This window comes from Apteryx rowi, unplaced genomic scaffold (genome assembly GCF_003343035.1).
Source record: "Apteryx rowi isolate R43461 unplaced genomic scaffold, aptRow1 scaffold_454, whole genome shotgun sequence".
Classification (NCBI taxonomy): Eukaryota; Metazoa; Chordata; class Aves; order Apterygiformes; family Apterygidae; genus Apteryx; species Apteryx rowi.
The window spans coordinates 564,831-636,919 of NW_020450710.1; the positions used below are offsets into that span (position 1 = coordinate 564,831).

At 40.0% G+C, this 72,089-nt stretch overlaps 1 protein-coding gene across 1 annotated transcript; it reads left to right on the forward strand.

Moving 5' to 3' along the window:
- The first annotated feature begins 27,060 nt into the window (after window positions 1–27,060).
- INHBA (inhibin subunit beta A) lies at window positions 27,061–41,791 on the forward strand. Its single transcript, XM_026077487.1, has 3 exons — window positions 27,061–27,125; window positions 29,777–30,321; window positions 40,746–41,791. The coding sequence occupies exons 2-3, from the start codon at window positions 29,934–29,936 to the stop codon at window positions 41,630–41,632; spliced, it is 1,275 nt and encodes a 424-aa protein (XP_025933272.1). The 5' UTR covers window positions 27,061–27,125; window positions 29,777–29,933; the 3' UTR covers window positions 41,633–41,791.
- Window positions 41,792–72,089: the final 30,298 nt, after the last annotated feature.

The window sequence follows — 72,089 nt, forward strand, 5'->3', positions numbered from 1 at the left end:
GAGAAGCCAAGGCTTTAATTCTTCTATTCTTTTCTTTTTTCTTTTGATACACATTTTTAGCCATAGGCAAATTGGTTGCTAGCTGCACATGCCAGTCCCACAAGCGCTTGGGAAGCCTACTCAAAGGAAGCCTCTTCCTAGCCATTACCAAGTTTCTGCTTTCAGAGAGCTCGCTGAATAAAGGATACTACTCTCTAATGTATATTTTCCATCTTTCCTAGGAAGACACGTTACTCCTACCTTCTGTAAGTTTCTAGAGTATGTGGGTAGTAACCCACAGCATAGCAACACATGTTGCATAGCCTGGCTGTTAGGAGAGGAGGGCTTTTGAGTGACCCTCCTCTGTGTTATTAAATACAATGACCAAGGCTTAAATATTGTGCTGACAGGAACTTCATGAATACAAAGGAGAGACTCACAGGTTGGTAGACTCAGCAACAATCCCAAAGGGCGCATACCCACACCCTAGAATAGTATCCGTGCTCACAAGAAAATCTGTTTGCTTCTGTTCCTGCCCTGAGTGCACAGGGACGGAAACAAGACTAGCAGCTATGACCCGCAACTGAAATGCAGAAATGCTCTATGGGGCAAAGGAGTGATAGAATAAGAGCTACAATAGACAAGCAAGCTCAGTCAGCACATTGTTGCAGGCAGGATGACGTGCCAGAAGAAGAGAACAGCAATCCCAAGACAATTGTGGCTGGCCCACAACCTCAGTCTATGTCAACTCTGTGGCCTGTAAGCCAAAGGTTTACTTTTTTTCCCACTCCCTTGTATACCACATGGCATCTCCAGCCTTACACAACTACTGACTTCTCCCTGGATATTTGGGAGGGTAAAACAAAGTTGGGAACCAGACTGCAGATTCTAGCAGAAAGCACGTGAAACATTCAAACCGAGAGCTGAACGACAAGGGCAGAGGCTGCTCTGACACCAAGGAACTCTCCTGTCTCTTTGGACGCAGTTTCCTTCAACCTCCTTCACATATGACAGCAAGTTGTGTTCAAGAACAGAGTAATTCCCTTTTTCTGGCCATCCCGTACTCCTTTCATAGCTGTGCATAAGTCATTCCTCTTTTATGATGCTCTCATTCTTTGCTAGTTTCTGCAGCAAATAACTGTTTCTTCATGTATTTCCTATCTTGCTGGAATTCATCCATTATAAGAGGCTGAAGAACCCCTTGTGGAAAGGCTTTAAGAACAAAAAAAATAAAAATAAAAAGAATACCCACCAGATTGCAGCTCACTGAACCAAATAGAAAATATTTAAATGAATGAAAATTATATTTATCCCAAGACTGTTCTGCACGATCATTGCTCTGTCTACAAGATCATTACTCTAGCTACTATGTATTTATAAGGTATGCATCTTCTAATAATGGTCATGGTGTCAAAACAGTGAAATAGATAGATTATTTCCTCTCAGCAAAAAAATCAATTATAATGCTATTCCCGAAGAGTCTCCATATATGCCAAAATGTAACCCACGTTAAATTCCTCAAATTAACTGGTCTRAGGGCTTTTTGAAGCACTACAGACTGTTAGGATCAGGTACTTGAAAAAGATAAGGAATGACAGCTCAGAACAATACTTCCTTCACAGGGACAGAGATTTAGCAAGACTAAGAGGCAAACCCAGACTAACGCCTATCTCTGAGAACCATCAGAGAAGTCAGCAATGGAAAAGACGTGAGATAATTCAACCTTTCTCCTGGACACTAAACAACATAGCAAAAAAGAGCAAAGATTTTCAGCTGGTGGAGAGCAGGGAGGGAGAAAGGAGGGGGGAAGACGGGGAAACTTGACCAGGCCAAGTTTCCCGTGTTCAGTAATATTCTACATGCAATATGGGATTCTACCCAAATAAACCAAAGTTAAGAATAAACACAACCCTCTTTTCCAACGTCACAGTGACATTATCCCTTTTTCTCTACACTCCTTTTTTCTTATTAATGAAAGCTCTGGGCTCCAGCCTGGAACAAAGGCTGTGCCTGGTGCGAAAGCCCGTGCCTCAGGGCTCTGGCCAGGACTCCTCCTCTCTCGTGTGGGCTCTCGTGTGACCCTGCTCCAGGAGAGGGCGCTCAAACATTAAATAAATACACAGAATTATATTAATCAGCATTTCCAGTTAAATAAAGCTCTGATTAAAGGGTCTCACTTTATGGGGATTAGCTGTCTCTCTCTCTCTTGTTCACAGGCTCGTGCAGACAGAGAAGAGGTAGACAGGACACAGGTTTCAGAAATGTCGGACTGGAGAAACTACAGTTTATTAGCAGTAGCTTCTTTTTACTTTCCTTTTTTTTTTTCTCCACAGGCCAAATTTTTTGCCAAAGGGAAATGTCTGCCTTCCCCAAGGCAGGAATTTAAGAACATGACTCAGGCAGGGGAGCAATAAGGATATTTCACACTCTGTTTTATTCTTCCGGGCTGAGACTTTCTTCACTAAATCTATTTCTGCCTCCTTTCCCAGGGTGCAGTAGCTATCAGGACAGATGCCTCAGGAGACCAGAGCTGCTTCTGCTCCCACCCTGCTGCAACTTGGCCACATCCCTCCTCTCCCTGCAGCCTGGCACGTCTCCTGTGTGAAGGGAGAGCAGACAGAGAAGTGGCTCCCGGCACCCCATGTGCCTGAGCCCACATCCCACCTACTTGCAGCACAGAGACCTCTCCAGCTGCATCCCCCAAATGGGGCGGGGGGGGGGGGGTAGTATCGGGGCCTACCACACAGAAGATCCTGTCCCATGGGCTCTCGCTCTGTCCTGTAATCTGGTGCATGTGGTCTCACATACTGGGGAAGAAGAAATGCAAGAGGTCTCTTCTCTCCAGCTGAGTTAGAGATAGGCAGAAATGAGGACATCCTTGGGCCTTTTGGCACAACAGTGCTCAGGTGGCTGGTACCTCCTTGACTTTCAGAGGCCTCAGAGACCCCAAGTGACCTGATCTGAAGTTGAACCTAACTTCCAGGTTGGCCCTGCTCTGAGCAGGAGGTTGGGCCAGGTGGCCTCCAAAGGTCCCTCCCAAACTAAATCGTTCTATGATTCCTAGTGCTGTGTACATATGCATAAAACATCATTGTCCCCATTTCACACTTCAGAAACAAAAGGCACAGAGAGATAAGATGATTTGGGCTAGATCACATATGCAGGACGATGGAAGATTCAGGTGGAACCAACCATAACAGAACCTAAATCTCCTACTGTAAGCCAATAGCCCAAACAAATCACGGCCTTCCTCCCTAAACTATTTTGCAGGTCCTGCCCCTTCTTTCAAAAACTCTGTAAACAGGGGGAGGGTGGATTATGTTGGATCACATATGGGTTAAACTCCTGGATCCATTAAACACATGAACACCAACAACTTGATGATGTGTATCTATCTCATAGTAAAACATAGCGTTCACTCATGTGCCAACTACAAAAATGTCTCATTTGAAATGATCAAGAAGTTTCTCTCAATGCTAGCAGGCAAAAGATTGTAATTATTTTCCTTTTCAGCTGCTCACTGATGTGCCTCTGTTGGGTTAGTCGCTCCTTTAAGTTACACCACCAAAAATCCAGAATTATTTTACTGAAGGCCTTGAGGCTTATTCAGCCTACTGTTACAACCTGGTAGAGAACTGACCCTTAACTATTAAACTGATTTGATTGCATAGGTGCATTTTTCAAGAAGAACGTTCTCCATCCTTAAACTTCTTTTTTAAGCCACTGTCAGTGTTAAGAGGGGCCAAACTTAACTCAGAAGTGGATTAACATATGCTATACTAGTTCTGTTTTACTTTGTTCCTGCAGCTGCCCTGATTATATAGTGAGAGGAGGCAAGCTTGAAGGATAACCTACTGGACGATGCTGTGAACTTGCACTTTGGACTTCCTGGGAGACCTTGAACAGGCCACTCAGTCTGTGCTGCACTTCAGTCTCCCATCTGCAAAATGTAGCTAATACTTCCCTGCCTGGCAGTGGCAATGTGTGAATAAAGCTCTCTTAGGATTGCAAGATGCTCAAAGACTGCATCAGTGAAGGCCATATAGGTGCCAAGAACAGATATGTATCTACATATCCAGACAGCTACAGACTTATTGTGACTCAATCAAGTTTAAACATTTTAAGATAAAAGCTGCTATTTCAAGCTTCTTAAGCTCAAGGAAATCCATAATAAAAACAAACTATCAACACAGAAATAACTGGGATTATTCACACTCAAAAAAAGTGAGAGAAATCACTTGTCAAGGTCACTTTTGAGACCTCAGCAGTCTGAGGACAAAACCAAAGAATCCAATGTATTAAGTCCACATAGAGATAAAAAATATAAAATTAAAACTTCTTTCCCCATTACTTATTCAAATGAGGAAAAAACATCCAATATTTTATCTCCAGCTGAATACTCCTGCAGGCTGAAACACTGAAAACGAAAAGAAGATGGGTTTATACATAGCAGGTCAAATTTACCCACTCTAAAACACCTTGAGGAACATGTCTGAGGTATAGATTTGGCCCAGAATGTTCACTGTTCAGAGAAAATCCAATTACTGTTGGTAGCACCACAGCCCCTCATTTGCCATACATTGTAAGAGTGTCAGGAGACACCAGTCCCATGATTTACCCTCTCTTTCTCAACTCTGAAACATTGCCCTGATTTGTACCTGAAACTGATAAATTACGCGGTTGACTAGCTTTTAACACACTGGCTTGAGATTTTCCTTCTAAGTGCTGGCACACAGGAAATTCTGTTTTAAAATATACTGGAATATATACCAGAACCTTTCAATAAAAAAGAAATTGCGATCTGGCAAAAGTGCAAGATCTGTCCTATTGCCCTCTCGGCTCTCTAGTTTCACACTGTTAGATATGCAATTGCATGCACCAACACAAATAAGCCTCACTATTCACCCTTGGCCACACAAACACAGCAGAGATGGGCCTGAGCCACAGGATCCTGGTCTGAATCCAAAGTTCACCCCACCTCTCCCTAATTTTGGATTTAGAGCTTTGTTCAGTCCCAACTCTAATACAAAGAATCACAATTACAGAAACATGGTCACAGGAAACATACACATATTAACTTCCCTAAGTGAGAGCTTCCAAACATATATGGGCTTAATTGGATCCTTATCCCTGTAACTAATGACTCAAGGAGCATGAAACTCAGTGTTATGCACTATGTGGAAAATGAGCTCTTCAGTACTACCCTAGACTTGTTAGCTAGGATACATTTTGTGTGGGCCTGTCCAACATGGACAAACTGTACAAGCTGCACACGGACAATTGATTATTGCTGTAATTGCGCACGAGTTATTTGTTGCAAAGAAGGTCTGGGATCTTTCCTGTGGCGGATCTGATGTTCACCAACTTCTGCATTTCAGTGAGCCTTGTTGGTCTGGGGCTTCCCCCTGCCAGGTTGCTTCACTCCTCTGCCTCAGAGTGCATGTCATATGGTAAGTAAAGCATGTGGAAACATCAATGTGGAATATTTATGCAGCTGATAAAATGTCATATGTTTGTTTTGTAAGATATGGAGTGGTTCATGCTGCAAGCTATTAACAAAATATATAGCCACAGACAGACATATAGATATAGAATGCACATATGTACAGTTTGGGGAAACACTGACACTTTCCTATGTGTTGGGTAATACAATTTACATGTATTAATACTAGAGAAGAGGTAATACATTGTTCTTAGATGTTTGAAGGTTGAAAACATTTGGTGAGCTCTTGATTTGGTAGCCTAAGAAAAGCACTGCAATCCAAAGCAAAATTATAAAAATACAGGAGTGAGAACCTTCTAACCAAYCATGGCAAAATGATTTCTTTCTTTCTCATGCTGTTTCTTTTTAACCTTGCATTTCACTCTTCATTTCTGCATTTGATTTCAAACAAGATATTTTTCCTTCTTTCTTTCAAAGGAAATGGAGATCAAAGAGTATTGTTAATCCACAGAAGAGATGTTACAGAGATTGCCACTTACCCTTTGCTGCTGCTACCCTTCAACTCTAATAGAAATATCAGAACATAGAACTGGAAAGGACCATCTGGAACCATCTGTGAGCCATTCTTCACACCGTAGGCTACTATGAATTAGATGTTTAATCGCAAACAGTGCGTAGAACATCTACTCCACATGCCACGGATCATAAAACAGTTCCCATGTAACAAAATTAAGAAAAATGATGAATAATAAAGAGCATCCAGAACTGTAGTATGCCACAGAAATAACACAGCATCAAGCAGCATCAGCATCTAAGAACTGGAGAATATCATCATTTTAGGTTAAAATGATTTTAAGAAATAAACCATAAATTTTGCTATGGTGGAAGGCAAAACCAAAAAAACAGTCTCTGCTGGTCTGACCCAGAGGAATATTTCTTCCTTACCTCAAACCTTGCAATCCATTTAGCTTGGAGTGTGTGAACCAGATCCACCTCCCCTTCACTTACTTACAGGAGAGCATTACGTAATGGAAGCATGAGTTCTTGACCAAAATTCATCTCCTTCCTATTTTCCCCTATCAACAGTACAACACCCTAAGGTCGCTGAGCAACATGCTTTGAGATTCTAACGCAAAAGTACTGCTGAGTTAAGTGCACTTGGTTAGCTAACTGTTATAATGAATCATTATCTCCAACTGTAAAATGGAGATACCACTGTTAAACTATATCATGCAATGGATGAAGTTTACAGAATGCTTTGAAGCCACAACATAGAAGAATCATCTTTTATTATGAATAAATTTTGATAGATGCTCAGAGACAAGTGCTCTGTGCGCAAGCCACTGTCTATACTTTGGACAGACACTGCACAGCTCCTGTGCAGGTCCTTTGGAGATCTTGAAGTTTCACGAGAGTGGGCAAAATCTGGCTGCTTGATTTGGCCTCCAGATACCCAGAAATGTCAAGAGGGGAGCTCCTATTTTGTAATCACTAGCAGGTAATGAAAGAAGCATAAATTTAGTCAGCAGATAACTGAGGTAAGAAAGTAGGAAGAATACTTAAGATAGTCCATAGAAGAACAATATTATTTTATTTAGAACATGCACAATCAAAATGTGTGTAGACAACCTGAGTTTGGGGGAGCTGGATCTTTTAAGCTCAGAAATAGGCTCATTTTTACAGGAAGTATATCTTGATCCCCAGTGAAATGTTTGACAACTTAAGATTTTCTGAATACGATCTAAGAGAAAAAGACAACTTTTTTCAATTCCTCTTTGATTTTACAGTAGCAAATGCTATGTGGTTTCATCTTGCAATGCTTTATAGAAGGATATCTTTCAGTAGGCAGCAAATGCATGAAGGTCTACAGAATCAGATCCCAGAGACCATTTGACGTGCAGTGATCAACATTCACCCAGTGCAACAGCAGTGTCAATGGAGAAGGCGAAGGTAGGGTAAAAAAAAGCACCTCCCATTTAGCTAGGCCCAGCTTACATCCCTTTCTCACCAGCTGTACCTGACTTTCTCCTCAGAACCACTGTTTTTCAGGTGTGAAGCAGGTCTGGAAAAGCTAGAGAAATCCATGCAGGAGAAGTTCACTCCTGGCCAGCTCATACAATCCGAGTATGTGCTGCTGAGATTTAGGGGTGTCATTGCAGCGCACTGATTGCTGCTGCTGGCCTTGCATAGAAAACATAAGAAGCATTACAGGCTATGTTAAAGGTAAAGCTGAAAAAGAAATGGTGTAGAAAATGCTGCTGTTTTGTGAAGTGGGCTGAAAGAAGGCCTTTCTTCCTATCCGCGCCCAGAAGCTCTTCCTTACACAGTGTGACTACCTCATCTAAAAATGAAAAGTAATAACTAATGGACCCTTTTATAGGATGGCTTTAGGGTTTGGGGGGACTTTATCTTTTAGGTTTATGGCCAGACTGAATACCAGCAGTTTCAGTTTGCCATAATCACAAAATATAGCATAAAACAACTGTGCAGAAGTGAAAAAGAGGAGCCTACTGCCTTTTTTCTTTCTGCTGATTCTCATGGGCTGATCGAGAAAAATGCGGTCTGTGTAAATGGAAGGTATTCCATAAATACATTGAGTGGAGCTTACAGCGTCCCAAAGGAGCTATTCATCAACCCCAAAAGGAATATGCACTGGGAGGCCTTCACTGAATTAAAAACAACAAAAAAGGGCTATCCACTTATCTCATCATTTGGTTATCTCTGATTTCAAGGAGTGCATGGAGAATGTTAAGCACTCACTAGACTTTTAAAAAGAGCTCCTTAGCCCAATGTCTTTTTTTCCCCTGAGTACAGAAGAGATATCCAACAATTTCTGGATGCACTGTCTTGCATTAAAAGTACATTTTAATTACATTTACATTGCATGGGATTTAAATAATTTATTTTTACTGATTTAGAAAAAGCTATTAAAATCCAGACTGAGCAATTCAATACTCCATTGACAGATAGTTTTAAATACTATTGGCATGTACTAGTGTCCGTTCTGCTTGAGCTTCAACAGAATTTTTGTAATTAAATTTAAGATTATTTAGGGACCATAAAGTGGAAAAAAAAAAAAGTCAGGCAGGGTTCAATCTTACGAAAAACTAAATGTTTTAAACAAAACAGATTGAGTGTCCTCAATTTTATCTTAATCCAAATTGAAGCTGATGGTGCTCAGTATCCATCAGAAGTGCTCAGCACTTTGCAGGGTTAAATCCTCCAAGAACAAGGAAACAACATGCTCCTAATACTGACAAGCTTTTAGAAAACACTCTAATAATGACCTCAACTGTGACCTGAAGGGACTATTTCTCATGGGGCCAGAGATAATTCAGCCTCTATGTGAGCTCACACTGGAGACTTTTCTGAGCATAAATGGTCAACTGGTGCAAATTATGAGTTAGCAGTCTTAGGTTTCAAGATACAAATTACTGCCTGACAGGAAGCAAGAGCTATAAACTGATTTTATTTAGGAGTTGAACYGTAGTAAAAGACTGGTGCTATATCTGCTAAGCCACTGTTCTCAGGAGACTTTCAGCTTCCATTCTGAAGCTCTGGAAAAACTTTGTTACATTGCACAACATAATCAATTCAAAATCAATTAAGTGTGTTGACTACATACTTTATAAGAATTCCTGTAGTGTGTTGATCACCTGTTCTATGAAGCATGCAAAAAAAATGGACACATTTCAAATTTCACTTTGAGTTACATATAAGTTTTTTGCCTACAGTGCAAAAGGTGAAATGAAGCAGGCATATGTTAGAAATCCATATACTAAAATTAGGCATTAAGAACTCAGACTCATCCAAATTGTTAGGACAGGTTTGAAGCAAGTTGATCCTTCTGCAGTTACTCGCAAGTGAAACTGAGCATTACACATTTCATTGACTGTGCACAATTTTTTTTGCTCTAGTTGGGTACAATTAGCTCAGAAGTGAAGTGTGACAACTTCTAAACATCATACTTTTTCTATGCATAAGGGCCTTGGGAGTTGTACCAAACCAGGCAAAACTATGATGGAAAGTTAGATCGGTGAGATGTAATTACCAAGTTAGAACTGGTCTAAGAAGTGAGACTGAATGGGATCACCTTAATGGCCGCAACTGGCCAGAAATTTGGTCTTGCTTCTCTTCCAAAGACATTATCTCTATCTCAGTATGAATTCTTTTAGCACTTGGCGTACTGGTACATGCTCTCGAGAAAGAAAGAATGCAATATGGTGGATCAGTAGCACCTGTCCTTCATCAGCCTCCTCCATTCACACAGATAACTTTCATCTAGTGTTGACCCATCCACACCACTTTAATTAGATACACTACAGAATAGTGGGCCTGTCAGAAACCAGATAGCTACAATTCTTATACCTTAGTTTATACAATTAAATCCATCAGAATCAGAATGCTACAGTATATAATGAACTGGCATCTTGTCAGATGAAGGGGACAGCCAAGTAACAGAAGGTAGCAGCTTAATATGACACTGCATTATAATACATGTCTGGGCAATAAAGCTCAGGAGAAATTATTTGGATGAGAATTTTTTGATCATAAGCAAGGTTTTTCTTGAAAAGAAAAAGCTGATTTGTCTAAAACTTATTAGAAAAAGGCAGTTTGCTGAATTTCTTCACTGTGAATTAAAAACTGAAAAAGTACCTACAGTTTCTAACAATTCGGTTCTAGTAAAAGTCTCAGTCACTCTAAAATTGACAAATGGGGTTTCAAATGCTTTTCAAATAACATTTTTAAATAATAATATTATGAACATTAAAAAGGAACAAAAATGGTTGAAGTGGGCAGATAATGTCTCATTTGACATAAACTAAATATTTTATCCACTTTTTTTGAAATTTCCATTTTGATTTTTCATTTGTTGCAGCTTTAAAAATGTTAAAAAATCCTAACAGTTTTCATGCCATACCTTTTCCTGCCAGCCTTAAGGACTCCAATGGACACAAAACATACTTTTCTTTAAGATTGTGCTTGTATTCCCTAAAAGACAAAAAGACATCTGAAGAAGGGCTCCAGATCTAACTGGGAGGATAAGGATATCAAAAGAACACTAGGTTTACATAGAAACCTTTCTGTGGAAAGGAACTAAGTATGCATGAATAAGACTGCATTTTGGAGGTCAAAAAGTTGCCGAAAGTCATACTGAGTCACACAGACCTGGTGAATTTTGTGACTTTTCTTAAAGCAAACGGCAAAGGGTCCTTGTTGAATAGAAATAATAAAATAACAAGAATTAATGTTGTGCAGAAATGGTGAGACAGAAATCAAGATACGGTTCCAAAAATGATTTCTCTCTTTTTCCTCAATTTTCAGTAAAGTTGCGGATGTTGAGCCAAAAAGGAAAGGGTTATATAGTAAATGCAAAAGAGAATTTGGAAATGGAGTGAACACATCTGAAGTGAAAACAAAACTGAAAGAGCTAAGTATGCTCAAATCACAGGGTAACTGCCACCCCAAAATTCTAAAAAAATTGGCCTATTAAACAGTAAGCCTGGTAACAATCTGTTAGTAAATCTGTCAAACTGTGGGAGCACGGAATTGCTGGTAAATTTTGAATGTGGCAGCCAGAGTTAAGGGAGGGAAGTGTGATCCAGGCAACAAAAGTCATTTGACTGAGCTCAGCAGTACTTTGAATAAAGGATTAATCGAGGGCATGCAGCTAGTAGAAAACAGGTAAAAGGGGGGCAGGATTTTATCAGATGTACCTTGTGCCAGAGTAGCCACACACCTTTCTTTGATATTAAATACCGATTTTCTAGAAAAGTAAGATAGTTTGGATTCCAGTAAAACATTTGCTATGATGCTGCAAGGGAAATTACTAGCAACTTCCAGAGGAATTGTCCTATAAGGCTCAATGATATCCCAAAAAGTGGTACGGCAAACTTCTGACAGTCTCACATCTCCTCTGTGACGAGTAAAACTTCTCCCCAGTGATCCTCTCAGGAACGAAAGCTGGAGATTAAGATATTTTAATGAAAGACTTCAGGAACACCAGTAGAATCTGATGCAAACAGATGGAAATGGGACTTGTGAATAGTTAGGACTTACAAAGGACAATTAGAAAGGATCCTTTGAAAGGCAGCTACAAAAGCTAAAGATGATGTTTACAATTATATTTTTATAAATGGCAACCTGAGTTGTGATCAGAAGAGACTTCAGACCCTAGAGACAAAGAAGAAAAATCCAAGAACAAAGATGCCAGTCAGGAGTGATGACTAACTCAGCACATGTTACAAATGCAACCACATTTACAGAACTCTGTCCTGAAAGAGACGGGACTGAAACGGTCATCTTAGCAAGTAGAGGAGTCATCTACCCATTACAGAGCACCACATAGGCCACTTCTGACGGCATCAGGCACAGAAGTGGAAATAACGTGGTGCATGACCACAGCTGGTGGATCTCACAGAGCCATGATGACAGCCGTACTTAGCACCAGCACGTCTGGTACACTCCAGAAAGCAGTTCCTGAACCCCTTCTTGACTGATGCAAGGGATGGTGACTAGTGCCTAGTGTTTTCACTGGTCTGTATGCCTTCCTGCCTGAGGTTGCAGGAGTCATGACAGCCTGAAGGAGAATCACCCTCTGAGCTCTCTGAAGAAGCATGATGTTCCCACTGGACAATCTCTGCCTTGTAGCAGTTTCAAGAAGAAGCAGTAACCTATTTTCAAAGAAGGACCTCAGATGAAGACACACCACAGCGGCAACTCCCTCAAAAATGGTCTAAAATGAATGTCACAGACTGAAAATGAAAGAAGATCCAAAGCCTTTAATTCATTGCAACATGACAAAAAAACATTCAGCAAGTCACCACACAAATTAATGGCTATTGTAGTGGCTAGGTGGACCATAAGTTAAAAAAAGGAGTCTCAGTCACGTATGACTATGTAAGAGGACTAAATGAAATTAAGAAATCAACACTGAATCTCTTCTACTTGAATGCTACAATGCAATATTTCATTTCTTACTTTTTTATCCCATTATTGCAACCACTAAGAAGATGCAGAGTGCTGTTAAGGTACATTCACCAAGTCTGCCATTGCTCTTTGGTATGAGGGAATGAGATGGGACATCTAAGGTGCATACACAGCCCAAAGAAACTTATGCTTAATGGGCATGAATTGTCATGTCACCCTCAAACACATAGGACAATCCATGCAGATACACCCTCAAAAAATCCACCTCTTTTCTGTTACTTCCTAACTCATCAGCACTTGACTTAACAAAACCCTGATCACACTCATTTAATCACATGTGTAAATATGTGTGTGGATGTAACCATATGCAAACATACATAAATTTGCTGAATCAAACTGGCAAAAATAAAATTTCTCACAGCCAAGTATATAATATTGTCTGGTGGTGCCTTATATCCTGCAACACAATGCTAATACACATTCCGGTATATTATCATGTGAATGAATGCAAATAATAGAGTGGGTTCATACAGGGACAAGTTATCAAATCTAGGCACATTGAATTTTATGAATAAGCATGTTAAATAATTCCAGCAAAGTTCTAAGCCCAGCAATTAACTTCTGACTGCCTATATTCGCCCTGAGATTTGAAATGGATACAGAATTCTTTATTTCATAGGCTAGACCTTTTTTGGCTGTGAATTTAACGCTCACAAAAGGTGCCAGATTAATGACCTGGAGACCAAAATCCCCTTTATGCACAGAACAAAGTACCTTATGGGCAGTAGCAGTACAAGTTCCCTGCATTCTTCCAGTAACACACTCCATACCTGACATRGACAACTTCTTTTTAAAGGTTATAGGGTATCTGAAGACAGACTGGACTAGAAAACGGTATATATGACAACAAACACAATGTTAAATATGTATCAGACTCAGCCTTGAGGACTGTCATTTAAACATTATGGCAGCTTGTGGCTAACCTAAGCAGACTGTAAGATTAAGCATGATCAGCTGACACAAACTTAAGTGGTCCTTACCTGTACTAATGTTTATTCCTCTAAATCACCTTATTTTATAGGTGTTCTTTAGTGATATGCTTTTGTTCTTTTCCTAAAGCCCTGAGTAGCTATTAACAGCATAGATTCTGCTGAAATATTGACCAGCATGCTCTTTCCATGACTATAAATTAAACACCAAGGAATGAAATAACTGATAAGGGATGCTAAAAGTATGAATAAAACTCCATGATCAATAAGTGGTTAATTGCAAAAATAAATACTTCTTGTTCCACTGAGTATATAAATCAGGCAGAAAAGGAACATTAACAATACATCAGTTCAAATTCTATTCAGAATTTTCCTGTCAGCAATAATGAGAGAAAAAGGCAAATGTGTATGATAAATATTTCTGTTCTGTGTTTTTCTGTAGAAAAGAAAATTGGAGAACGCGCGTATGTTTTCTAATGGATTACTTTCTATTGCAGCAATAACTACAGAAGTTATTCCCCAGAATCTATTTGTGTTAACCATCTCCAGGTCTCATGCTTTTTCTCCAAGCACTTTGAAAGAGTTGTCTTCAGTGCTCTCTTATCCTGTGAGTGTTGATTTTTAATATTTGTAAAATAAAGGAAATTTTCAGATTATTAGAAAAAAAGACTTAGTTTCATTACAGACTGTTTCTTAAAGATTCTATTAATTCAAGCTTTTCCTCAGTTTAAAACAGGTATGTAGGATGAGAATTGTTGTTTTATGTTGGACACCTTGACATTGAACCAGGGCAAAATAACTGATTCTATATTCCTTCAGTAAAAAAACAGTAACATAATTAACGACAGTCCACAAGGTTTCATGGAATACCATCTAGTATTTGGAATGCAGAAGACATTTAAGAGGGTTTATACCTAACTAACAGTAGGTTCATAAACATAACTATTCATGAGGAATTGCTTAAAAAAACAAATTTTATTTCAGTTCCAGTGAATCTTCTAGTGTCTCAGTGTTATTTAGTATAGTGATCTGAATACACAACATGGAATAGAATATTAAATCATTACTGACAACAGCTGAAAGTAATGAAAGCTTGATGCAATGGTAATTAGTAACAACAACAACAGATCATTTATCCAGAGTGCTCATTTGAATGTGATCTATATACATGACCTGTCTTATGTGGCGATCCAGCTTGATAAGTGCTGCTCAAGTGCACAGTAGGTGTCTTAGTACAGTGGAGAGCAATGCTATTCACCTTGGAACAAAGAATATATGCCGTATTCATGGGATGCGGCATTTTACCCTGGGAGGGTGGGAACTAAGAGGTCATAGTACATAAGCCAAATGAGCAAAGCTTTTTGCTTGGTTTTGTAAAGGAGTAAGGAACTGGTGTTGCCTAAGTATATGACACTACACTTCAAAAAAAAAAAAAAAAGAGGTATTTAAGCAAGAGAACAAAATGAGAAAGGTTTCAGGAAAAATACAAGAATGACTGAACCTGAGAAGACTGTTCATCACTGATAAACTTAAGAAGCTCAAGCAATTAACCTTCCAAAGGAATATTAAGATTCCATTTTGATGACAGCTTCCAAATCCCCACATGAAGAGAAGGTATCAGATAGTAAAGGCATCTCTAACTAGCAGACAAAGGCATGACAAGATAGAATGGCTGGAAGGTGAAGTTAGCTAAATTTAAACAGGATCAAAGGTACACTTCACTACTAAAAATGGCGATTAATTTACCATTTCTTTTATCCAGATTCAACAAATTAGGTTCATGAGAATTTAGGAACTTGGTATGTTGTTGTACCTGGTCCTTGGGATCTTTGTTATGAAGAGTGGATATATTTGTAAAAGTTAGCGTCAGGTCACATTGCAGAGGTGAAAATGCAGGTATTAGTGAGTGAAATTCTACATCTTCTATCCTGTAGGAGGTGAGATTGGATCATATGGTGTTAAATCCATTCTTCTACAATTATATCAGATTGTGATGTTTTCTTGAGGAACTCCCCAGTCTACTTGGAATGGGACAGAGACCATCATAATTATATCACGTAAGCTCAAACACCACAAAGCTGAAGAGATGGAAATGACTGTTGACCATAGCCAGCATGGCTTAAGACTTACTCCAGTTCAGCTGAAATCAAAATAAGTTTTGCCATTGATTGTGATATAAATGAAATTAGATCTTTAGAGAGAAAGGTATCTATTTGWGACCAGTCCCTCCAACCACCTATTCTGTCCAAAGTGAAACATACCCATTCTTATATACAGACAATATGGAAATACTGAAAGCTACGGAAACATCTGTCCCAGATTTCCAAGTGTTCTGTAGAAATTCTCCTACCTCTATGTTTGATGTCTGCCTCGTCCTTCCCATTCATGCAGCCATGGCCACTTTTTCTCTCTTTTCTCTGACCCTTAACAGTTGTGGTTCTGGCTCAGGTATGTCTAACTCAAAGTCCTGCCTGTGTTTCCTTCCCCAGTGTGCATGAATTGCTTGCTCTATTGAAAAAACCCTCCCTCACTGTCTACCTTCTTCCCAGCTACCCTTCTCTTGAAGTAAGAAGGCATTCTTTGGCCTCAAAATCAGTGAAATGTGGAATCAAAAGCGAAGGGTAGACTCTGTTTCTTCCTTTGTCTTAGAAAATATGCATTAAGGTCAGCAAGACTGGAAAGGTACGGGCTTCTTAGAAAATCACTAATTAAAAATTCATCTAAAATGAACAATAAAAAAATTGTCCCTGAAATTTGGCACATTTGCTGTTTTATATAGCTAGACAGACAAACATTTTATGCTATCCAGAACAAAGACAGAGCAGAAAATACCTAGAGGAAAGCATCAATACTGAAAACACCTTCTGAGTATGACGATAACCCCTATCAGAAGCATTTTAATATATCATACTGTGGAACTTGATGTTTTCACTATAGAAAATATCACTAATGTTTTTCATGACAAGTGATGTCATCCAAGGAGGATCCCAAGGAAGGTCATAACTTCCAGTTAAAGATGTTCTCTTTCTTCTCGCTGAATAGATTACACCTTCAACAGGTGTTTGAAATAGGCAGAGGCTTGTAGCCTCATATAAGAGGGAAAAAGAGGGTGATTGGTCAGACATGGAAAGTGAGAGCTGGTAATTATTTTCATATGACACACGAGAGATGTTATAGTAAAGCTGACTAAAGCTGAGCATGAGTTAGCCAGTCCTCTTGAACAATGATGTCACCCAGGTTTTGCTTTCTCCAAAGTTATGATTAATAAAAGTGGAGGATTATTACGGTAACTTACTCTTAGTGGGCAACGAGTGACATCAACACCAGCTGAGCAAACTGACCAAACTTAGTTGTGTGTTGTTGAGTTTTTTCTTCAGTAATGACTAACAAGGGGCTAACAGCATCTCACAACACAAAAAGCCCTTGAAACTGGAATGAYGCTTCTGGTGGAACTTTTGAATAGGAGCCACCATTTTAATTCTTCTGCTCAATTTTACAGTTGAAAGATGTTTTGGTTGGCCTACAATGTGCTCTTGCCTTTCTCTATTCATGAAACACACACACTCAAAACAGGTCAAAAACTACCTCACTACCTTTGCAACATAAGGCTGTATGATCTCCACTTTCTGCCTCATCCGCTGACATTATAATAACTTTTTTCTTCATTGTTAATTCCAGACTGTCTTTGCAAGAGGAACTTATGCGTCTCTGGAGCATGGATTATAATAGCAACAATACTAAAAAGTTAGACATGGAATGTAGAATGCTGAGCCTCCAGTTAATCTCTGGAAGAATGCTGTGTTTAATTACATTTTCTTTTTCCAAACTGATAGAGACTTACAGAAATCCTGCCTGCTATTTAACCTTTGCAAATTTGCCCTCCCTAAAATTAGAGCTGGCCACCTGGAAATATTTACCAACTGAACTGAAATGCTCTTGTGAAAGCACTGCCAGTGTAAATTGAATTCTTACCCCTGTAGAGTAACAGCACTTGCATTGTGCAGCCCGCAATATATAACTATGAGGTGCCCTGAGAGAAGGTCAGATACTTTGGACTCTTTCTATCAGGTTAACTTTTTCACGTGAGGTGGACAGCATTTGCACTGATAATAAAAAGGGCATATGGCACTACTTCCAACCCCTCCTCTGTCCTGCAAGCACTGCTAAGAAAACATTTCCAAATGGACGCTACAGAGATTTGACATTACATTGCTAAAAAGTTATGTGAGCTGGTGCTATTCAGGAGATATCTTTTCTGAACAGGAATCAAACAAAAGATGGAGTGCACAAGCTAACCATTTACTTGTCCAAACACTAATAACATTATGCTTCTTATTTTCACAAAGGCACCTTGTGAGGGAAAGAAAAAGAATTTTCTGAGCTGAATCAGTGAATAAGGGTCCCGATGGTAATATCTAGATACTCAGCCAGAAGATGAGCTCAGGAGTATTACAGACACTGAAATGTTCAGTCACAGACCAGCTAACTATATCCTGAAGATTTTCTGTTGGAGGCTTTGTGCAGCTTGGAACAGTTTTACTGTTCATAAGCAGGCAGCAATGTATTCTCTCAAATAGTGACGAAAGGCTTGGGAACCACGAGAGGTTCCCATCTCCCTTCTCACACTGATTTCTTTGGTAGCCTCAGACAGCTGAATAAGCACTGTGTGCAAACTCTCACCTTGTGTCTTCCAGCTTGAACAAGAAAGACCCATACCTACTTCACAAGGATATAACGAAGATTAATCAGTTAATTTCTGAATAGTTTTTTACCTGTCAAGCACTGTCTAAGTACATCATGGTCATAACACATTTAAAAGATGAATTTGTATTCTGTGCAGTCCTTATTGTATTTTAGCCCATTCATGAATCTCAGAATATGTTTGTGAAGAGTATTTTTTTTTTCCTGGAAGGACCAGATTTTCAGCAGATGCCTAAAAATATCTCACAACATTTGTAACTCTAGTATAATGTATGTCCAAAAAAGTCTATATTTGTACATCTAAATAGCTCATTGTATGTGGAGATCAGGCAACAAAATACCAAACTCTCACTTAAGCAATTATTTCATTCCTAGAAGCTGCAGTGGCCAAAGTAAGCTACTGGGATAGCTTCATATAAAAGAATCACCTTCTAACTTTCTCCCTTCTTTCAGATCTAAATGTCATTCTGCAATACCAGCCTCACAGCCTGTTTCTATTTCCAGCCTGTGACATGCATCAGGATTCCCATAAACATTAGGACACCCAGCCATACCTGGATAATTCAGGACTGCTTTGCAGCTAGACAGCAGAGGCAGTCTTTCCCAGTGATTCAGCTTTGAGACTATGAGAAAGCAGTCTAACATATACAAAAGACATTTTCTTAACTTTTCATCTTAACCAGAGCTTGACGTACTGCTTCCGTATTGCTGTCTGAGGAAATGTTTCCAGTTGCCTGTGATGAAAGTTAACCAATAATCATTCTAATATTACTGAGCTCTGATAAAAATGTTTTTTATTGTAAAAACTCACCAAAATGACTGGCGTGCGGGTGAGGTGGCGGGGGGAAATGAGTTTTTGTACATGGCACTTTTTTTTCAGTTTTAGATCAGCCATTCAACCGCAACCAACCTGTGTCAGTTGTGACTAACTTGGTTATTCACAAGGCTAACCTTTGTCTGGGAAAGATTTCCTTTGCAACTGATGGCGAGAGATAGGCTTTTCCAAGGCGTGATTCAGGGCAGGAACAGTTAGGTCCTGCTCTGAATCACCTTCAGGAGGTTTCTCCCTCTCTCCACAGAGTGCCCATGGGCCCATGGGATGGGACCTTTGCCACCACAAAGGGACATGACAAACGGCCTGTGGGGCCCAGCCGGCAGCCCCCGTACCCCCAAACTCTTGCTCCAACAGTGGCAATGGCAGATGCTGTTTAGAGAGGGAATGTGAGCCTGCCCACTTTCCACAGGCCTTTCCCTTCAAACTCCCCAGCATCCGTAATTGCTATATTAAGGATGTTAAAGGATATGTCCCTGCCTATTCTCTCTGGTAGTTATTAATGGACCTTTTTGAGTCTGCTGATACTGTCTGCCTCCACAGCCCCCTGTGGCAACAAATCCCAGAAGTTTAGTCTCCATTGTGTAAACCCTGTATCTGTTTTAAATCTTTTCCTGCTAGTTTCAACGAGTTCCCCCTGGTTTTAGTGCTGCAGGATTTGGTCAATAACAGTTCTGTATTCATCTTATTCGTTGTCTTCACGATTTTCTAAACCCCAAGCACATCTTCTTTCAGCCTTCTCCTCTCCAAACTGAAGAGTCTCTGCCCTTTAATCTCTTCTTATAAGGCAGCTGCTTCACCACCTTAATCATTTTAGTAGTTCTTCTCTAACTCTACTAAGTCGTTCTTGAGACGTGAGACCAGAGTTGCATGCAACACCCAAGCTGTGGGTGCACCAAGGCTTTATATACTGGCAAAATGGTGCCCATTGCCTTGTTCTCAGCACCCTTCCTAATAATGACCAACATTTTGTTGGCTTCTTTGACTGCTGCTGCACATTAAACTGCTAATTTTAGAGACCTCTTCATGGTGCCTCCAAGACCCCTTCTCCCACTGGACTGAAGATACCCTTCAGGAATACTTCCCTGAATGTCACTTCCAGGTTGGCTTTTTGCTGATTTGTAGGAAATGACTCCCTTCTCTCAGTTCAGCTCTCAAGAGCGTGTATTCAGATCAAGAAGCCACAACAGGCAGCTTTGCTGACTGTCCCAAGAGCTCACTGGATCGAGGGGATGAACTAGCCTCTCGCATACTCAAGAAGGCAGGCTGTCCTGTGGCTGTCCCTGCTGTACCTCTCTTGTGAGCAAGCAAATTACACTAGATTCAAAGCTGTCAATTTGGCTCTGATCACAGGAGCTAAATTCAGTTTAAGGGGAGAAAAAAAAGAATCAGAACTGACTCCTCCCCCCTCCCCCAAAACCCTTGCTTCATGAGAAACATCTGAACACTTCTTTGTTGGTTTTATACATCCTAGATGCTTCGTTACTGTTCCTGAATGGGCAGTTTCAAAGGAGCAATTAAAAAATGTGTGCATGGATACACAGATGAGCCCTGTTTGCACACAAAAACTTTATTCTGGCTACCTTATGTCACCCCTTTTAGCAGGAGTCATCACGAGGGCATGACACCAATAAGCAGACAATGAATAAAGAAAATAATTGTTTATAAGTTTGTAGTTGGCATACAAAAGTTATTGAAGAGGAACTGATATTCTAGGCAACTGGCCATCATTGCTGTGTACCAACCCTCTCTTCCCGCAACTGTTACAAGGTGTTTTTAAAGCTGATTTTAAAAGGACTTCTACAAGACCTCTGAGCTTGGCAGGTACAATTTTGCACTCACAGATAAACATCTTTACACCTTATTGTGGATGCACATTGTAGTCTTTAGGCAAAGACAAAAGACAAGTAGGTATTTAATCTACTTGTTACACTTCTCACCTGCACTGAACTACAAGTATAACATTTTAACCATAAAATATGAAGTCACATGAGAAAAATTAGTGGAAGTGGATAACTGAATTAAATCCAGATTTGAGGACCATATATCCATACTGAAAGTTTAACCACAGCACTACCAAGTAAAATCTCAAGTGTTATAACCCCAGATTTGGGGAAAATTCTGACATAAATTCTCAAAATTTTGGCAGGTTTGAATTTGATCCTGGAAACTCAGGGTCATCTCCAGTGCCTGCTAAAAAAGTGGTGKGGGGGGGGCACCTTCATTACATAAACAAATGCTGACTGTTGTTTTTTTTTTACTCTCCTCACCTTCTCAGTATGAAATGCTCTCAGAAGTCCCTCATGTTACCCTGAAAATAGTTATTGAACCCCAACCCATCCTCCACAGATAACATGCATCTGAATTGGATGTGAATCTGAAAGTGATTTTACATAATCAAAAATAAAACCAGGGCTGGCAGGACAAGTACAGTCTGGTGTTGCATATTATGCACTTTAGCTGGTTATCATATTGCATGAAGAAGCTTCTACACTGGGTGGATAATGGCAAGAACGAGCTAGCTTTTCAGTGCAGACCCAGGTATTTGTGTGTGTTTGTCCCTGGGGAGTCCCAGCAAGATCCTTCTGTGCAACGCAGGGCTGGATGGCAAGAGAAGGCAATTTCAGACAGGAGGAGGAGTGCTTCCAAAGGCTTCCTCTCTGCCATTTGTTGAACACATTCAATTGAAAACACATGAAATGATGGATTAATAGAATTAGTCACTAAAGGAACTGAAGGAATATAACAATAGTAATTTACAATGCATTGAGATGTCAGAATTGGAGTATCACAACAAGACTGCTCTTGTGCTAGAAATTGGCTCTCCTAGAAGATCACTGGTGCCTCAGAAAGCAACATTGATGGATACTTCAAAAAGTAACAAGGAAAGGCAGAAAACCCTTTGTCTGACCCTTTGTTCTGCATCAGACACGCTATAACTGGTAGTGCCTGTGCCCTTACCCACACCCTACCACTGCTTACAATGTCTTTCCTTCAGATCCCAAATGGCAACAAGAAACTAAACAACAACTTCCTACTCATCATTTCTGATCCACAGATCTCAGAATTCCTTTAAACCTTATCAGTTTGACTGTTTCCATTTTAAAGATGGGGAAACAAGGCACCCAGTAATCGGGCCAGAGCCAAGGAATCCAGATATCCTGAGTCTCCATCTACTACTTCATTCAGTTGGCAGTAGTACGCAAACAAGCTTCCCCGTACCATTTTCACTGCAGGATACACTTACTTTTCCTCAGTGATTTGTTCCACAGGGAATTCACAATGGACAAAACAGCAGTGATGCACTAAATCAACATATCCTTTTTAAGCCACTTGTTGGTGTCCTCAGTATTTCATTAATGCCAATTCTCTGCTGGCCACTCTCACAGAGAGGGAATATCCATCAATGTGTGACACCGCAGCTTTTCCCAATGGCCCGTGCATGGTGACTACCTTGGAAGGTTTGCCAGCGTAACCTCTCGTTGAGTTCAGCTCAAAGAAAGTGGCAAGCTTACGAGCTTCATTCAATTCCCTCCCACACGTCAGCAGATTTAGAAGTACTCAAAACATAATAGGCAAAATGTATCCCCATCATCAAAGGAGCTCAGGCAAGATGAAATTGGACCTTTCTTAAAATATGAGAACAGGGACCTATTTTTAAAAGGAAAAGCCAAAAAATAGACATTAATGCTTAGAAGTTAAATAAAAATAGACTTTATACCAGATCCTCTGCTGATGTAACCTGGTCTCTGAAGTCAGGAGAGCTACACCAATTTATAGTAAGACAGGGTCCAGACCTTCTCTACAAACACAGTCATAAGTCTTTTTAAAGTCCACAAGCAATATTACTTTGGGAAGTACATCAGTGAATAATCCGAACAGCTTTTATGTAAGACCTGATTTCTAGTTTCTTCTTCCATACACCGTTGGTTAATATTAACCTTCAGAGTCAAAGCTGGATTCAACTGAATTCTGGTCCCACAAACAGCACTAACCTCAGTGGCACTACGAATTGGCCCTAAAAGCTAAAATATAGCAGGAGCCTGTACTTAATGGTTGTATATGCTGTGATTTGATTAACTGTGGTAAAAAGAACACAAAACAGAGAACTCTGGACTTGCCAGAGAAATAAAGCCATTACCCATTATTTTGCAGCTGGCCCAAAATTATCCTTGATAAAACTTCACTGATCTAAGTACAATTACATGAGGAACAATTTTGATGTATGCTTTGTGCAACAGTTGAAGTTTTAAACAGCATGCAAATTAATTTAGTGTAATCCTCTTTTTTTCAATAATAGCTTTAATTCACCTATAAATGTTAAACACTGCTCCAACTTTAGCTATAAATTATTCATCCAACTTGGAACCAAATAGGATCTGTAGTCTGGGGCTCCCTCCCTGTGTGGTTTAAATCATTTGACATGACTCTAATCACAACCTGTGGAAATATCTTTGAAGCTAGTATCACTCAAGACATTTTACACATTGCAGAGCTGTTTCTTCAGAAAAAAATGATTATTCCAGTACTGTACTGAAAATCTTCCCACCATAAGAACAAGGAAGGACACTAGTTTGTGTGAACGCCTTTGGTTCTTTGGACTGCCCTCTACAGTCATAATTTACCTCTATGCTTTCTATAAATTCAAGAAAATTGTCTTTGTAAATAGATTTTCCCCCACTTGCAATGTTTTAGGCAAGCACTGATTATAGAACACATTTGTGTCATTTCATCTCACGCTAATAACATCATCTGTGTCACCTGGCTTATGCATTCGTATCTCCTGTTTTTTATTTTTAAGTGGAAAACAGCAATGCATATGCTAAAATAACATGGACATAAAAATAYTCCTTTTAAAGAAACAGTTCATTGTGCAGTGAATTGGAAAGAAAGAAGATCAATGAATAGCACAGCAGAAGATGGAAGTACAGTTTAGAAAGGAAAACAACATACTTTTATTTGTTAGTCAGACTGACTTTATATGAGGACAGATCCTCCTAAAACAGAACGTTTATACTTATCCTGCCCCCCTGAGAAAAGTGTCATCCATTAATATAAAAAAAGGCAAGAACCTGAGAGCTATTCTTTACCCCACCCTGCAGACAGAGTTCTTATCCTTAGACGAACTTTATTTTTTGACCAGCTCACTAATTATGATTGAAAATGTTGGCCCCTCTAGACAACGCATAGGCTTTAGAGTTAGCAGCAACAGCAAGACTGGCCCTAATTGGGCCATTTACATAAAATGGGGAAACACAAAACTTCTAAATATAAGTTTCTTGCACATCCTTTTTTGCTATTACAGTAAAATAAGGTACAACAGAGCGAGATTCCAGCTGATTTGCACAGAAATCTGTGCAAATGTGCTTTCTAGTGACTGCTCCTCAAAGCAAGAATGAAGACACACAAATACCGCTGTGTACCATGCCGGATTCCAAAATAGCCAGTAAATCATACAACCTCCACTAGGTGAATAATGAGGTGGCAGTGGGCCATTTTTTAATGGTTTGTAAGCTAAAATTCACAAAAAGGAAAAAGAGACAGGTGGCTGGTATATTAACCTCTCAGTCCCTTTCCTTTAGTTATTTTTGACCCAGCAGGGAACTAACATATGCCTGCAAGCCACCTCGACAGGCTTAGCATCACTCTGAAGTTTTGTGTGGCCTCAATCACTGGCATCAGAATTAAAGTTAGAAATCCCAACTTCACTAAATGAACAATGATTATCCGGACTCTGAAGCTGAAAGAAAGAAAGAAAGAAAGAAAGAAAGAAAGAAAGAGAAAGAAAGAAAGAGAGAGAAAGAAAGAAAGAAAGAAAGAAAGAAAGAAGGTGGGTGGGTGGGGAGGGGGGGGAACACGCTACAGTCTTTCCCAAGAGCAATTGCCCTTTCTGTCAGGAAGGGGTAAAAATAGAGGCAGCTCATTAATATGGCTTGGCAGTGCTTAATGGCAACTGGTCTGAAGAGTTAGATCCGTGGGTCTTTCCAGCAGTACTCCCGGACCACTGCCAGCAGGTGTTGCTGTGTTCAACAAAATGAAAAGAAGCAGAGGGGTGGGCAGAAAAATATTTATAAAGAGAGAAATAGGTGTGAAAAAAAATTAGTCACTGAGTAAAGCTTTCATTAGGCCTTTGGTAAAGCTATACACAAATTCCCTGAGGCAATAAGGAGCGTGCTCTGAAATGAATAATGCTTTTCACTTCTCTTAATCTCCTTTCAAAAATTATCCTGCATTATAAATCTTATACATGTTTGCTGTGCTTCACTCGGTAGCCTTCTTTTTTTGTTACAGACCACACACTTTCTTACCGGGGATGTTGTGATCTGCTGCAGCTGTGGAAGAAGATACTAAACTGATGGATGCTGTATCAGCATGGATAAGGTGGTCAGCAGTGGTTGTACCAGCTGGTGGGAATGGAGCATCTCACAGTTTGACTCCAAGGAGAAGGTAACTCTGTTACTTTCAGGACAATTTTTCCACTCTCCGTAAAACTAGTGTGGTACAAGATCTCTTGCTGAGTACATGTCTGCTGCCAAATTACAGTAGCCACTGCACTACCAGTATGTAACTAATTGCAAAGAGTTTTAGGATGCCAGTTAAAACCAAATGCATTTTGGTCCTGGGAACACAGAATTCGCTGCTGGAAAAGTTCTTTGCCAAAACTTTGTTTTAGGATCCCAGTTAAAGATAGTGTCCTGCAAGTAACATGCAGTTAAGTATGTGCGTGCTCATCTGGAATGGAATTATTTGTTCCTCTCAGTCTGTCTCTCGCTGTCCCTGAAGGGGAAAAAAAACCAACCCAAACTATTATTTGTAACAACTGGAATTGTGAATGTCAGATTGCAGGAAAGCTACTGAAACCTGTTTCAAGAGGCTTCAATCTACAGCATGTCACAGCCTGAAAACTTATTATATGCATATTAGACCTGCAAACAAAACAACCTATCTGGTCATATGTTTCCCATTAGCTCTTAATTTTTTGCTCATTTTACCAATGTTGTTGTGTGAATTCAGCACATACTTCAGCTGCAATCAGTGCTGCTATAAGCACTCCCTTGTACCACTGCAGGCTGAAAATTTAAAATCCTTCTTTCCTGATTCAGATCAGCCATATTCCAAGACAGATTAGATTTACATTACCAACAGGACATAAAAATATAATTATAAGTACGATTCAGGCCAAAAAAAAACCCAAAAAACTGAAGGATGGGGATTTTCTGGTAATCAGTGGGTGTTTTGAATGAGTAAAGACTGCATGATCATGCCATTTGTCATAAACGATACCAAATAAATCCAGTTATGATGTGTGTTTAAGAAAGGAGACGGATTTTGGATATACTTTTGACCTTATATATATTATTTTTGTACTGCCCAATTGACACGAAATTATTTCTGATTTTCACTAATGTAAATTGACATCAAAATTGAATTTTATTTCATTTCATATGTGTTAATACTGTACTTGCAAAAAAGATGATGTGTCATTCATTGTAACTTATTTTTAGAAGTCCCAACAGTTTTTAAAAGTGTGATGCACTCTGCACGTAAAGAAGCCATGGGACTTGGCCAACAGCACTATGATTCATTTTTGTAGAGCTTTAAAGGTACCCCTAAGCTAACAGAAAGAGATTCTAAGAACTCACACAGAGATTGAATTAAGAACTGTATCTTCCACAAAAGGATTCTGAATCGAATGCATTTTCCTAAATTTGAAAAAAAATCCCAATTTGCACATAGATTATCTGATATTTCCTTGGTATGAAAGAAGAGTAAAACAATTTGCTAACTAGTAATTAAGTATCCGGCAAATACTGGATCTGAACTAAATCAGTGATATCTACATCTAATAATATCTATATCTAGCTATGCAATAAAACAAGTTGGAGTATGTCTTCCTGACTCATAATGTTTGCTTTCAGTCTGTTTTGAAGTTCTGTTCTTTAAATGGCTACAGAGATCACCACCAGAAGCTGAATCCATGATATTTTGTCATGCTAGACAATTAGGAGTTTCCATTAGATAATTACCAGAAGTATGTCTCATACAGGAAAAACAGTCAATTGCTGATGTAACTGGCTTAACCAATCCAGCACAGTGATCCAGCCCCCTTACTTTTGACAGACATAATTTTGTGACTGTAGACATGAGGAGTACAGTATAAAGCTTCGCATCATGAATACCACAAAGAGGAACTTGAGCAGTTCTTAATGCACAATACAGCAGTCTCCTTCTGAGAGTGAGGACTGGAGAGGTAAAAACTTTAAATCAGTTTTTTTCTTTTAAAACTAAAACTTTTAGTTAAGGTACATGTTGTTGCATATTGTCATGGATGTACTGAATGAATGCATATACAGAGCTTGGCAGCTCATGAAATTTTATAGAACGAGTCTGAACCATCATTTCTATATTTTTAAGCATGAACATATATAAATGTGTACATATGTAAGTATGAACGAACTATATATAGGTGCAATCAGTAGACTCGCTTTTAGAAAATAATGTTTTATATAAAGTTCTGCTTTAATGTTAAATCTATAATCATCATGGCATGCAAGTATAATATGCTATATCTATAAGCAATAGAGATTATGTGTAATAAGTGTACCTAATATATATGGCAAGCAACGCATACCCCGCATCAAGAAGCCAAATATACATATCTATATTTTATATTGCTATATGCCTATCCCTTACTTTTCATYAGACACTATTGGGATAGGTGCTATATGAGAACTATAAATAACCGCTCTAATTATGTCATCTGTTAATACATCTAATCATGAATGCATATTTTCATCTCAAATTATTTTTTCATCCAATTAAACTTTTACTTCTATTTCTAGCTGACTTTCAGACTTCATATAATTACAACAGACTTTGGGCTGTTCATGAGATCCAAGAAATTTAGATGTATTATAGCGAGGTTTGTGTTACAAAGATGTGTTTATAAGAATGGCTGCAGGGTTTATAATGCTGACAGACCTGTAAGTGTAACAGTATATAACAGTATAGTAACTGAGGTCAGTAAAACACAGATGACGGTGTACTGTAGATGCCTTATAACAGTGAAAGACTTATAAAAGAGCTTAATTGAAAAGGACTTGCAATATATAACATTTGTAAAACTTCGGTTGATTGTTCAATTACTTCTGTATGTTTCATTTACTATAACTATAATTCCTTGCCTGTCTCTCAGACCATGTGCCTGTAGTCATCTCACGGAAACCAGAGAACTTACAATGCTTATATTTATAAATTACTCCTTTCCACTAAAATACAGTGGCTGACAGTAATACAGTGAAAGCGGCATATTTGCTGGGTAGGAGGTAAGCACACCTGAGAAGATAGAGGTGTGCAAGAGAGACTGAAAGACAGCAAAAGAAAGAGGGTGAACACTAAAAAAGAGGCAGCTGCTCTAAGAAAAYCTATAAAAGTTTAAGTGCAGTGGGGAAAAACCTCAAAAGTTTGGCTCCATAAACCGTAGTTCTCTCCTTCTGCATTACCAAGTGCAAACCTAAGGGAATTTGCTAACTTTGTCCTTGCTAGATAAGGAACAGAAGGGAGGCACTGCAGAATGTAAAGGCAAAAAGAAGTCACGCCGGTGACACAGGGAATGAATGTCTTCTCGGTGTAGGGGCAAAACCCTCGCTGGCATAAACTGGCAAGAATGTACCAGCACTTGTTGAAACTCTGGCTCCTGGTAGTATTTTAGATTGCTTTCCATTTGTGATGTCTTATTCTGATATTGTGATTGCTCTGTGTGGTTTAAATGAATGAAACAAAAAGTACCTTCTAATAACAATGGACCAAATGTAGAAGATCTTACTCAGCCTTCACTCAGACAAAATTATTATTGACATCGATGAGGGATTTGCCTGAGTCAGGAGCAAGTACGATTTGGCCAGATGACATGTTACAATTTTCATCTTCAAAGCATTTTTCAGACATTACTTGATTAACCCCAAACTTAAATATATCTGCTTGAGAAATTGTAGGCATAGGCTAGGGCAGAAGCAGGGATATTTCTGGTGCAAGGGCAGTACCTCGGCATGCCACAGATACGAGCTCCACCACCTCTTGCTCGGGCTTTCAATGCCTCGCTGCATCCTGCAGCTGGAGAGTGTATCAAGTATTATATAGCCCACCAAACAACAGCGTTATTTTGCTCCCGTCAGATCTCTTGCCAGTGTTGATAACCTCCAGCATTTAAAAGTGAGCAGAAAAGATCTTTTCTCTTCCACTTGGGGCAGAATAATGTTCTGCCCAAAATATTTCGAGCCCCTGTCTTCTGCCCCCTCTCATTCACAAGCTATTTAACATCTCTTGCTATCTCTAACAGCACCAGGCAGGACCTAGAGCAAGGTGCTCATTAATAAAAGGTTTCACTGTTTTCATTCATTCATGTTTCCTCTGTTTAGTTAAGCCAGTGATACTGTTGAAGGAATAAAACAAACAAAACAAAAAAAAAAGAAAGAAAGAAAAAAAAGAGAGGGGGGAATGACAGCCAGGAGTCAAACAGGAAAAAAAAAAAAGAGGAGTAAATTTACAGGAAAGAAAAGAGATTTTAGAAAGGGGGGAGGGCAGAAAACATGAGTAGTGATATTTGGAGAGGTGTGTGTTAGGGGAGCAATGAGCATAAGGAAGCCAGCCTGCCTGTTCCTCCCCCTTCCTAATCATAGCCTTTACTCACAGACAAAACTCCCTCCCTCTCTCATTCACTCACTCACTTTAGGCCAATCCGTCCTCTCTCCCTCTCTCCCTCTCTCCCTGTGTCTCTCTCCTACTCTGAGACAGAGTCAGAACTCTTCTCCCTGACAGCCACAAACATCTACAGCACTCATTGCATGCAGAGAGGGGACCTGCAAACAAAACTTCACAGAAAACTTTCGGTTCTTTTTCCAGAGAATTTGCTGAAGAGAAGGAAAAACAAACAAACAAACAAACAAAACAAACCAGCCCCCCCCCCAAAAAAAAAAACCAAACCAAAAAAACTGTGCGTGAAGGGGGAGGAAAAGCAGGGCCTTTTAAAAAGGGAATCACAACAACTTTTGCTGCCAGGATGCCTTTGCTTTTGAAGAGAGGATTTTTGTTGGTGCTTTGCTGGATTATAGTGAGGAGTTCCCCAACCCCAGGATCCGAAGGGCACAGTTCAGTCACTGACTGTCCATCATGTGCCCTTGCCACGCTCTCCAAGGATGTGTCCAGCTCACAGCCCGAGATGGTGGAAGCAGTAAAGAAGCACATACTGAACATGTTGCACTTGAGGGACAGACCTAATATCACCCAGCCGGTGCCCAAGGCAGCACTTTTAAATGCCATCAAGAAACTCCACGTGGGAAAGGTGGGAGAGGATGGCTATGTGGAAATAGAGAATGATGTTGGAAGAAGAGCCGAAATGAATGAAGTTGTGGAGCAAACCTCAGAAATCATCACTTTTGCAGAATCAGGTGAGTGCTTAAAAAACAAAACTGTAAAATATCCTTTTTTGCCAGAACTGCAGTTAACTTCTTTTCTTCTCCTCAACAATAATGTTTTCTGCAAGGTTATAGGAGAAGGCTTGGGGGGAGGGAGAAGGAGGAATGGCATTGGGGTGGGGGGAACTCAGAAAGAATTTGGTTTTTCTGACTTAGTCTTGGCTACAGATTACACTTGCTAAACACAGACAGCCACACAGTGAGGAAGCTCTCTAACCAATCTCGAGCAGAAAGTCAGGCTGCAAAGGGGTCCTCCAAACTGTGCTTGTGAAGCCAGAGTACTTGCATTAAAGTACTGGATTGCAGGGCTGATGGTGGAAGAAAAAGGACTGAAATCTTTTGGAGAGTTTCTAAAGACAGAAAGTGAGCTGTGTACTCTTTGAGAAACAACCCTTTTGTGTAAAAATTATAGTGGAAGCTATGAAATCAGATGAAGCAGCTTTAACTTGTAGAAGTGAGAGGGCAATTCTGTTTTTTAATTTAACACAGCATCTTCGGCAATAAAGAGTTGCAGGGACTGTCAGATGACTTCCACAGAACTGAACAAGTTGCTGTAGCTGATCCAATTTGTAATACAGACTTCTGCATACTGGGGAAAAAAAGGTTCTGTCCCTAAATCACTCCTGCCAAAAAAATGTAACCTTGATAGGGTGTATTTTGAACTATTTCACAGATCGCTTTTCCCTGATTCTTATCTATTAAGAGTTCAGAATATAGATATTCACTAACTAATAGCTCAAATTCAAATCATCTGCCTGTAGGAAACAACTCTGAAGTTCTACTTTAATGTCTTGCTTGTAAATGAATAGGACCAGAACTCATTTTAAGTCTGTGAATATGTATATGTTAGTATACATGAGTACGCTTATACATGCATTGATATCAATATCTTGCAATATCTCTGCCATCTAACTAACAGCAACTTTTTATGATGCTGTCTAGCCAAAGCATTTTTCCTGTTGCCAAGACGGTTTTAAAAGAATGTCATTGTTTTGTTTGGTACAGCATATGGTAGGCAAAGTATGCAAAGGAACTCCAAGCATTTTTGTTTAAAAGTTTGCTGCAGCAGTATAAACAATTAAGACAACACTCAGAGTTTCCAGTCCTGAAAACCTGTTGACTCAGATGTTCTGTTTGCAGGAAAGCCATGCACAAGAAGTGTGCATGCTTTTAAGGGCAGACATTCCTGCTGGCTGTCCAACTTCCAACTGTACAAGGAGCCCTTGCCTTTGGCGTCCTTGTCAATACACACGTTATCAGTTCTTTCACTATGAAAGCTCAGGCTTTTCCTTTCTTTCATTCTCTCCACCTCAGAAAGCAGACAGAAGATGTCAATGCAAGTGATCATTAGAAGCCGGGGTGGCTTGACCATAGTTTAGAAACAAGTTTCTAAAAGCAATGAAATCTCTAGTCTATCTACGAGTCGGATTCCCCACCTGGTTTTCAGCAGCTTGCTCTGAGCACAGTGAAACACATATGGCATGAACAGTGGTTTCTCTTCACTGTGTGAGTCTCAATCATTTGTAAACACATTATTGTCTCTCCTGAGCTCTGACACAAAGGAATTTGGAATTTGATATATGCCTACTCAGTACGACACCCTCCAACGGCAGCTCCTGAAGCCATTGGCTCACGGGGTCACGTGAGCAGTGAAAATCGTGCCATTGTCCACACACTGGCCAATAGTCCAGCCACCAATCCCCCCCGTTGCAAAGTACCCAACACTAACACGTCAGTTAGTTTGATTTACATACCATTGTCTTACCACTGCCAGCCAAATTAATTTACTGATCTTATGCTATAGAGCTGCCCTGCTGCACATCTTGGGCACACACTGTATTCTCACGACTTTCCTTCCGTGCTGCTGTTCTCCACTTTACACCAACCCTGTCAGGGAGCCAGGGCAGGAGCAGGCAGGCAGGTTCCCCTACCTGCTAGACTTTTATTTGGGAGGAGAAACTAAAAACCACGTTCTAGGCGTTTGGCTTGTAATGGAAATGTTAACTCTGCTCTGTGGAGTTACTGCAAGCTACTGAAACGTATCTTTCATCTGTAGCTATTCATATCTGGCATCTCTCTAACATCAATAATCCACCGTGCCTTTCAGGTGCTAACACTGTAACAGCGTATGTCAACTTTACCTGGGATCCCTTTCACTCACGTGCCAAGAGGGTTAAGTGTCAAATATTAGAGTATGATTTGTTCTGTTGAGGAAAGTGAGGCAAAGAGAAGTCAGGAGACATGTCACATAGGCAGTATGAGGAAAAAAGACAGGAATAGACTATAGTTACATGGACAGTCCCCACTGTCTGTAAGAACCGAAAAGAGTAGGGAGAAGTTTTAAGCACCAAGCAGGAGAATAAATGTGTTACTCTTACAGTGAGGTTAATGTTCCTCCTGCTTGTAATGCGAAAATCCCACCATCTAAAATGAGGGGAATAGGAAATCAATGAAAATGAATGGAAACATCTCACATGGTATCAAATAAACGTCTATGGAAAGAGAAATAAGAATTTAGCCTTTTTGTTCCTTTGGGTATGATTTGACACAAGCCAGCCATTCGCCCCATACCTTTCAGAAGCCGCATTTACTACTTGCTTTCATTAAAAAAGTAGTATTTCCATCTTTCATCAGCCATATCCTCAGACATACAATGAAATGGAATGAATGAACAAACAGTGCCCTGTGCATGTGGCTCTGGCTTGAGACTACTATTTCATAAAATGGACTAAAATTCAAATGAGCATAGGCTATGGACAACCGAAGGGGAAACTAAATGCAGTGAATTTGTCTGAAGCACAGGTGTAGTTACGTCCAGGAAATCAGCAAAATAGTTGGCAGGTAGTTTTCACAGCTAACAAATCCAGGCAGATCTTTGCAAAACTAATGACCGCAAGTATTGGGCAAAAGTTTACAAATGCACTCTACTGTCCTTTGGCACTCTTACAAGTAAAACACAAAATGATTTTCTACTTGCATATCAAACTAAGATTACTAACCTTGATTAGTTTTGCTACGAGTGTAGCTGTGCCAGAGCTCTGTGGCTTACTTCAAGGTCTTAAAAATTGTCTTTTGAGGAGAGGGATCATACACACTCTTGACAAGCAAATCCAGCAGGTTCCATAACTGAGATAGCCAGCACTCATAAAATATGGTTGGCTACTAACTCTACCGTTATTTTAAGCAGACAGCTTATTAGGCAGACCTGGGATTTTGCCAAGTGAATTTGATCCTGGCAACTGAACTACCAATGAAATGGGTTGCTAACATCAGCCCCCGAGAGGGTGATGGGAATTACTGGGAGGAAATACTGAAATCCAAAAGCTTATAATTAAGAGAACTGTCAGGAAAAAATGAGAAGTGTGACAGCTATTTACACAGCTTCTCCCTTTTTGTATAGCTCCATACTGAATTCACGGTGAACTGACTTATCATTTGATACCTCCACTCCTGTGTGCATACATGTACATACACACTCACATCTTTTTCTAGGAAAATACCTAGTCCGATATGGCAAAGCGAGCAGTTCAGGAGGAGGAAAAGGATGGGTCATTTCTGCCTCATTTCATCAATTTTCTTTCTCAAGGAAATCTATTTAATSGTAGGGATATCTGTGCTGAATAAAGAATGGCCACGAGAGGGCACGCTCCAAAGCCTTTTTGCTCCGTGCAAGGCAACGTCCCTGCAAGCCCCTATTTTTCTGGGATCCTGAATCCCAGAGAACTTTATGCTTATCTGCAGCTTCTCTGAGTGGAGCTCTCGTTTCTCTCTTCTAGTTTATTTAAAAGGAAGAGATTCACTGGAGTGCAAGGCTGCAGGTAAAATAATGCAGTGGAAGGAAACAGGCAAAGGGGAGAAAGATAAAGCTGACAAACTGTGGGGTGCTGAAGTTCTGGAAATCTAGAAAGATCAGAAATGATTATTATTATTTTTTACAAGATATTGAGAAACGTGACCATGAATCATCAGCTGAGCTGATTTTCTCACATCTTTTTTTAATGTAGTCTCCTTGGCTTTTAGAAAATAAGCCTCTTTCCCCTTGATTTAGTTTTTCGCTTTGGCATACTTTATCAAAGATTTCAAGTTTAACAAATGAAAGCAAGTTACTTCCAGCAGAAGAAAGCCATTCTGCATTAATCTGTTTCATTGTATCAAAATGTGAGACTTCTCTGAGGCTGATTGGTCTGAGAACAATTTGAGAAAGCACAGACGAATCTGAGAAGGTGGGAACCAGTTTTGAAAAAGATACCTGAGAGAGAGACAGAAAGTACTCTCTGTGTTCATCCCTGCGTATAGTCATGCGTACAGTTTTGTATGCGAATGCAGCTGGGTATATATGGATATGCATTTGCCCATATGTGTGTGTAAGCGTGTGTACGTCCATATGTACAGGTATGCCCAAGGCTTGCACACTTACGTACTGATACAGCTGTACCTGCAGCGCTGTAATGTGAGTAGGTTCTCACATATAAATACGTGCATTCAGGTGCCTGTCTGTGTGTGCAGGATACATTTTCACACAGCGTACGTGTAAATTCATGCATGGATTCATGCTGAGGAATTCTTATGTCTAGATATGTCTATATGTGTATGAAAAGTCAGTCTTGTTTAATGCAACAGAGCTGTACAAAAGGTAGTTAAGTCTACTGGAAGCAATTGCAAGTTTTGCTATTCAGTTCAGTGCACTTAGACTTTGGGCCGTAGGGCACAGAAATTAAACATTCTACTGAAAGCAAGTAGCAGCTTCTGATCCACTTTTTGTTAGAATTTTAAAAATGTATTATGAGCTTGTACAAAGAAATCACTCTCTCTCTTATGAAAAACAAAGACTCAATATTACTTTAACCTTTAAATATGTTATTGGTGTAATTGACTCTAAACTTTCTTTGAGCTGTTTTAGATGTAAATGCAAAGGCAAGTAACAAAAAGCCAACCAAACAAACACCTTTTTTGTTTTTAAATATTTAAAGCCATGTGGGGGAAGGGCTTTCAGCTTGGAAAGAACTCTAAGTTGTGGATGTAAAGTGCTTCCCTCTTGACAAAATACCAGCGGAGAGTCAAGGTTCACCCGAACTGAATAATTTCACATTTTAAATGACCTTGTCAATGCCCCTTTGGGTTCATTTTCCAAGAAAAAGTATTTAAATAAGGTTGCTGCTGCTTTTCCCCCCACGAATGTTTGGGGACTAGTCGTTTTTCTTATTTTGCATTTTTTGTTTAATTTTTCTTACAGTAGAAATCCCCTTTCGCTTGCAGCAAAGGGTATGGGAACATAAAGATTTGGTGTTTGTTATTTGTGTCATAACTGTTCCTCCCTTTGTAAGCAGCAACAGACACCCAGCCAGGGAGGCGAAACAAAACTAGGCGACTTAGATGACCAGTCACATACGAGGGGTAATGAATAGTTAGAATAAATCATTTTGTCAGTGATCCATAGGCTGAAGTGCATTCACATAAATGGCCACTGCCTAATCACAGTAATAACACATTTGTAATAATCAGTCTGCCTAAGGGATAATTGCTGGACGATAAGAGTGCTAAATTCACTGAATAAATTCTACACTGTGAACAATTCATCTAAACTTTAGCGGTCACTCATTAGTAAACATTTTGAGCAATTATCTTTCAATAACCATGCTCTTCTCTTCACTCTCTTTAGAGGAACCTTTCTAGTAACCTATTTTTTTTTTTCTGTCTCCTGGGGAACGGAAATGAGAAGTGAAGAGAAGGATGCTTTTGAATGTAATTACAGATTGGCACGCAGTACAAATTCCCCCAAATCTAAACATAGGCAGTAGTAAAGTTAGCAACTAAAAAAGGAAAAAAAAGCTTGCTTTGTATGGAAAAACAGCTCACTTACAGTATAACGTAAAAACGGCTCAAAATTAAGCAGCAGTGAAGAATGGAAATTTAAAGTAACAGCACCTTCTCATACAGTGAGCATTTTCTATGTAAAATTTAAGTATTGTGTATTAAGATAAATTAAGAATAAGTCATATTATAATGTCAGAAAGTATAACCCACTTTCATTGTGAGAAAATCAGCCATAAGCACTGAGAAACAAATGGTTATGGGAAAAAAATCATTTTAGCTATCCTAGCATTTTATTCAAAAAAAGCTCCTCTTAATTCTACAGTTTAGACCCTCCCTAGTACGTGTATATAGATTAAACTAACAGGGCCCGATCTCGAAGCACTCTGTAACTCCCAAATAAAGAGGCTTTGACTGCACACTTAAAGGCGGCGGTACTGAAGCAGGGTCATGAGCCTCGGCGGAGGAGTGCGCGTTAGCAGCCAGCTCCCGCAGGAGAGGTGGGTACCCAGGCAGGCGCCCCTCTACTTCCCCCGCCAGGTGTCTGCCCCAAAAAGCTGCACGAGTGCCACTGGAGATCAAAACCGACACGAGCAAACTCTTTGCTATGTATACTGATGCCAGGCTTTCATTCCATTCAGTAACTCCTTCCATTAATCCTGTTATCATATATGCCTGACTTCTTAGGGCTTGGTATTTTTCACCATTTTTCACAGTATTTACCAGGGCGGCTAGCACTGCTATGTGGTTCCCTTGCAATCACGGCCTCTTCCCTCTCTCAGCAGTGAAGCTGAGAGGTGGCCTCTCCAAGGTTTTGGGAAGGGGAGAGGGGGAAAAGCAATCAAACCGGGCCCAGAGCAGTCCCTTGTCTCCTTTTCCAGCTGCTTTCTACTATGCTAACAATCCAGGATGTTGACACTGCAGTTTATATGAGCACTGAAGTGATGAAGGCATTACCACTGTTGGGCTGTGGGTCTTTCCACATGAGTCAGGCAGGAGGAGCAGGATGATTAGAAATGGAAAAAGACCCTTGCGGATCAGCTGTGGCAGATGAAAAGTCAGGACAAAAGGAGAGATGAAGAATAATTACGGAAGAGATGCCATCCCTAACTTTCAGTAAGGTCTCCTTTTTACTTTCAGTTAGATGAATAGTATGTATTTCTAAAGATTTGGACAAGGTCATTAACTTGGACCAAAAAGGAAAGCCTGATAAATCTCTAAGCAAAATTTTGGGAAAATGAAATACAGCAAAATATATACCTGGAACACTTGAAGAAATCATTTTCTCGTAGTCACAGAAACTTTTGGAAGTAAAGATCCTGCTCTAACATGAATGTGCACTCATATTAAGCAGACCCACGGGTCTTAATTCAGTTTCAGCACAGGCCAAACTGTGATTTCAAAATGAGCTTGTCTGAGCACAGTGACCTTACAAAGACGGCAGAATTCATACCATTTGTGCTGTGTGATCGTAACACACGAATTCTGAATGTGGAGAGAATTCAGAAAAGCTTCATATTTTTCCCTAATGTGAGAGCAATTGCAGCATCCCCAGCCTTGCTCTATAAGGATCTGAGAAAGGGAAAGATTCTTTTAATTGTTATAAAACCTTTTATTAATTATGCAGGTTTGAGGACTGAGTATTTTGTTTTGTGCAGAAATATGAGGCTCATGTAAGCTTCCTGCATCTTCTTTCCTTAGAATCTGAATCAACCGTTTGTGTGTGAAAACGTAGCTAACAACATACATGGAGGCTGTTAGGCTAGTAGAACATGTCTTATGCTCACTTGGTCAAACTCGGGAGCGGGGCAAAGGAAAAGCGATGCAAACATATACAGACACTCTCTTCATACTATTCCAATATTTCTAGTAATGAGAAAGAATTCAGCTTTCTCACATACAGGAGCATATGAAAAAATAATTAGCAGAGTTCTTGAGATCTTGTTTCTTTCATGTAGTATCTGTCAAAAAGAGCGGTTACATTGCTATGCTCCTGGGCCAGTGCATAAGGTAATATGAATATTTACTGCTGGAGGTATGTCACTTTGCAACTATTTTCAGTTCCCACTAGAATGGAAGTAACAGAATGTAAAACATCACGTATTAGCATTTAGCAGCATTAAGTTATTCTGTAATCCAAGGCTGTCCAACCTTTCTGATCAGACGGGCCACACAGCTTCTTCCTCTGTTGAGGACAGGCAGCACACCCCGGCCGCTCTCCTCTGAGCACACAACCAGGCCTGTTGTCCATGTGTAGTAGCTTGGTCTGAATAATCTCTTTTTCCCCAAGGCTTCCCTAGGGAAGGACAGCAAGCAGAAGAGGGCTGGAGGGAGAGTTCTGGTGGCAACAGCCTGCTCCTAGCCAGCACCCTGCCTTTGGGGACGGATGGTCCTCACAGGCCATGAAAGTATCTAATATAGCATACTCTTTATACCATCTCTTATTATACAACCAGACTCTTGAATCAGGCTTCCTTTGCATTTGAGGACACTTGTTGTACGCTTCCTTATACACTGCATCCTCAGGAAGGAGGGGGGATTACTGCCTGTCACATACCTTCTGCTCTAACACAGCTGCCAGCTTTGCCATAGTTTAATTTCTAGAATGGAAACACTGGTGTTAGCCCATAAGGGCTAAGTAATTACCTTTGAATCATTACATAATGACTCTCATTTAAAAAAAGAAATACATAAAAATCTCCACACCGTCCCACAGTATTGATCAGCTTGCTCTGTCTTTTCTATAACTCTCTGTCCTCTTCTAAGGCCCAGCCACACTAGTTCACTTAGCTCCCTGAGAAATCCATGTAACCCGCTTTGGAGGCGGGTATCAGCAAAGTCTGTGAGAAGCAGTTAACATAAACCATGTGTTTTCCTATCTCAGTGACAGTTAAAGTCTACAATTTCACACTCTCACTTAGAGGGAAAACAAAAACAAAACGCTGTGCCCTTTGGCCACGCTAATTCAGAAACGTCTGTCTCTTTGACCTGAGAGTGCCACCAGGGAAAGCTGAATATGTCAGTGCCAGGACTTCACAAAGAAGGAAAGCAACAGGTAGCTCAAGGGGCAGCACAGCCTGCGTACAGATTTTAGACACCAGGGACTCTTGAATTCTCAAGCGAATGCAGGATAGATGTCTCCTGTGACCTTAACCCATTCCTGTCTCATCTGAGGAATGGGGGGAGCCAGGAGACGATTAGGGAGCTCATACTTTGTGTGGTTCTTTGACAACAGAAGCAGGGATGATAACCTTGCTGCCACAAGAGTGATTTTTTTCAGTATGCTTCTACCACTTCAGTTTTGATCACCACCTGCCCCTTTTACAGTGCAAAATTCTGGCTTCCTGAGAAACAAAATTATTGCACAGGGAAACAGATCAGCAACCGTGGGCAGGTTCAATAACAGGATCAATGACAAACTGATAACTAGGAATATTTCTATCTAATTAAGGCCAGGTATCTGTGTATTTCAAATCTGTGACCCCAGGCCATCCTGACCTCCACAGTGAGAAAGAAAGAAAGAAAGATGCCAACATGGCTTTTTCTTTTTTTTAAGAAAAAAGTACCTCTCTTAGAAAAAAACAATTAAAAACCCAGCTAATTCATTGTCCCTTAACTTCTTCATGCTCTAGTGATCAAATCATAGAACAGCCCTCATTATTCATTCCAGCTTCTGCCAAGGATATGAGCTCTGTATCAGAGAAACTCCCCCTCACCATCATAATCATCATCAGGACATCTCAGCCAGTTGATACAATTATGCCAGAGAACCATCCCCATAATTATATAGTTCTTCTTTAGCTCATTTCTCAGTATATTCACCATTACTATAATCACAGCCAGTACAGTGTGTTAAATTAAGAACAGGATCTACAGCTAAAATCTCATAGAATGAAGAGTCTGCCTGCTGTAATTCTGCAATTCTTTACAATATAATTCTGCAAACCTTCCAAAATTGAGGCCTGTATTTTAGTATTTCTTTGGTTTTGTAACAATTGACATTTACAACTCGTTTAAAGACCCACATGAAGAAGGGTGTTTTGCAGAGGGAGAAAGGACAGATCTTGCTCCCACATCATTCCCAAAGAATTGGTAGGACTGGAACTTGCTCCCCAACTTTTGCTATAAGGCACAGATCTGTATGTGTATGATATATACTCATGGACTGTCTTCACAGAAGCATTTTTGCCTTTCAGCTATCAGTGATCACAAAGACAGCTCAGGCAAATGAACTCTTAGCAGCTTCTCATGCTTATTTGCCATGAAATGCTTTACATAAACCAGCATAAAGGTATCATTACTATAACAAAATGCTTCAGTTAAAATACTATACTGGAAAACAACAGGCAAAGACATACTTTTCTAAAGAGGAAATTTTCCCAAAAGAGAAAGGTAAACTTGGCAGAGAAACTGAGGAGAGGAATGGGTGAAGGAGGATTAGAATAGAAAAATCAGAAAAAATTAAAAAGTAGCAAAGTAGGAAACCTAGGGAACTTCACGCCTGCAGTGACAACAAAATCTCTTTAAAAGAATGCAAGCAGACATACTAACTAGTTCTCCCTGTCTATTTTCATTTACCAAATCAGGCACACCCAAGAAAATGTTGCACTTTGAGATTTCCAAGGAAGGCAGTGAATTATCGGTGGTGGGACGTGCTGAAGTGTGGCTCTTCTTGAAGGTCTCCAAGGCCAACCGGAGCAGGACAAAAGTGACCATCCGCCTGTTCCAACAGCAGCGGCAGCCAAAAGGCAGCTCTGAAGGAGCAGAAGAGATGGAGGATGGAGGGCTGAAAGGTGAAAGGGGTGAGACTCTGATTTCGGAGAAGGCAGTGGACACCCGTAAGAGCACTTGGCACAGCTTCCCTGTCTCCAGCAGTGTGCAGCGACTCCTGGATCAAGGCAAGAGCTCCTTGGATGTGCGGATTGCCTGTGACCTGTGCCAAGAGACTGGAGCCAGCCTGGTACTACTTGGAAAGAAGAAGAAAAAGGAAGACGATGGAGAAGGGAAAGAAAAGGAAGCCGGAGAATTCACCGGGGAAGAGGAAAAGGAGCCATCACATAGGCCCTTCCTGATGATGCTCGCCCGGCAAACTGAGGACCGCCAGCACAGGCGGCGGAGACGAGGCCTCGAGTGTGACGGCAAAGTCAACATCTGCTGCAAGAAGCAGTTCTTTGTCAGCTTCAAGGACATAGGGTGGAGTGACTGGATCATTGCACCTACAGGTTATCATGCCAACTATTGCGAAGGAGAGTGCCCCAGCCATATAGCAGGCACATCCGGTTCATCGTTATCTTTCCACTCCACTGTCATCAACCATTACCGCATGCGGGGCCATAGCCCCTTTGCCAATCTCAAGTCGTGCTGTGTGCCCACCAAGCTGCGGCCCATGTCCATGCTGTACTATGATGATGGCCAGAACATCATTAAGAAAGACATACAGAATATGATTGTGGAGGAGTGTGGCTGTTCATAGACACATGTGCGCGCAAGACCATTCTCTGTTAAGCTGAGAAGCAAATGTTGTAAAAGCCCAAGAAGAGGAAAGATCTGACACAATATAACCTTTTTGAATGAAACAATCAACTGAAATAAAAGCAAAAACAAAAAAGAGAGAGAAAAGAGAGAAAAAAAAAAGCTGACCTGAGGAGGATCAGAAAAGACTAAAGATGTCCACAGGAAGAAAAAAGAAAGCTTCATGACCAGGGGTTGAATGAGATGCATTTGAATGGCGGTATGGGTCGGGGATTTCCCCTTCCTTTCAGTATGCTCCTTATCTTATTAGATAGTATGTTAAACATTACTTGTAACACGGGGAGTTATGTTCCCTCCCCTGGTTACCCATCAGTTCAAGCCGTGGTAGCAGCTCATCTAACCTGCAGCAATTTGGACCAAGTCCAAAATGTCATTGAAATTCCTTGAAAAGCCATGTGTATGAACACTACATTCACTGGCACTTCCCCCCCAACAATTTACCAAGGAACTGAGTACGTGTGTATTGTCTGTGTGGATATATATGTGGCTATGTATTTATATACATATCTCTATACATACACACACTACACACATTCATATACTTACTTATATTGGTAAAGGGTCAATACTGTGCAGGTGTATACACCTTCATCTTCTGCACTACATTTACAAAAAAAAAAAAAGAAAAAAGGAAAAAAAGAAAAGAAAAATGAAGAAAAAACAAAATAAAAAATAAAAAGAATGAATGAAAGATTAAAAGTTACATTTTGCAAAGGTGCTTACAACGTTAGAACTATGCAACCTAGTTGGTTTGAAACTGTTTACCTGCGAGAGAAAGAAAAAAAAAAAAAACAGAAAGACTTTTTTTTTAAATGGAAGTAACTTGTTTTAAAACAAAATTCTTCAGTGAGAGATACTTGAAAGGAACATGTTTGTCCAGTTACTGGAGCCAAACATTTCTATATTTTGTAAAAAAAAATTTTTAATCGTTTACTATTTGCACTACAATGGTGTCTGACCTGTCTAATCCTTATTTAACAAATATTTGCAAGGGAGGGTGGTTGGGTGTGGGAGGGGTTGAGAGCTGCACTTATTGTGAGCTATACAAGAACTGCTACAGCACACAAAATAGCTATTTTTATTATTATAATTATTATTATTATTATTTTGTACCTTAAAAAGAATAGACACATACACCAAAGACATTTGTGAGAGCCTCTAAAAAGTCTGTTTGTGGTTGGTACCATTCACCTGTAATAAGTTAGGGTTTGAATTAAGGGTCAGTGGGTTGATTACATTCAGGCTAGTGTATCTGTTAACTAGTCAAATTCAGATACTGTCCTCAACAGAAAATTGCAATTTGAAGTTAGCTCTGGATTTCAAAAGCCCAGAAAAGTCCCGGGATTTGGATCCAAGGTGCTTGGATCCAACGCCCACCTAGGTATAATTGTACTCATTTTGCATGTACAACACTAAGACTTATCCCTGCTGCACAGCACCTGTGCATTGCTGGGAAACAACTTTATACAAGGGATATACATATATATATATGTATATATTTCTGTATGTATATATGTATGTATACACAAGGTATAAGCACTTCTGGCTTCACTTTCATGTTCTTAAAACAATGAATGTTTGTGTGCGAAGCACAGTATATTAAAAGATTGTTTGTTTGTTACTAATACGTGGGAGGGACGCATTCAAAATAGTATCTGTGTGAGAGAAACCTAAAGTGCTGGTGTACACTTCGAAAGTCCTGATGTAAAACTGCAAGCAGCTTTGGGCCTTGCCCATCATCGCCCCGGCAAAATGTACAGAAAATGGAAGTTGTGGTAGGATTTCTGTTTTAAATGCAGTCTTTAGTGAAAGACTGGCTGCCTCAACCACCACCCTCTAGCACGGCAACTCTGAAGGGGTTTGTGCATTTAAGACCTAATTTTCAGTGTCAACACCTAACCTGAAGGGTCCAACCCATAGGGCATAGGTAGATAGGTTGTTAAAAAATTCTATCGCTGTTATATTTAAAAGAATGTTAAAGTTATGACATTTGTCTTTGGCTAGGGGGAGATGAGAAGAGGCAACGGGAGAAACCTTTAGGCCCTGTTTACACTGAATTCGATAACCCTGAGCCTGAAGCTTCAGACTCTCACAGGTTTGCAGGACCGAGCCCTTGTTAGGTGCCTTCTGGTGAGTCGGGCTTCAAAATGCACCTCACTGAAAGAAGCGCTAACACAGCTCCCCACCCCGCTGAGAGCATAGTTTGTTAAAAAAGAAGAATTAAAAAAAAACCTACAGCACAATTTAACCCAGTCACATTGGCTAGGGATAGTGTGTTAGCACCTTCATGGCAAGAATCATATTTAAACAGTGTAATCAGGGCCTTCATTTTTGTCAGCCAAAACTGTTTGTGTGTGTGCGTGTGTGTGTTCTCCATGTCTGTATGTGTGCATATGTATGTGCGCATGGGTGCACATCCATATTTGTATGTGTTAATAGAGATTAAAAAAAAAGAAAAAAAAGGAAAAAAAGTCAGAAAAGAAAAAAAAAAAGCCCTTTCCTCTGTTGAATAAATATCAACGTACATGCTTATAGCTAAGTTTTCTATCTAATTTATTCCACAGTATTTAGATTGCATAGTACAGCTAATGGGTTATACATTTATGTACTTTTTATACAATGCATTTTTTACAGACTTGTTTGCAGTTTGCAAAAAAAAAAAACTTTAAAAAAATTGTAACAATTGGGTAAACACTAAATTTGTCACTAAAGCATTCTGTAAAATATCAAGGCTTTCTGATTTAAATTATTCACAGAAGTTTGTTGGGTTTTTTGTATTTTCTTCCTGRGGAGAAGGAAGGAGGCATGCCAAATGCTAGTAGGGAAAAAAAAATAAAAAAAGAAGATGCACAACTAATTTTTCTTTATAACTTAAACCAAGTTCCTGACCCTGCTTCACATGAGGCAAGTGGCAGAATTGCTGTTGCTTTTTCTAGAAGCAGAGCCAGGCACTGGAACAGCAGGGGCAGAGGACATATAGCCTATGACGGTTGTTGGAAAGAGTACCTTTTATTTCACTGGCCTTTGGATCAGGCCTTAAAATTGTAAGTGTGTTATCCCAGAACCCTTACTCGTGCCAATAGTCTCATTGACTGCTCCTGGTCTCCTTACGAGAGTAGTAAAACTACTCACAGGAGCAAAGGTAAGCCAGACCGAGTCATGGATTCATTTCAGTGTAGACAGTGTGAGGGGAGAGGAAGGATTTTGAATGAATGGCACCTTATCCAGTAGTGGTTGATCTGATTAGTTAAAGCTGTTTGCATCATAGCTGGTCTCTGACTCTAGTGGCAAGGGAAGCAGGTGAGATGGCTCACGTCAGCAAAGATTATTCTCAAGTTTGATCAGCTGGAGAGAATGGGAGACCTGAAATCCCTGCGTCTTCCCCTAGGCGACAATGGCAAAACTCCCATAGGTGGCAAGTAGAGTAAGATGTGGCTCATGGTTTTCCTAGCCAAAGCAGACAGAGCCTTTAAAAAGGAGTTTGATACTGATGCTAATTTTGGTGCAAGCTTTTAATGCGGTGAACGGCGACTGGCCCTGGAAAAAATGAAACTAGCATGAGACAATTCCCAAGTGAGGAAAGAAAAGAGGATTTTAGATGTGGTGAGTGGGCTACATGATAGATACACCGAAAACAGAAGGAGGTTTTCGAATCAACAAGTAACTGTTCCTAAGCCCTGCTTTTTAGCTTCCATTTGTGTGTATACCATTCTCAAATTTTAAAGGTTTCTCCCTCCAATCTCTAGATTCAGTCATGGGGTTTTGATTTGTGGTCAGAGTTATTTAAAGCAAGGGGAAATGAAAAAGTATATGATAAAATAAAATAAGAAATCAGGATGTTAATCAAGACTGACTGATTCCAGCAAAACACCCCACCCCTGATAATTTGGTGTAATTAAATCTGCATGTACTTAAAATAGCATTAGAAATTGTTACCATATTTGACCAGTTCTTCAAGGGCATGCAGTCTCAGAAATAACTTCTCCTTTCAGGTATTAGTATACCTCCCTACCTACCCCCCCCCCCCCCCCCCCCCCCCCCAAAAAAAAAAGCCTTTAACTACTAACACATTCCTTTCCATATAGCCCATTTCCCGTTTATATTGAAATATATTTTCAGTATATATTTGATCACTGAAATGTATTTGTTCTGTGCCTCCACAATCTTTTGCTTCACAGTTGACCGCATTTGGTTGTCTTTCCCCCTCCCCAGGTCAGATGCTTGCTGTATCCACGGCCTAACGAACTGGCAGAAGTGCACACTGAGAAATTTCTTTGGGAGGGCTGAATGTATTTGTATTCTTGGGGTTTTGCAAAGGAAATGCTTGCAGATGCTTACAATTATTCTGCAGTTATATGTCACAGCAGAATACTGATCTAGGGCCCAAAACTGTAGAACTGAATGAAATGGGAGTTTTGTCATTGACTTCAATAGAAACAGTCTCTTACCAATCATTGCAAAATAGTACTCTATCGTAAATACCTGCTTTTTTGTATTTAGTTGAGATTCAAGCCATCAGATTCATTTAACTGTAACACCACAAGGCCAAGGAGAGGCTAGCAGCAATATCTCTGAGTTAGAGAAGTTCAGGCATCTGTAAAGTCTGTGTGCAAAATGAAAATTTTTATGGACTATAGTTACTCATGTGGAATAGTGCCTTACTCTGTAAGCAATGCTGTTGATTTAGGAGTCTCCTTTCCTAGAAAGTAGGAACAAAGTGAGCAGAATCTATTTCTGGAGTGTAGGTAGAAGAGATGTGGTGGAAATTATTAAGTTCTTCAAGTTAAACCTCATGTCAAAATTGTGCATCAGTATAAGAATCAAATGCTAATCATTTTCCTTAGACTGAGAAGAACTTTACTCCCCATGTGCTCTCGTTGCATCACATGTGGAGTAAAAAGCTGTTCAGTATGAGTGAAAAAAAATCATAATTTGACCTTTCCTGAACAATTAGAAGCAACATTTTCATGGGCAGAAACAAACAACACTTCTGGGTTATATAGCTATTTATTTTTTGAGATACAGTGAATTTGTATTAATTCTCAATGGTTTTTTTGTATTTAAATGCTTTCAAAAACAATACATTGACGATGGATAGAAGATATATATGTGTATATATATATATATACATATTATATATATATCTACAATATATATACACACACAAAACAATATATATATGTATATACATATATATATATAAATTATGAAAGCCAAGATATTATGAAGCCTATTTTGTTTTTATCATTTTGTGTTTTGTTGTTGATATTATTATTATTGTTATTATTATTATTATTTTGCATACTACATGCAGTGCTTTAACCAATGTCTGTTCGGCTAATGTAATTAAAGTTGTTAATTTATATGAGTACATTTCAACTATGTCAATGGTTTCTTAATATTTATTGTGTAGAATGACTGGTATTTTTTTTATTTACATTATGTTTAAAGAGGTAACAGTTTGATATGTTCTCATTTGTTTATATTAGAAGTTATTTATTTTCACGGCATTCCGTCTGATATTTTGATATTTGGAAGGCATGCTACCTATACTTTGTACAGTTAGTGGGCAGTATTCAGCAGCTCCCAGTAGATTTTTAGGCCCTTTGTTAAATAAAAGACCTGTTTGGGATTTTTATCATAGATCTTTCTTATTGGTTTGCCAGGACCACTCAGCGCACTTATTGCCAGATACTCTGCCTGCGTGACCAATTTATTCCTACTGTATTTACCCAGGACAGAGGACCAAAACCACCTCTGGTGTAAGTCCAGTGACTTCAGTGAAGTTATACCAGAGATGCATTTGGCTCACAGAGAAAACGCTTGTGCGAATCAATGCAAAGAAAAGGCAGAAAGAAAGAAAGAGTCTTTGCATTTGGAAGGGGATTTCAATGTGTTAAAAATGTTTGGGTCAGCTACTATTTTATTTTACTTTGTTCTTTTTGTTATCTTGCTCTTTCTTATACAACAACAGCAACAACACAAGTGAAATAAATAAAGGGAGTTTCACCAAGCACTGTGTAATCGTCCCTTAATATGGATTCCTGGCTGGGAAATACAGGGGAGCTGGGGAAATAACAGAAAAATTTTACCTTAGAGGAAAAATGCGTAGGTGCCTCTTAGGATCGACGGTGTGGTGCCCTTCTCTTTTGTGTGACTATGTTAAATGTAAATTCACATTCATGCCCTACATGTAATGGAATTTCAAGTTGTTCATTTCTCCTGGTGAAATGCATTGAGTATAAAAGATAAAGCCAACTGCATCTCCTCTCTGCCTGCAGGCTGCTAGGTCTTCAACTACCATCACCACAATTCCCTTAAATTACCAGGAATTAGATGCTCACACAGATAAAAAGATAATTTGTATTAATAAGACAAAATTGCAGGGCTGTCAGTTCACATACACGAGGTTATAAACTGATTAGTTGTCATACGAAGTGATCAAAGAGGTCTACACAGGTGGCTGATCCCTGATCTGAGTAAGAAATTATCTGAATACCCTCGTATTTGAAAGCAAAGTGTACTTACGAGGGGTTTTCACCAGTCATTGTATTCCTACAGTGATAAATGGGCTCCTGCTACATTCCAGGGGAGGGAGAATCAGGGAACAGGAATTTTGAGGTTGATCTTTAAATGGATTACTTGCACGACACTCAAGCAGAGGCCACAGCAGCTATTAGCTACCCTTTCAATAACCAGACTTTGAAAGCCTTCCTGCAAAGGCCGGAGAAGTGATTTGCATTCCTCTTACCGAGAGTAAGTTTTCAACAAATCAATGCAATCATAGCTAGAGAAAGCCTTTGTCCCTAACAGTTCAGTAGAAACTAAAGACATGATTGAATATTTGCTTTCTTTCCTTTGTTATGATAACTATTATTATTATTGCCAAAAAGGACAAATCCAACTGGCTGTGGAAGTTGCACTAGCAAAATAAAATTAGAAGGGCTATTTCATTCAAAATGATGACTGATTAACCTGATATAAATGAAACTTATACTTCAGGTGTACAATGGGGAATTCCCTTTCTCTGATATGTCATTAAGCGTAGCACTGGATGGGGTTATCCAGACTTTTTCCATTTTCTCCAGCTGTTTGCTTTTTCTTTAAGAATGCTATTGAGAACTGTTGCTATTGTATGGGCTTGTCAAAGTACAGCAGCTCAAAAAACATGGGAGAGTTAAGAGGTGTCTTTTGCACTGGCAGAACAATCTGTTAAAATTGAAAAAAACCCTGCCCCAAACAAATTAGGCCAAACTAATAATACACAGAGGCAGATAACACCAAACGATGTTGCAGAACAGATTCTCTATACTCAGTGTGGATTTCCTACCTCAGAGGAACATTTTCACGCTGCTACTTGGGCTATTGAGTCACTGTGCTAGTTTCAGAGCATATCATGATTTTTTTCCAGGCTTGTCACCAGGCTAATAGAGTCAGTATTTTGGTAGTCTCAGTGGCTGCCCTCGGTGATATCTTTCTTACTCGAGTTTGTCTGTCTCCCTGAAATACAACCATAGACTGATTTAAAGTACTGCCTAGGGCTCAGAGTGACTGTACTCTCTTACAGTGAGAGAAATACAGTACTGTGATCAAATCCATGGCTTGCAAATACCTGCCACCCAGCCTCTATGACCTCTGGGCATTTTCTGGTTTCAGAAGAGTTATCTCGCATGTCCTCACCATTTGATCACATTTCTTCTGTCTACTATTGCTTCTCATCAGCTCTGTTGGGATTACGTTGACTGGAAAAATAGTGCACAAAATTGTCAGCTGCTCAAGCATCCCAAACCCTCTCCGTAGGACAAAGGGGTCCAGTGAGCTGTGAGGTTTCCCTTTCCCCTCTGACAGCAGTCAGCACCTCCAAGCACCCAAAGTGGAAGGGCTGGGAGAAAGAGTATCTTTTTCTTATGCAGGCTGTAAGAGGGAGCCGAAAAGGGGGAGCTCACCTTCCTACCAGTTTTATTTTGTCTTTGGAGAACATCACCATAGCTTATGGACACAATGGCAAATTCAGCGTAAACATTGCAACTCTGCATCAGGAAGCGGTGTAACCATTATTTTATATGCCTGAATCATCCAGTCTCTATTATATAAGAAAGTTACTCTGTCTGTGAACAGATAGAAATGTGTATCACCAGAGTTATGGCCTCCAGAATTTCCTATAACAGCAGACAAAAACACCATAGCAGCTTTATTCAAACAAGAAAAACATTCAGAGGAAAGTTGGCAAGAGATACTAGCAGAGGTCCCTAGAGGGGCTCGTGAGCAGACTGCTCCTCCACAAGTTATGCATATACAGGAATGCCTCTTATGGCTGTATGAAGATGCAGTTTATAGGCCTAAGCTTGATCTTAATGAAGTCAACAGGGTATTACAGAGCTGGGCTAGCTTAACTGAAAATAAAATTAAGTCCTATTTTTTTCAGGAAGATCACTGAATATGAAAGAGCAAAGAGTAAGACAGTAGATGACAGGGGCGCTTTTACAAACTCTATTTGAAAGTGATTAAAGTTGAGCACCTTTGGAAAGCATGAAGATACTCCAAACTTAGGGTAGAGGCAGAAAAATCTCCCCCTTCCAGAATGCAGTTTCCCAGGTCTTTCCACCTAAGGAGACCATTTGAGGGTCTAAATCTTCTTAGTTCTTCTCAGCAGAGCTGCAGGTGTCCAGGTCACTGACCCTGCGCTTCCCACCATTGCACTGTTTCTCATTAGCTTCCTAAGTGGGGCAATACAGGAAGATGACACAGCACCAAGTTTGGGCGCCAGACACTTACCCTTTGTGCCACTCTGACAGTGTACAGAGGCCATAAACCTACCTAAAGTCCTGGCAGACAGATTGGTTAACAAGTGACAAATCAAACTGTTTCAATTTTCTACAATTTCTAGCACATGACACAACACTCCAAAGCAATTCAACCCTGCCCCAGCACTGGCAAGTTACCTTGGTATGAATCAGGTTTAAATTTGTCATGCTTTCAAATGCATACCTTTCTGTGCAAATCCTACTCCTTTCTCACGCTTGCAGTGGACAGCCTGGTCATTTGTACACAGCTGTTGTGGCGAAATTGGCTCCAGGCTTAGGCTCCAAGCCTATGCTTCTCCATTCATTTTTCCATAGCCTAAGAAAATTCTCTCAGGCCCAGGAGCTTTATACCACCCCCACAAGTCTGGGCAGGAAGGAGAGTGATCAGATAAATAAGTTAATTATATCAACAAATAAGAGAGATTCCCAATGGATAGAAACTCCAGGCCCAAACAGGAGAAGCCCAGTTTTAGGTCTGCCCTGCCAACTGCCCAGCCAGGGTACCAAGAAGGCTTGCAGCACACTGGGAAAGAGCAGAGTGACTGCGCAATAACAGGGGGCTTCAATTACACCCAGGCAGTAAATGTCCTGTCAGGGCATAATGCAGGGACTAAATTTTTCGCTGTCACAAATGACCTCTTCAGGGAGCAGCTAGGCAGGGAATCCACTAGAGAAGAAGCAAACTACTATGCAGAAGCTGGCTCAAAAATTTCTTATCAAAATATTATTCTGAAACAGTAACTACATTGTACTTAGGTTTGTTAGAGTGGCCATAAAAGTTCTAGCTATCCATCTGCCTATCTACCTCCCCTACAGCAGTCTGATTTCAGAAGGTGACACTGCAACAACATAAGAAAACTTCAAGGAACTACAAGGGACAGCTGAAAGGGTAAAATACTTCAAAGCAGTTTGCAGACTATTTAAAGATAGAGGCACAGAGCACATGCATATTTACCGTAAAAAGACCCAAAAGCCAATATGGTTGATCAGCAGAATAAAGTCTTATGTAAGTGAGAAAAATAGAAAAGAACAGAAACCCCAGCAAGTTAATTCTAAAAATATAATGCAGAAGGTTAAAAATATCTGAGTACCTTGCAAAATCCATAATAACGGAGAACGAGTTAAAAGGTCAAATTACATAAACACAGGAAGAGTCAATGTGGGTTTTGTAGATGGRAAACCTGTTTCAGAAACTGCTACATTTTCTTGAAGGAATCAACAAGTATGTGGAATGGAAAACCCATTGATATAGTTGGCTTGGATTTTCCAAAAGGAATTTACAGAGACCCCCATTAAAGTTTCCAAGCTGTCATTGGATAAAGAAAGCGGCACTCATGTATTTAATTAGCACTCAAAAGGGATGAAAGAAATGGAGAGATGTCATCAGTGTGGGGCTCTGCATTACAGCCGGTGCTATGAGCATAAAAACCTGAAAGGGGGGATGAAAAGTCAGATGATAAAGTTTCCTTACAATATTAAGGCAATCAAAATAGTAAAGACAATGACAGAGTGCAAGGAGTTACAGAAGATAAATGTAGAGTAACACACGGAGGAAAAAACAATCCAAACATCACATGCACAGCAGCAGGCTCTGAACCACTGCCCCTCAGGAAAGGGGCTCTGGCATTAAAATGGACAGTTTTATGACAGTGTCAGCTAAATGCTTGTCATCAGTAAGGAAAGCCAGTAGAACATTAGGAATTACTAGGTGAGATAAGGTTTGTTGTTTATTAGACCAGTTGATATAGCTGGAAAAAGCAGACCTGGTTTGGGGTACTGAAAGAGAATGTCAGACTTGAGGAAAAAAGAGAAACTCTCGTTAGGTAGCTGAAGACAGCAATTAGGTCCCACTTTCGCCCACTCTCTTCCAGGCTGAACAAGTCCAGCTAACTCAAACCTTCCTCATACAACTCCCTTAAACGGACAGACTGAGGAAAGAATAAGACATTCTTCTTCTGTCATTGGGCTGCTGACTGGAGAAGCTCACTGCTGATTCTCCATTACTTTATGTCACTTTTAGCTGAGCGTCATTCCGCACTTTCTCTGGAAGAACAACATGGAGGATCAGGTTAGGAGTGGACATTGATCCCATGCATATAGAGAGAATTCGCTGAATACCACAAGACAAAAATACGGTTATTCTGCAGCAAATCAGACAGCTTTGTTATCCTTCTGACGCAGCCAGTTTGTTTTTTTTTTAATACGTTTTTAAGATCCTTTGCTTTTAAATCACAGAACAGTATAATCCTCCTGGCTGAGCAGCTACAGCCTAGCCTGTGATAATTATCTCTGAGCCTTCTTCAAAGGCTAGGCAGTATTTCCTTCAAGCTCAAGTGCAGTTCTTCCTAGCTTTTTCAGTTGCACAAGCTGTATGTATCCTGGGGGAGAGAGTCCTATGGGTAAATCAGCTTATGAATGGCCAGGTTTGCCCTGCTGCATTCACACACCAGCAACAGAGATTTTGTTTACATTATTATTCTTGGTCTACTCTATTTAAGAAGAAAAGAAAAGGGAGAGGGAAAGCAACAATGCAAACTAAAACAAAGATGAGGCTTAAAAAATATTCCCACATAAACAAAATTGTTTGATGAGATTTTTTTTAATGGGGAAAAGGAGAGAACATAGACTGAAAAGGAGAAATGGATGTAACTTCAAAGATAGGAACACGCCAGTGGGTAATAAATATTTATAAAATAAGGCATGCATCAGCCTGCCACATACACTTTCTACAAAATGATACATAGATGACTAAAGTGTGATAAAGAAATGCAGAGTAAAGTAACGCAGAGCTTAAATTTAGATACATGTAGATTTTTCCAAATGCTGCATTTTCAAGGATATTAGAAAAAAAAAAAAGACGGAGGGGAAAGATGGAGGGATTTTTTTTTTTTTCAAACTAAACACAACTGTTTCACATCTTCATTTTTTCTTTGTTTCTTCCTTTTTTTTAATTTCCCTCAACTTCCAGCCTTTGTTCCTTTGTCTTATAACACGTTGTTATTCTCAATATGACAAAAGTAGTACTTTTTATGCCAAATTGTTTGATACATTTTACAAAAGAAAATGAAAGACAGACCTTTGACTGCAAGGAGATGTGGAAGTTTGCTTGGTGCCATAATGTGCTGCATCCACCATTTTCAGTTAACCCCTTCAGCGGCTAGCTGCTGCCTGTGCACCCTCAGCAAGACCTTTCCGGCCAGAGCAGCTGAACAGATCACCACTTCTGCAAAACTGAGAGGTGCTGCTTTAAATTTCTGAGACACTCCTTTGAGATCAAACTAAGGCCTTCCCAGTGCATTTAGCAGAAGGGTGACCAGATCTCCGCACTAAAGGCGCTGCTCCTCAAACCTGGCCCCTGAAGAATGACCTCAAATGTGTCTATATTTGTCTCTGGTAAGAGAAGAGGAGTTTTAACATTATGAGTACTTCTTACCCCTGCCAATCCAACACAAAGTCCGAGTTGCGTTTTATTCTGCAGTGTGTGTCCTCCTTGCATAACTTCGACTGCTTAGACCTGTAACATGCTCAAGCAATGCAAAGAGCCTGGCAGTGTCACCCAGGGCATGATTTGAAGGAAACAGTAGCAAAAGCAGACAGAGGCTTTACAGTATAAGATAGCCTACACCGGTTGCAGAATTGGATGATGGTGTGCCAGTAGCTCAAACCATAACACCCTGCGAGTTTTGCAGGGCTAGGTGTTAGGAAAGACAGCTTTTTAACTTAGAAAATGAGCACTTTTGCAACTGAAATAATTGGCAGACAAATATAGAACCCTGAAATGTCATTTTTACGCTCTCTTTTCAAAGTAATACTACACTTTCAAGTACAGTAGAATATAATGACAGTTTTAAAGAGAAAAAGAACAGATTTGATTTTAAAGACTAGGTATAAGAGAAGTGAGTCAGACCTGATCTCAGTGACACCAGAGGAGATTTGGAGTAATTGCATTAGGATTCTTTCTGGTGTAGGCAAGTATAACTGAAATCAGGATCTAGCAAATCACAGGCTAAACAAAAACAGAAATATCCTTCGCTGAGGAAGACTTGAAGACAGTCACAAAGTGGCCAGTTATGTGAGTACACCACTTTGTTACTGCTCAGTGACCTAAAGCCTGTGTAACTGTGCAGCTGAGGGCATTGGGCACACAGTATAGTGCTGTGGATGGAAGGGGCAGGGAATGAAGGCTTATTGCCTTAAAGCAATTTCCAGATGGTGTCATGTCTCCAAAGGATGTGTTAAAAGCCACTGAAAAGGATGCCTACACAGTAGGGTCAGACCGAAGCGCCTCAACTCTTGCTCTGAGTCTTGTAAACCATACAAGCTGAGTGAGAAGATAAATGAGCATGGGCACAGCACTCCCCCAAAAGCTCTCTGGTGTCTGGATCTGAGCCCAGGCCCTTCCAGCCAGCAGAGGAGAAAGGTACTGGAATTCAGCTCTGTCTCTTGAAGAAATTCCCTAATTGGGGGTTGCTGAGAGGCTGTTCAGGGTGATACTGAAGAAAACCCTGGGACTGGAGGAACACTTAAAGCCACTTCTCAAGCTGATCCTGGCCGTGCTTGTCTGTACAGTTATCAGGCATGAGAGGGAAGAGGCAGGATCCAGGGAAGTAATGTAGAGTAGAGCAAGCAGAGCAAGAAAGATCTGGACAACTCACATAACAATTCTGAATTGAAACTGGACAGAAACTTCTTATTTATTTGTTTAGATGCAAAATTACACAGGTAGCCCTATGTCTTGTCTTTGCAGACAAGATAACTGTGGTGCTTCCCTCAAAGGAAGCCTTGCCTCCACTAAGGCAGTTGTTGAAAAGTAAAGGATTTGGTGCTTTACTGGTCTAGGCAAACCTGGAAGGACACAGAACCAAAGCACAGATTGTCACTAAAAGATAGGGAAGAGGTATGTATCTGCTTAGATAAGCAGATCTAACCAGATACATACCTCTTCCCTATCTTTTAGTGACAATCTATCCTATCCTTCAGGACAGGATTGTCTTTCAGGAGCATACTTAACTAAGATGAAATACAGCATATAATTAATTAAAAAATGATGGCTCAGTAAAACCATTACATAGCATAACAAGTTCACTGTAATTCCTTACAATTAGGCCTACTTTGCAGAATTTACGGGGTTTTGGAACACTTTTCTGTGATTTGGCATAAGAGAAGAAATGCCAGAGACTGTAGCCACACACACCACTCTTTGCTATGTGCTGCACAGCCATTCCAAAAAGGAAAGATAAACAAAGATGTACAGCCTGCTTCAATTTGCCTGCACTGCTTCCATTTCCGATACTACATGACCTTTTAAAACTGGGCAAAAAAACTGTCTGTAGTGGGCAGGAATCATTTCTTCCATTGCAGTTATTAAAGCTATTACAGTTGGTGAGAGAAAAAGTTCTTCTGCTTTCCAATATATATGCACTCATTCTACTTTGTATCTCTAAACATGTTTTAAACTGTGTCCATCGAAATGCATAGCGTCCTTTGCCATCAAACTTTCTCTCCACAGAAGTTGATTCTGGCAGCAGGGCTAACATTTTCCCTTAATCTGGCTGCAACACACTGCTGGTCTAAAAGGATCTAGAATGATGGCAAGCTCACTGAATAACACCTCTTTTGGGGGTATACTTCCCTTGGATCTAAACTGAAGGCAAAAAGAGCACACTTGCCAGTCTGGGGTGGTATACTTTGGGCGAGGAATACCCAGGAGATACATCACAATCAATCACAGTCCAGTACATTTAGCTACTTTTAAATGGCAAGTGCATCAAGTGTTTTTGCCCTTCTAATTATGTCACACCTGTAGGGGACAGTGGTCATGTAGGAGCTTTGGATCCTTTTTTGCTTGAGTAGGTATTTGACCAGCTGAGGCTCCTGAAAATTACATGGTATTTGCTGTTCTACATTCACTATATTCTGCTCATCTCACATCTCAGCTACATGACATGTTATTCACTTTTTGACCTAAATTATTATGCAATCTTGCTTTGTGCTATTTAAAAGTTGCCTCGTTTCACCTTAAATACCACTAACCAATGACAGCTGATGTGATTGCTAACATGGTTTGTACTCAGTTTCTGGAGTCTCTTCAGGTAACAGGCCATATAAATGTAAGATCTTATTATACTGACAAAAACCTGTGTGCCTGGAATTCAGTCCGACCATCTAGTTTGGACGTCTGAAACAATCACACTTCTCAGGAGACAACTGGTGAGCGAACAGTGTTTAAAACAAATGTAAAAATATTTTTTCAGTACTGACTAACAAAAGGATTTACAAATGTTACTTACCAAAGATCTAAAGATAGTGTTTTGGATCCTCTAATACAGAGATTTCACAGAAACTGATGAAAAGGTTTATGTTTAATAGTACAGTACCCTAATTGCACCGTAGACTCTAACCATGTAGCTCGTGAAAGTAGTTATGGCAAAAAGAGACACTCTTATGATGCATTTCAATCCCACAGATGTAGCGGGATGAACCCTGCTGTCCTTGCAAAGTCTTTTTCTTATGAATTCCGACCAAGTTAGGTAAAGGTTTTCCATAGCTTCTGACCCCTGGTTTCAGTGGACCGAGGTAATTTCTAAACCCTTATGCCACGTTTAGCAGCTATAGCTACACGGGAGGCTTGGGGCAGAGCCAAAGCTGGCCGCAGAGGCAGCAGCAGCAGCAGCAGCAGCAGCGTTAGCTCCTTAGCGTGAGGCCGCAGCGAGTCAGTCAGTCCCAGCACAAGGCCGCACTCCCTCCCCCGGGCATAGGGCAGTGCTGCAAAAATCCACATTCTCCCTTCCATGGTTGCAAATGCCTCTCTAGTGCAACGCTGAGGCATCACTGGCATTTGCAAAACCTGTACCGAATCCTGTAGTCACCCAAACGCCTTTGATATGTAAATTTTAGCAACTGTCATCTCACAGGGGCCCATATAGCTACCACTGTGCAACTCCTGAGCTTCCAGCCACACCAAATCACAAAGGGCAAAAGCACGGCAGGGCTTCACAAAATAACCTTCCTAGCTGTTTCACTTTGCCATGGACGTGATCGGAACATAAAACATCCTATTAAAACGATCTCTATCCCAGTTGCTCATTGGCTAGAAAGCCCCTCAGGACTTCTAAATCCACAGGAACCAGGACTTGCAGATTCACAGCCATCCCTGCAAAGGACTGGAGCTTGCTGTCCAAGGGAAGGGATCTAAAAACGGTAAAATGCCTGCCACAGGCCTCGCTTTCTTTGACTCACTCGGTACTTGCTTATGCCACCCAGAGGAGACCAGCAGAGGGGCTGAGAGATCTGAATTATCCAACAACACGTGCACACCACCAGGCTAAGGTTTCTCCTTTGATGGTTCCTCAAATCAAGATGCCAAAGAGAAGCTCAGGCATCTTTCCAGCCATACTACCTTTGGCTATTCTTTTGTCACCCACGTGAGTGAAGTTTCACTATATCCAGTATATTTAGGGGGGGCAGACTCAGTCACTTAAACACCCAGTGCAGTTCCCGCTCTCTCTGCAGTACAGCAACACCCGTGTCTGCGGTCCTGCACAGGGTACAGGCTCCCTTTCAGAGGGTTTTTAATCTGAGGTTCTCACTGCTTGCTAAGAAAGATCCCCCAGCACTTTTTACAAAAGTAGGGCTATTAACCTCACTGACCTGACCATATTCCACTATTCATTAAGCGCTGTGGGGTGAAGGATTAGTTTAGCACTGACTCAGAAGGAAGAGTGCCAGCCACTGAATCAAAAACATCACACTTAGCAGCAGCCTGAGTATATATGTGTATAGACATATGTGTGTTTATAGTATATATACACAGTGTATGTTGAACAGAAACCAAGGAGTGATCTGACATGGTGGTTATAATTCACTGTGTCTTAGATTAATGTGTTACATCRTTCACTGGCAAAACTGCCAAGATGTTACATGATGACGTTTACTTACACTAGGTATATTGTAAACCAAGTACGCGGTTTTCCCCAGTGCTCATAGTTTCAGCATCCAAGGAGAATTCCCTAAACCATTACTGTACCCTTAAACTAGTGGATTTATACCAGCAGAAAAATGAAACAGGGAACCATGGCCCACATTATTTCTCCCATCCCACTGTTTCCTCTCTACACTGTGGCTGCTAACAATAACTTTCCTGTTTGATATGTTGTTCTTTCTGCCAGCTGCCACCTTAAATTAGGTTCTCTTATGTTGCCTGGTAGTAAGGATCTTTGGATTCACGTTAGGAGATGCATTTAACACACTTCAGATACTCTAGCATAAGTAGCTGTGACATGTAGGCAATTCTGAACATACACAACTATCACCACCAATTACCCCCTTTATTAGTCCGACCTTCTGGTGGATACCCAGGGAGAATTTCACTGTCAGTCCAAGCATTTCACAGCTTCCTGTGTTTCATGAACATATATATATATATGTGCTGTGTTTCACGTTTCACTTGTTCGCTGCCCTCCCAGACACCAGCCTCTTAATTTTAGCTGTTTTGGTAATAAGGTTTAAATCACTTTTTTATGGCTGCTGCACCATTTTTCTGCTAACAGCTGTCATATTGCATTAGGCTACATTACACACGATGAAGAAAGAGAGAGAGGTGGAGCACGACAGACGCAGCCTAACAAATTTATTATGCTGTTTGGTTGATAGGCCTATTCATCTTTCAACGCTGAGAGTACAATAAGTCCTACTAACCCAAACTAACAGCACTCCAGGAAAATGTTAAGAATGTAGATTATATACAAATCAGGAAACTATGATACTGTGCATTCAGCTGGGATAATCTACTCCCTGATAATGGAGCTGATGTATTTTAGGCATCCATTACCCTTAGGATGTTTTTATAAAAATCAGCTTCCAAGCACAGTGGAAATCTGTATTGAAAAATGGAGCTGTTTAGCTTGTGGTTATGTTTATACAGCTCAAACACACTCAGGACTTGTCTTTGCTGCAGGGTGATGCAGAGATACCACACCTAGGCAGAGGTAGCAAAGGATTTCATTGCACGGTGGCGCTGTACCCAGTGCCCACCTTGGGCAAGCAGGTGAGCGCCCATGTAGAATAACGCAGGGAGTCCCCAGTCTGCCAAAAGTGCCGCTCTCCCCTTGTCCAAAGAGCCAGGCCCCTTTTGTGCGCTTCAAAGAGGCCACCTGAAATCGGGAGCATCCCTAGTCACTTTTATCACTTCCACACAGCTGGGCTTCTCTGATACAAGGACATATTTTTAAGCCTGGCAAACGTGGAAGCCAGTTCAAAAGCTCTAACCCACAAGAAATGCCTGGAGTTCTGACCGTTGCACTTATTGGGAATGCCGTAAATCACGTCACTGAGACTCCATATTAAGGAATACACAAATTAAAATCTTTACAATTCTGACTTTTACCTAATTATCTTTACTGCAGCATTCATAGTATGGGGAGTACTGTAAACTGTGGGGTAACATTAATAACATGCAAATGGCAGCTGTAAAGGTTTTAATAGTGACCTCTGTAACTAGAACCCTTATTGACCATGTCTGCACTCTATGCGTAATCACGCAGTGCTGACTAAAACACCAAAATCCTATCTTGGCAGGTACTGAACTCCATGTAAAATCTTGGATGGACTCCTGAGGAACAAATTCCAGTTTGGTTGCTTTTCAGAAAGTGTTAAATGTCTCCCTCTTTCCTTCAGTAAACTACAATTTTAAAAGTTTCACAAGAAATTTGAATTATCTTATAAAGCTATGAAGAAAACTGATGGAACCAAAAATTCATACAAAAATCCATGCTGGTCTGAGTTTGAAATGTTTCCAAAGAGTGGTTGAATTAGGACTTTGGCAGATCTTTTGTTTCCAGTTTGAATAACAGCACCAGTGCACCCTAATGAGGCCCTTTTATTTATTGCAGGGTTTGAGACCTATATGCAACTCTTTTAGCCCTTTGCTAGTTCAAATAGTTTTTCTACAAAAAAATAAAAAATAAATTCACTGGGATATGAACTCATATTTTGCAGCCTGAAAATTTACCATATTTGTTGTGGAGACAGCCTATGGATTTGGGACAACCTGGAGAGGTCTGTTTTAAAAACCACGATGCACCAAAGCACAGATGCTGTGTTTTCTACCTCTGTTATCAGCTGTGTACAGATAGCCAAGATTTTACAGCAAACCATGGATCCTTTTATATCATTTAAGCACAGCCATGAGTAAGCAAGGGTCAATACCATGTCACAAAAACTTGGGAATATCTCAAAGGGGCCTTCTCTGGCACATGGGAGTTAAAGCTCCTGCAAAATTTAAATTCTTTGCTAAGATTCAAAAGAGCAATGGGCACTGCTATGTCTGGTCAGCTTTGCTGGCTGCAGTGAGCAATAAATGAGACCATATTTTTTGTTCTCTTCATCTTTAAAATTAAGTTCATGTGAGCCTTTTTTCCATACCAGCGTACGTGCTCAGAAAATTTGCAGTTACAGCTTGCCACTACATAGGGGTGTTATTCCTCACTCATTCAGTGCACAAGATCTAGGCACATTTTGTTTTGAAGAGGTTAACCATTGCTGAACCTTATGAAATGTTTAGAGTGTTAATGGTCTCTGTTCAACTCTGCATTGCTTTGAAATAGCCTAGCTTATGAATCTGTTTATTTGAACTCAGATTAGCTAATGCAGTTGTTTATTTTTCCTTAACTAGAGCACTAAAACACTTATTCTATATAGTTTTAATCATTAATTCCTAAGAAGCACATTTTTTCAGCATAAGAACTTGGAAAAAGTTGTTCACTTTGAGTGGGAAGAATAAGATGATTTTATCCACATTTGCGTCTTATTGTTTTAAAAGCGGAAGAGGAATGACAAAATGTTGAGACTATTACATATGTGCAAAATTATTTGTTAATTGGATTTTTTTTTAACCTAGTGAGATGCATAAAAGTTGGATAAAAGTTTCCCTTGACATTGTAGTCTATATATTTTAATTTGGTTTAATGCCTAGATGCTTTGGATAAAGCCAAAAATAAAGAGTACGTTCTCCGGCTATATCTATAGATTGCTAGTTAACCATTTTTTAACTTTCCCAGTCCTCTGTAAAGAATCATCATCAGTATCAAAAAGAGTACTCTTATTTCCTTACATAAGACAATATTTATTAGAGCAGAAAAAAATTCCTGAGTCCAAACAAAGACTTTGAAATGTCAAGAAGGTTCATATTGATGCTTTCAAAACAAAAACTTTCCTCTTTTTTCAATAAGGGTTTCTTTTGAAATTTACCTATATTCAGTTTTAATGAATGTTAAAAAGTCTAACTGAAATGTCTTCTGGCCTGAAATGACATTTCTTTCAAATTTGTATGTTGTTGCTGTTTGGCAAGAAAACTGACAAATTTTAATTCTGGGTGGACCAAAAGAAATGTTTTTATTGTTGTTGATTTTTTGGTTTGGCCAGCACACAAACACAAATAAATAAATTCTTTACACAGCTCTAGTCTTCCGATTAGCAAGAACTAGCTTGATCAGCAAAACTGTCCTTTTAGTTTTACTCACATAAACCCCAAGTTACCATATTTATTTTGATAGGGTTACTTCATGCATATGCAAGAGAAAAAAGCAGCAAGATTTTCTTGTCGAAACAATAAATAAGAAGGGGTGGGGGTTGAAAAAAGAAAAGGCAAGAAAAGAAAAACAAATCAGTGCAATAGAACTGTATCTCTTCCCCTGCCTTTTGCTCTACAGCAGCTGAGACGAAGCTGACTTGAGACTCTGCAGAAGCATTTTTGGAAGTGAACAAAATACATCCAGCTCCTCAGCCGTAGAGCAACTCCCCCAGACACTGCGCTGGGAGGAACCAGAGGCGTTTCAAGGGGCCGTGGGTGGAAAGGAGGATTAGAGAGCCCCGGCGGGACTCGGACGACCTCCGCTCACTTCCCGACCGACCCCCGCCTCCCCCCGGGAGGTGCACGGCRGCCGTGGGAACAGCACCTGCCTTTAGCCAGGGAAGCCACCGTCCTCTTTAACCACCACCTAAGCCTAAAGCCAATTTTGAGACCAATATTGGGTGGGCACCAGAATTCAGCCATGCCTCTTCGACAGTTGTCCACAGCTACACCAGCACTATTTCCCCTATACTAGAAATTTAAAATCATCAGCTACCACAAGCAAATACAATCTGAATAACAAAAACAAAGTGAAGATGGAAGACGCTTTCTATATCACCCTGTGCCTCTTATAGTGATGCAAAAGACTACAGTAATTACATACATATGTACCTATGTGTGTATGTAATGCAAATCCACATGTGCACAGCAGACTGAAAATGTGGTTCCGCGTGGATCAATGGCTGCATTCGCATTGATTTCTACGCAGACAGATTTTCTTATATGTTGTCACATGTGCAATATGAGCACAGGCGCAAGTGTGCCTGAGTGTAGTGTACACACTGTTTATACTTAAATTTCTATTTACARAAAGATCATTTACCCTACAGTAGTGACAAATCATGTACCTTATACCGTGTCAACACCATAGCTGTAAATGAGCCAGTACCCACATGAAACACAGGCCAATGGTATCACCACTAGCAACAACTTTGGCCCTTCAGGGCTGATCACAAGCCCAGGGCAAAAGTTGAGATTTCTGTTACAGCACAAACTTCTTCCCTTTCCCTTCTGTCTATTCATTCCCTCTTTTTGCCCTTCTCTTTCTTTACTTCCCTCCTTTCTCCAGGTCACCTTCTCCTTTCCCTGAAGAATACCACTATTATACATTTTTCCAAGTCTATCATCATGCTTAATCAAGTTAGTATAACAGTATCAAAATAGTAACATTACAATAGAGTTTTTTTAATATCTGTTTCATCTAATATTTCTGTCATTTTCACTACTTGTACATTGGGAATAATTACATTTGCTTTTTTTCAACTGGGAACCAGGAGAATATTTGCCATGTAGGGCAGGAAAGAAGACTTGGAAATGTCCAGACACAGAAGAATTAAAAATAACACATATATTTTGTATTATAATACACATGCCCATGCATATTTTATGTATCAAAACACAGCAAAGATGCTTTGGTGGGGTTAGTTTACAACTTGCTCTAAATAAGGGGCAACACATCTCTGCTTGCCTAGCCTGGGGCAAGTTAATGCAAAAGCCATATCTTCCTTCCTGGCTCCCTGTCTAATCTGGGAAGAAAGGAAAAAAACTCCCAGCCATGGGTCCAGCATAGTCACAGGTGATGGCTGTTCCCTCTCCCATTATCACTTCTGTGTAAGCTCAATCCTCACTGACACAGTACTATGAGGAGCAGTGTCAAAAACTCCTCAGTCCTCAGCAGTTGTGGGTACTACAGGCAGAGGTGACCAGGCAAGAAAGCTTGATTCTACCTCACTTGTGCTAATGGGAAATATGGATAAACTAGAAAAGAGGTAACAGACTTCTCCAAATATGGGCATGCAGGAACACCCCTACCCATGAATCTTTATTTTTCATTATTTTATTATTATCATGCTACAGATATACCCCTTTTCTTTTAAAAAGTAGAATTTAATAAATGCAAATGAGATACAGTGACAAATACACAATTAATATTCAATTCTACGTGCAGGTACTAGAACCTAAAGCGGAAAATTATTGATGCAGAGAAAAGCTGGACAGGTTGTTGTCTGCAGGTGAGCACAGGTTTTGAGATAAACAGTGAAGCAACTCATCGTCTGAAGAATCAGCATAAGGAGGGGAAAGAACTGTCTCTCAGAAGATCAGATCTTGGTGGTTACTGCAATCCTGTTCAGTAAATAAGATTTGGATCTATCTAGAACTATACGAGAAGCAGGAGGAGGTAAGACCTCTGTTCTGATTTTGATCTTGCATCTTGAGACGTGTCCATTTCAAGATGTTTTTTACTCAGTACATTTCTCTCCAGACCTGCTTCCCCTTCCCCATCCTTGGAAGAGAAGAAGTCGACATAGAAGAACACTTGTTTACGGTCCTGTCTAGTTGCTGGGCTTGTGTTGGATGAAAGTGTAGTTTATAAAAGCAGCTGTCACAGGTCTGATCTGGGAGTGGTGCTTCCTTTATAGCATATGAGACCTCAACAGAAAAATGATTTGGGTAGTTCCCAAAGTGAACTGCCCCCAGTGGCAGTTAGGCTAATACCGTAAAAGTGAAAGCTCTTTTTATGAGCCCACGATGAGAAATAAAACTGTGAGTAAGTTGCCAAATTGTTTTCAAGAAAGTTGCTCCAATACGGTCTTAAAGTTCCATTTCAGTAACAACATAGAATCCTGCTGATTAATTGTAATGTGTTTTTAGAAACTTTGGGATGTTTCAGGTGGCTGCAAATAATGCTGGAGCTTTAAGCAACAAATGCTTGGATGAGCTCAAACATTCCGGGTTTTCCTGTACTTAATATGTTGCATTGCTATGTTGATATGTAATATCACAGATGGTAATATTAGTCATGAAAGAACAAAGAAGCCAAGTCCATAGACAAATTAAGGTGGTGGCGGGGGGAGAGGGAAAGGAGAGAAAGGAAAGGAAGAAAGCAGTGAATATCTACAGCAAACAAATTTTATTTTAAAGCTTCTTTATACACACTGAACACCTTCTCAAGATCTATGTGTTGGCAAAAGTAGCTATAGAAGGCTGTAAATCTAAAATGTTTAACCTGACTGGTATCCCCTGCACAAAGTAGAGCAAGTAGTGTGGTGAAAATACTTGGAAATGAATGGATGAACTTAATTTAACAATGGGCAGCCATCCCACAAATTCTCATGCAAACCAATGGTGGCTTCCTCTTTCTTTAATTAACTGCACAGCCCTTCTATGACAAGGGGATTTAAAATGTTTGCCTCTGTCTTCTTTACACCTTTCAAATGTCTTTTTAACCATTTGCATACAGTCCATTTTACCTGTTCATAAAGGGTTCAAGGGGAAGCATTTAAAGACATAAAAGTAAATTCAAGTACGAAAAGAAAGAACAAGACAGTGACTGAAGGTATTGCTCGACAGACAGATTATACTGCCCATGAAATTATATATGCTGTATGGAGTTGTGGGGGGACTTCATCCACCTCAGTATACAATACAATCACTAGTGCTTCTGCTTGCTAGGTTAATTTTATTTCCATGAACAGGGGAAATGGAGGTGATGTTAAACAAGGTAGCACAAGTCCATGAAAGTTACCTCTTGAATAATTTCTAAAGCTGAATCAGCAATCCTATTGAAATAACTTGAAGAGTGGAAGAACTGTACTGTAGAAATTGCCCTTCTCATCTCTGAGTCATCTAAGTGTTGGGGAAGACAGTGAGAAAGATAGCGATTAGGCCAAACAGCTATGAACTGATACAACTGAGAAATCTGGTAAAAGGAATTCACTTGACATAAAATGAAAGTATGAAAGAGAAGAGAAAGATGTTTCACCTCTGGTAAATGCAATGCTCTGTCCATAAGTTCCGCTTAGAAACAGATGTCCCACTTTCCTTTTGCACTTTGCAGAGGTTGGAGTATATATGATGACAATTTAAACGAATCTGAAGGTTGAACTATCAAGGAGGAAGGACATTAGAGGCTGGTTTGCAGGTGTGAGTAAGGGGATACAAACAAACCCACTTTTAGGCTAAGCAACAGGGAAATTTCCCATCACTGATTTTTATTAGGCTATGGAATAGAGTCCTCAAGTGAAGGGATAGATATCTAATAGCCTTAGATGGAAAATATAGGAGTACACTTTCACTGGCAAGAAAATGCTTAATTTAATAGGTCTTTTCCATCTCTGTGATCCCATAACTCGGGACCATTCCAACGTGTAAGGTAAAAGGAAAGATATATTGAACTTCTGCGCCTCTTTTACAGCACTTGAGCTATCTTGTCATACACAGGCATACATAGTGAAGCTATTTTGTTTGAAAGATTTTAGTATTTGGAAGGAGATTCAATCATTCTCCGGAGAATGGACAAATATAGTGAAAGCAGAAATAATGGCAAGAGTTACCCTCTGCCTTTAATGCCATTTATTTTRTAATCCAGATCTGAGTCTTGTCTGAACTGCCTGGATTCCCTTGAGAAAGAAACAGCAAACTAAGCTGCATTGCATATGATGGGTTTGTAATCTTTCTTATGTTTGTCATGCGTCACTCTTGAATTCTCTGTGTGCAATGTTTCTGTTTTTACACAATCCACAAAGCAGAGGGTCTAATTTCCATTTACCACTCTATTCTATCCTATGATTAAGAGGTAGGGCACAAACCTAAAGTCACTCTTCTGATACTATAAGAACCTGAGAATACACAGAAAGGTGGGCCCATTCAAAGATTTATATTCTTTTCAAAGTCCAGAGTGAGTATACACTTTTGCAAAGACCCAACATTTTTATTAGCAGTTAGCAGAGACATATTTTCCAAAAATAAATAAAAAACTGTATAAATAATCACAGCAGCTGATCTGGTAGCAATGCAGACACTATCAGGAGAAAGTAGAGGTTTAGAATGACTGTTTCTGAGTGATCTGGAGCAACATAAACAAGATCTTAGCCTTTCACAAGACAATACCAGAAAATTCATCTGTGCTCACCAATGTATTTTAATTAAAGAACAAGATATACAAACCCATTCCAACAGGTTTTTCAAACTTCTGGAAGGATGGGCACAAAATTTGATCTTTCAGACATTGACATCAGAGGATTCCCCGCCTCCTAAAGTTCCCTCTAGTTGATGTAGTCTGCACAGCCTGGATCCCAGATCATGAATCATGTTGACTGTACTTCAGCAACATGAGGAAAAAGCACAAAGAATTTCTACTACAGACCAAACTTCAACCTTGGATATCAAATTTTATTTCTATTTAGGATTCTATTTGTTTCTAATGAAAGGTAAGATTTGTGAATCTTATTACTTAGAAGAACAAAATGCTAAAATATGTCTGGATAAACATCCCTATTCTTTTTCAGACTCTGGTACACAGATCATTAACAACTGGATTCTCATAGACCTTCAAGGGTAGAAAAGAGAAGGGTTTTTTATGTGGATAGACAAGCAAAGCAGATTATATGAAAATCTATGGGAAAAAAAATATGAAAACAAGAAAATAAGAAAGAATGTGAAAAATATGAGGAAAAATAGTCTTGATCTTCTTGTGGAATCTGAAGTACTTACCAAGTTGATGGCCAGCTGACTACCTAGCACAAGTCAATTTGTGAGACATGGCTTTCCCAAAACTCACAATGCTGCAAAAAAAAAGAACTTTGATACTGTGGTATTTCTAAAAGACTGAGCTTGGATATTTAAATAAATTCAAGAAATATTTCTCCTGTATTTAAAAGTCATTGCTACAACAGGTATGAAGATTAGCTGCACGAATTAAAAGTACAAAGCAGGGTCTTGTTAGAGAAAGTGTTCTTAGAGCATATGAGACACAGCACTATCTGTTGTGAAGTTTCACCCTGGGTAGTAAGGAAGGTTAAAGGTTGTGTTTTGTGACATGGCAGGACACATACACACAGACAATGTCCTAAGGCCATCAGCTTTAATGTTGTAAGTTGTAAATAATTTCCTTTTCCTGAACATGGTAAGAGAATTGTACTACAGAAACTTGACCCTCCTGTTTGACCATTCTTGTTCATTCATGGTGAATTCATCCCAGTGGTTTGATTTCATCAATGTAGTGTATTAGTTAAATAATGGCCTTCGAGTCAGCCAGTAAAATAAACTTCTATTCCTTGATTTTTCTTTTGGGATCCATAGAGCAATAATTACTTCTTTCACAGGTTAATTTTAAATCTCTCTGGTCCTTGAGGGAATAGGGGTTGTATTCTCTTCTTTGGCACCTCTAAGGTTAAGAGCTATTTCATTCACCTGTCCTGAGGGTCACAGCCCCAGACACAGCATGACATAAACAGCATCACTGCTAGGTTTTGTTCCTACTTTAGCATTACTCTGAAGAGCAAAGGAATACATGGACTATGAACTCATAGAGCAAGAAACTTGCCCAACTTCTATCGTTTATCAACTCACATCTGGGGTCACAAGATGCAGACAGGTTGCATGATGGTTCTCGTTAACTATTCCGATAGCCAAAGAGGTCAGTCACCAGCCCACGAAGCTGTGCAAGAAAGCGCTCTCCACATGCAATTTTTCAGTGTAAGTCTTGGTGTTTACCTTCTCTCTTGGCAGACGGTATACATCAAGATGGGACATCTTCTCCAGCAAGAGCAGGACACTTCCTCTCAGAGATAAGGCTGATCATGGTCGTCTGACTTGCTACGAGAAATGTGTCAGACACTTTGAGTGTTTGACACACTAGTGTCTGATGAGGCACTAAATCTCTGTGAAAGGGGTAGTACCCCTTAATGAAAGGGGCAGATCTTAATGAATCATTGCATCCTGAGCAGTCAGTGTGCTACCCTCTCCTTCTGATACCAAACCCACTCCTTTCAGCGAATATTCTTTCCCAATATCTGGGCTTCTGTCCCTCTCCATATCACAGCTAGAGTGGATACAGAAGGAGGGGGACAAACTATTGCAACTAGCTATAGCAGTAAGCTAGGACCAATAACCCGGACACGAGTCCATAGTAGTATGGAACAACAGCTCTAGACAAGTGTACAGCAGCTTTTAGGCACATAAACTAGATATTTCTCATCTTTCAAGTGTGTCGGGAAAACCCTGGTGTTCCTTCCRATAGAGAACAAGGAGCCACAGACTTCTGAGCTTAGTTCCATAGCGTTCAATATGTTCTAGCCCTCTGCTGTTCAATTTTTTTRATTATCATTTTAAGAAGTTAAAATATTTTACTCTCATCTCCAATTTGGACAGCTGGCTTTTCTCCCATCAGGAGAAAGAATTCCCTTGGTGGAACTGGAGAGCTGTCCATCTACAGGAATCAACACATTTGTGGACTTGTCATTTCTATATTAATCTCTCTTGCTTTTTTCAACAAAGTTGACAAACCGTTGTTGATTGAATGTTTTTCTCCTCTGTCTGCCACTTAAGGCTGAAGAAGAGAACAAAACTAAGCTTAGAAAATGCTCTAGAAAAATACTGCAGATAGCTTTTTGAACCTATGTTGCATGTTCCACCAAGCCCTTTTTTGGATAAATTATGGAAAGAACAGTCCTAAAGGGACTAAACAGACAAGGATGGAACCTAACTAATAGGTGATTATAGAGAAGTCGGAAGTCAGATGCTTCTCAGAGATATACAACAAAAGGACAAGAGGCAACAGCTGCACATTCCAGCACAGAGAATTTGGCCTGGATATAAGAAAAAATCCTTCACCATGAGGTGGTGCAGCACTGAACCAGGTTCCCAGAGGGGCCAGGGAATCTCCATCCTTGGGGATGTTCAAAACTCACCTGGACACAGCCTTGAGAACAGGACCTAGCTTAGATTTTAGCCCTGCGTTGAGCAGGAAGTCAGATTAGATGATCTCCAGAGGTCTCTTCCAGCCTAAATTATTCCGCATTTGTGTGTGATACAAAAAAACCTGTATTTCATGGAAGAAGGGCAAGTCCATGTTTTCCCTGGAGGTGTCGGTTTGAGATACAATTCACCCAGGGATGTGAGAGGTTACTAGAGGGGGCAACTCCAAGACCTTTTGCAACATGGTCTGACTTTGTCCACCTGCATGTACCTTGGAGCTGCGAGGCAAAAGATGAGGCGAGGTACAGTGGAAGGATGGCAGCTGATGCAGTCCCTAAGGATGTTGCCAGAGGTGTGACAACGACACAGTCCTGGATAGCTTAGATATCTCTGCACTGTGCTGTGATTCATCCATGTTTCAGGCACAATTTTCTGCCCCTTCTTTCAGCCATCTGTGTAAGAGGGGAGCTGGCTGTCTCGCAGCCGTTGTTTCTAACCCTATTTATGTCTCTTCTTACTGGGAGATGGGGGCCAAGGAAAACCCACCTGGCCACAGCTGTCAGCTGAGGGAATGCTATTGATAGAACAGGGCTGACCTCCCTGCTGAGACTCTTGACAGAGGAGGAAGCAAAAGGCACACCTGGTTTCATATGCCTTTGGCTTTTCTTGGACTAACTTGATCCCTCAAGCCTGCAGGAAAGCAGAGCTGAGGAGGCAAACTGCTCCAAAAGTAAATGCCGCCTGGAGACTTGGCTGGGAATTAGACAGACATGTTACTGAGCCAAACTGTAAATCTAAAATTTTGAAATAAAGTTTGGAATTTTCCTCAGAAAAGTTCAGTCACCAGGAGGTCTGGCTATAATGCCAGTGCCGGAAGAGGCAGAAAAAAACTGGACTGAATTTCAATGAGCAAGATATTTCCTGATTGCCAGTGATCGACAGGCCTGGATTTAGCCCCATTCCTTAACACAGCAAAGTAGCTATCAGAAAGAGGCACCTACTATAAAAACCGCATGTACTTTAGTGGGTAGTAGAGCCTGCTTTCCACTCAGACACCTCTTAGGAGTTAGTTAGGAGCAGCATAATGGTCTCAGTAGCAGAGGCTTATACAGTTGAGAAAACAAAGTTGAAAACAAACAGCTGCATAATGTATTGCAGTAAGGCTTTCACAGCACAGAGATAGTGGGTCATAAACAAGTCCCCCAGTAACTGGAGGACATCCAACAGGGCACAAGGCCTAAAAAGAACTATTTGTTTTTTTACTCTTCATGAGATGAAATGCACACTGCAGGAAAATCCCGTGCAAATCAACATAGCGTCATGGAAACCATGAGACCATCAATAAAAGTAATAAATGGAAAGGGTTATAATAATATATACTTAGCACTTTACATTTTCAAAGTGCTGACAGGACATTAATCCTCCGAATACCCCTGTGAGGGCAAAGGCAGCTTTAACATTTTGAGGTGGGTTTGTGAAACAATTTTTGGTCTCAAATCTATCTGACCTGACTTCTGTTCACAAGGATCATACTATTTTGAGTTAAATTGGATTAGAGTATTTTCGCACCAGATAACATGATGCTTCATTGTTTCTCCTTCTCTGAACACGAGAAGCAGAGCCAGTGTTTGCTAGACCACACACTCATGCCAACACTGTAAAACAGCTTTCTAAGGTCAAATCTTCCTGTTAGCTGGGGCCTATGGGCCACTATGTTTGCTATCACTGGAGAGTTTTATTACATTCAATTACTTAGTCAACCTTTTCTCCAGTTATTTAACTATGTAAGACATAGTAGCTGGTAATTCATATACCAAAATGCACAGACTAGCCATTTTCAATGAGCAGAGAGGAGAATTGCCTCAAAGACAACCAGAAAAGGAAAACAAGTGAACAGAAGCTATATTTTATAACATCAAAGGGGTGTGTTTTATCTTCCACAGATTATTTGTTCAACTGCAGGTTTGAATTAGCTCTGCTTCTCCTTGTCCAAACGCTAGGTCGGGGGAGCTCGGTCACTGGGTCGGTTCGTTGCATGTTTTGGCTCCTATTTCATTGTTTTATTTGGTCTGTGATTCTTCTATTACTTCTGTTATTGTTCATGATCCCAATAAGTCAAAATATTATAAATGCTAGATACTCCTGTGTAGTTGTACAAGATGGGTTTCATTAAAATAAAATGAAATGAAATAGAGAGCTATAAATAGAACATCTGTGTCAAAAGCACAAAGGCTAAGATTCAAAAAAAAAAAGAAGAAATTAAAAAA

Bases quoted from the DNA above. Each gene is read 5' to 3' on its own strand.
- INHBA (XM_026077487.1), top strand. From the start codon at position 29,934: ATGCCTTTGCTTTTGAAGAGAGGATTTTTGTTGGTGCTTTGCTGGATT. The intron at 30,322-40,745 runs GTGAGTGCTTAA...TTACCAAATCAG, and splicing joins CATCACTTTTGCAGAATCAG to GCACACCCAAGAAAATGTTG.